The following is a 72,089-nucleotide window of genomic DNA, read 5'->3' as shown; positions in this document are numbered from 1 at the left end:
GGGGACACACACTGTCTAAAATGTAGGAAGTCGATTTAAAATAATGGTTTTTATTCAAAAATCCCATGAAATAATTGTATTTATTTTGGGCACATCTGATTTTAAATCAAAAAAGTGATTCCTAAAGAGCATAATCTAGAAGCTTATAAATTCAACCAATTTTTGGAAATTACAATCTAACTTCAGGAAGTATGTTTAATTTACTACCGCTGTTAATAGTTTTCATAGTAAACAATAATAATATATTTCATTTTTCGCGAAGTATTGTCATGTCCGTGCGTGCGCGTCTGAGAAATACATCTGGCGGCGGTTGCACGGCATTACAGCGATTCTCGGAAACACCCACTAATGCTATAGACATAGCCCAAATGTTAATGTCATGTGAATTGCCTAATTATTACTCCTTAAGTTACAATCAACCCAAGTATTTATGCATAATAAAGTATTAATATAATATAACAAATTATATTTCAGATCGTTATTGACTACTTATTGAGAATATCATATTAAATTTACTGAGGGACCCATTGGCTACCACCCACCCCTCTATTTAAGAAAAATTTCAGAGGCCATGGCCTCTGAAATTATCGTTTGCCACGCCACTGCTCCTCCCCCCACCACTAGATATGCAACTGCTATTAGGTATATTTTGCATCAGAAAAACTGGCGATTTACAAATTTACTTGTAAATGTGGCGTTCCCAGCGTTCCGTTTTAAATAAATAGAAGGGGTACGCTCAGAGCCGCATTTAACGGGGGGCAAGGGGGGGCAATTGCCCCGGGGCGGCAATTTTAAGGTGATTTGAGGGGTGGCAGATTTTTAGAAAATATATCATATTATAATATTATACGTTCTCCGTTACGAATTTCGTATTAAATTTTTAAAATAATTATTATTATATTAAAAATATTAATACCAATAATAATTTTATCTATCAACGATTCAATAATAACTAAATGGATCACAGTTGTGTGTCTGTTATTTATAGCTTTTAATTTTCGGCGAGTGACTCAATCACATCGAAGAGCTGTCGCCTGTTTGCAGTTGCGGGCAATGCGGGCTGTATGATCTAATAATAATCGCAAAAATACGTATTTGAGGATCATTTTAGTAATCTTATCATCGACTGTCGTCTGTTGACGACCACACTACCACAGTATCGATGCAATTTCGGTAGACAACAGTGTTGTGTTTGTTAAATTTATGTTATTGAGTACTATACCATGTCTGGTAAGCGAATTAAATTAAATGGTGCAGCTTACCAAAAAGCAGCAAAAGATAAAAAGGTGGATAAGTGGAAGTCGCTCTACTGTACAGTAGGTTACAAGTGGGTCACTGTAATGGATGGTGTTAAATTTGAATTCAATGATATAATATCATTGTATAAGAAAAACGATTCTGAGCGAAAACGGTCAGTCAGCCTATGATATTACCAAGTATATTTGATGATATTATTGTGAATAAAGTAATTTATATATAACCTATTTACGTGGAGCCTTGTTTTAAATTTTCAATCCTTAGCCATAAAAGTTCAACATTTTATATATTTTTAACTACAAAATAGTTAATAAATTATAAATTTGATAAATGTTGTCAAAATTTGAACTTTAAATGCTTATAAAAAAAATGTTGCCTATGTATTTTTAATATTTTTCAACTGCTATTATATATCAGGAGTTTTATATTAAATATTCACACTTTTTTACCCAACAAATAAAATTTTATTGATATTTATAGAAAAAAAAACTAAAAAATTGAAAACTGACAATGTCTGTAAACAGCTCAAAAAGAGTCAAAATATTTTTAAAATTTTATGGTGTATAGAAAATGCTAATATAAACATTTAGTGAAATTTCCAAGTATCTACAGTCATTCGTTTTTTAATTACAATAAAATAAGAAAATTGTTACATGAGAAATCGAGAAATTATCAAATATTGTAAAAATATAAATTTCAGACGCTCATAAAAATTTAATTTAAGTTTCTTGTAGACATTTTTTTTTTTTGATAAAGTTAGACAAACTTATGAGTAATCTTATATTACATTTTCAAATCTTAGATTTAAAAAGAAAAATTTTTTAAATTCTCAACTCAAAAAAATTTGCTAATTTTCTTCATTTTTCCGTATTTTGTCAAAATTTGAACTTTAAATGCTTATAAATATTAACTGTGACTAATGATTTTTAATTTTTTTCATCTGCCTTTGAAACAATAACCTAGGAGCCTTCTATTAAATTTTCAAGATATTTATAGAAAAAAAAACTAAAAATTATTTAAATATTTTTCACTTATAGTAGACTTGACTCCTGATGTAACAACACGAGATCAACTCACAGTGTTTATGATAGCGAATAAAGAGAGGTGAAAATCATATGATATATTTTTTAAATATATTATAGAGGCGGCAAATTTTATATTGCCCCGGGGCGGCAATTTGGCTTAATGCGGCACTGGGTACGCTAAAAAAAATTCAAAAAAGAAGGACGATAAGTTATAAATTCATGTATGTGATATTGATAGTTAAATAGTTAAGTAATGCTGTCCAAGATCTTTAAGCAATATTGTAGTGGAATTAATTCATGGGATACACAATAATATAATAATTATTATTATTTACATTTTTTATTGATCCTTTTAACTTTGACAATAATAAGATTTAACTTATTTTATGATAAATGAGTTTAAGTATAATATACAATATAAAAAACACAGGTTTTCATATAAAATTAAAATGTGGAAAAAGTGGTAGATAACTTTGGAAATAGTGGTTTTTGGGAATAAGAAAACATAGAAAATATTGAGTCGTGGAAAAACGTTCTTTTGGCAATTGAGTACAATGGTAAAACTGGGAATAACGCTATTGGATAAAATGGTTATTGGTAATAAATTAAATGTAAACTTTTTCCAGTTTCTGTGTAAAATATGTATAATGGATAATTTAGTAAGTGGTAAAACTGGTAGCATTACCATTAGACCACTTTTTCCAATGTATATATTTTCTAAATACCACTATAACCAATGTTTATTTTTTCTAATTGGTAAAAACTGAACATTGGAAAATCTAGTTATTAGGAAAATTTGAACATTGGAAAAAGTTGATCTTGGAAAAATTAAAATGTGGAAAAAGTGGTACAGTCCCAATAATAAGTACTCGATTCCTGTGGATTCCTGACCACACTTTTATAATGACTCCTTGAAAATATGTTGAAGACCAAAAGTTTTGCATTGTCACTCTACATATTACAACTACAATAATGCTTAAAAACGTTGTTATTTTGTAGGGATGTGATTAAATGGTATTATATATGTACATAATATGTATTAATATATATTATATATTATATAGAGCACAGATTTTTATTTTATTGTTAAAGATTAATATTTTGATACATCTTAACAATGGCATATAATTAATACAGTTACGTGTACCCCAAATTTACGTATTATAATTATTTTAGGGATATCGCAGTGGGTAAATCACCACATGACACATTGTATGAAATATAACAATTTATTATTCTGTTATAAATAAATTTTTCAAATAATTTTCAGAAGACCAAATTAATTCAATAATGTGTCCATATGTCTTGCTCTCGCTCCTCTAAATATAATTTTTTTAAGCCACCTCTGATAAAGTAGAATTATTATTATCGAAGCCTCATTTGATAATCGATGTATAGGTACTTTAGGTATTTTTGGGCAACATTGTGCGGCTATTTGTTAATTGTATTTTGTCTATTTATAATTGGCGTGTTCTGCATTCGTTAAAATTATTTAAAGAATATATTAAATAGAATGGAGTTATAGGTTTTAATTTATAAATAGTCCATAACAATATTAATGTTTACTTATTTTTTATCATTTTGTCAAAATATAATAAACCCACGGAGATTTATAGACATTCATCATTCGCTGTCTAATACGACGTTCGACACGGTCGAAGTGTTTCCTATTTCGTTTGTTTGTTGATTTGTTTTTAGTTAATTGATTGAAGAATTTTTATAATTTCTAAAAATGAGTGGAAGAAAACCTGCTGTGGCACCAAAAGTAGTTATAGACATTGTTTTACAATATAAAGAACGAATCGTACAAATTGGTGAAAATGATGAAAAAAGTAAGTAAATTATATAGATTATATTAAAATTAGAAATACATTTTCAAGTAAGTACCCTACTTAATTTGTTTTAAATTTTAATAATTTGATATTTGAATTTGATTAATAAACCAGAGTATTTTAAAAAACATGCTCCTACAAAATTGTATTTTAAATAATTTATGTTTTATTCCTACTGTGCTAAGAACATTAATTGTTAGTTTTACCCACTATTCAAATTTTAATTCGTGTTTATTAATATATTAAAATAAGTACTTTCTTCTGTGCATACAATAAGAAGATTCGACACCACAGATTTAAGCAGAATAAATTCTTAAATGAGTTTCAGCCGTCGTATACCTACGTACCTACTACCGAGTACCGACGGTAGGTAATTTACAAATAGGTTCATAGGTAATATTATAACTTAGTAAGTTACTAAGTAGTAGATATGGTAAGAACTGCATAAAAGAAAAGTAAGTTATTAAGAGGGCGCACTAGTAGACAAAATATGGCATAAAAACATTGATCCGAAATTCCAGAAATACGGCTTATAATAGGCCCGATTTTCGATATTCTTATTAATTAGTAAAATAATTAATTGATAAAAAGTTTAAAAAAACGTGTTAATTTACCATGCGATATTGGACGATTGGAATAAAATATCAAAAATCGGGCTTCTTACGTTTCTAGAAAAAATTCTCCTCTACAATTTTTGTAATAGGTATTTATACTGTAAAACGCTTCAATAAGCCGTATTCCTGGAATTACAAAACCATGTTTTTCGGTAAAAAAACATTTAATTACGCTCGTCGTGTGCTGCGCCCATTATAGGCCCACCACCCCGCGCGCGATACAGCAGTACCGCACCATAGGTCAAAACGGGTTTTCTATCGCAGCCGTGCGCCCGTACATAGTTTATAAATAACCCAGATAAGAAAATGATTATTATATTATAATATAATATTATAATCATTTTCTTATTATTATTATTTCATGACAAATATTATTTAATTTTGTTCGGTTTTATATTTTGTATTCGTATCCGAATTTCATACCTACTAATAAAAACTATACTTTTGTTCTTCAAGTAATACGGCTTATTGAAGCGGTTTACAATAAAACTACCTATTATAAAAATTGTAGACGAGAACTTTTTTAACAATCGTAGGAAATCCGATTTTTGATATCGTATTCCAATCGTCCAATATCACATGGTAAATTAACACGGTTTTTAACTTTTTATCGATTAATTATTCAACTAATTAATAAAAATATCGAAATTCAGGCTTCTTACGATTGTTAAAAAAATTCTTCTCTATAATTTTTATAATAGGTAGTTTTGCTGTAAACCGCTTCAATAAGCCGTATTACAGGAATTACGAAACCGTGTTTTTATGCCATATTTTGTTCAATAGTGCGGCCTCTTCGTATCCGAATTTTATACAAATAAAAACTATACTTTTGTTCTTCATGTAATACGGCTTATTGAAGCGGTTTACAGTAAAAATACCTTTTACAAATATTGTAGAGGAGAACTTTTTTAATAATCGTAAGGAATTCGATTTTTGATATCGTATTCCAATAGTCTAATATATCGCATGGTAAATTAACAAGTTATCTTCTTACTTTTGATCAATTAATTATTTAACTAATTAATTAAAATATCATAACGTGCTTCTTAAAATTGTTAGAAAAAATTCTGCTCTACAATTTTTATTATAGTTAGTTTTGCTGTAAACCGCTTCAATAAGCCGTATTACTTGAATTATCGAACTATTTGGGTATAATAAAAAATATTAATTATTATGAAATCGGAATAAATAATAACTAGGTATATAAGAAACAAATCAAAATTAAATCAAATGTTATTCCATTTAGTGTACATTATAGTATATTGTATACAAATATGTAACGATTATTACAAATTAAATTTCATATAATAATTATATTATAATCGTTTGAATAAATTATTATTACAATAATAATTAAAATAACAATTATGATATCGGAATAATGATGTAAGAAAAAAACGAAAAAAAAACAAAATAAATCAAGTGTTATAACTAGAATTAGGATGTTGAAGACCTAAATAACACACACAAATTCAACTGCTAAAGTAACAATATATCAGACTTTGTATTAAATTTTCAAACTTTTTTACTCAACAAATAACATTTTATTGACATTCAAATAAAAAAGATAAAAATTTGGAAACTGAAAATGTCCGGAAACAGTTAAAAACAAATCAATATTTTTTGAAAATGTATTGTGTATAGAAAACGCTAGTATAAACAACCAGTGAAAATTGCATGAATCTATGCAGGTCATTTGTTATAGAGTAACACCAAAACCAAAATCGATTTTGTCAAAAATTGATTTTGCGTAAAAACTCCGGGTTTTCCTTCATTTTTTTTGTTTTTCACCGTGCTCATGAATTTTAACTGATAATTAAATTATATTTAAAAAAATTCTCATGGCTATAAATAGCTCAAAATGTGTCAAAATAAATTGAAAATTTTAACTGTGAACACTGAGTGTTTTGAGTTATTCGTTTCTAAATTACAACAAAATATCAAAAATCTATAAATAAAAATTCTTTGAACTTTAAATGCTTATAAAAAAAAATTGTTTCTATGTATTTTTAATATTTTTCAACTGCTATTAGAACGATATATCGTGTATAGAAAATGCTAATATAAACATTCAGTGAAATTTTAAAGAATGTACAGTCATTTGTTTTTTAATTACAACAAAATAAGAAAATCGTTACATTTCAATAATATAATAACCATTTGAAGGTATATGATTTGAAATAGTAAAAAAGTTTACATACATTTTAGCATCAGAAACATTATTTACTTGGACTATATGAATTTATTTTTTAGAAATTGTATTTGCTAGTAATTGCGTTTGGAATTAAATAAGTGCACAACTTGATAATCGTATGTCTGGAAAGGCTATACACACATTTGTTTTTGAAGGAAGATACTCTATTAAGGAAAAACTAGGATTTTCTATTCCAAAATCTACTTCAGAAATAAATATATCTCGTCAAGTCTTAAATGAATCAAGTAAGTAAAGCATAATATGGCAGCTATAATAAATAATACGCAGATAACGAGTTACGTATTATTCATAAAATGATGATAATATTATTATTAATATCTATGAATTACAGAAAGTGATATTAGTAGTAGCGATAGTAGCGATTACTCTGAAATGCCATCTAAAAATTTCGTTTTTACTTTTTCGGTGGACGAATGGAAAATAATTCAGCCACAAGAAATTAAATATAAAATGATTGACAAAACAAGACCTATGCAAAACTCCAGGTTTTTAAAATGTTTTTTTTAAATTTTAAGGAATGTAAGAAATTTTTTGTTTTAGATTGTATTATGTTTTGCCAAAATCTGATTGGACTCCAATTATGGCTGAACATTTTTGGGAACACACTAGTTTACCATGTTGCTTGTCGTTTAAAAGAGCAAAAGTTACTCCTGATGGATTTAACTACGTAGTAGTTGTTGCACGATGCACTATTTGTAAATCACATTTTAAAGGGACTATAGCTGAAAGGCCATCGGAAAACTCTAGGTACTATTTTGTTATCGAGAACAACATTTTCCTATTAACTTTAAATGTCTAATGTTGGTAATTATCGACAATTTCAGAGTATTAATGAGCTGTATTTACACTGGAATTTATAACGATGAACATAAAATATCACGAAAGCGACGGATGCTAGGACCTATGATACGTAAGTACACAACATCCATTGTTAAGGAAGGCATATCATGTGAAACCACCCGAGAACGAGAAGCAGCTCGTTTAATGAAAATGGGTGAGTACAAAAACAACTTTATTTATTGAATAGGTTAACATTTAACATTTACATATTTTTTATTATATACACATTTTTAATCAAATATATATTTGTTTTATTGAAAAAAGATTTTTTTTTTGTCTCTATTTCGATCTGTTTTATTTTATTTCTAATTCGATTTGTTTTATTTCATTTAGATTTTTATAACTATTGAATTGATATTTTTAATCAAAATAATATAGATTTGTTTTATTCCGAACAAAATTTTTTTATAAAATATAGATTTTTTTATTAAGATTTTGAGATTCTAATGCACGTATTGATATTACAATGTTTTTTTTATTTTTGTGTCTATGTACACAGTAAGTAGTCGAAATAATGTAACGATTTATTTTCTTCAACAGTATTTTTTTCGATGGAAAAATGAATCAAATAGATGCATTGGGGTGGTCAAAATTTAAAATTCCCAATAGTTTTCAAAAGCGCAGGGAAAAATTAAGAAAAAATGAGAATTTTTACGATTTTTGACAAAATCGATTTTAGTTTTTGGTGTAACTTTAAAACAAACAACCAGATACATGACATTTTTACTAAATGTTTGTTTAAATTTTCAATACACGATAACATTTTCAAAATATTTTGATTTGTTTTGCACTATTTACGGACATATTCAGCTTTCAATATTTTTAGTTTTTTTTTTCTATGAATGTCAAAAAATTTATTTGTTGGGTAAAAAAGCTTGAAAATTTAATAGAAGACTTCTGATATATTGTTACAATAACAATTGAAAAATATTCAAAATACATATGCATACATTTTTTTTATAAACATTTTAAGTTCAAATATTGAAGAAATACATGAAAGTCACAAAAATAATAAAAAAAAATAAAAATTCATAAACATTTTTGTTTTTAAATCTAAGATTTTAAAATGTAACACAAGATTCCTTATAAGTTTACAAAAAAAATATCTGCTAGAAAGTCAAATTAAACTTTTATGAATGTTTGAAGTTCGAATTTGTTTTCTTCCGAACAAGTTTTTTTTTTATAAAATATAGATTTTTTTATTCAACTTTATTCTAATAGCATATTTTTATTCAACTAGGCTTTTTTAATTAAAATTTGCTTCTTTTATAATATTTATAAAGTATAAAAGTTAAAGTGTAAAGCAAAAATAATTATATATTTTATAATATATTACACTTTATACTTTTAAATATATTTAGGTGATTGTGAACCACCTATAATTCCCAGTGGAAACGCATTGAGAGCTTTGAAATCTAGAAAGTTAGCATCTGAACGAAGACACGAAGATACTTTAACTTCCTTAGTTCTTATGCAAAAAGAAGAAGATTTTAATAATGTTTTACATGATATTGGATGTAATCCATTTTTTTTGCATTACTACTGTTCTGAACAAATTAATATTTACAGACAATATTGCCGCAGTCTGAAATATCCAAAATTAATCATAGATTAATGAAAAAACTAATGTAATTTTTCTATATGAAGGTCTTGTTTATGACGAACAAAAAAAATATAGTTTTACTGCTACAAATATGTTGAGCGAAAGGCATACAAACGTGGCAATTTCAAATTGGCTTATGAATTGGTTGAATACTGATGTACCTGCTCCAAAACTAACAGTTTGTGATCAATCTCTAGCCCTCTTATCCGCCATTGTTAAAAGTTTTACACAGTACTCCACGCTTCAAGATTATGTTAGAGCATGTGCAAGTCTACTACATAGTGATGTTCCATTAGAATCTTATTGGGTCCCCCGATGTTTTGTACGAGTAGATATTGCACATTTCATAAAAACTATTAGCAAATGGATACCATTAAAATCTGTTGTTCGAAGAGCTCGAGAAGTTATTCTTCGAGCAATGGGATTTTTAATTAAAAGTCAGTCTCTGACAGAAATGAGATCAATTTTTCTATCATTGTTTGTAGTCTTTACCAATGAAACTGACGGCACTGATATTCATGGCGAAGACACTCCATGTGAAAAACATAGAAACAATTTAATTTCAGCTTCATCATTTGGTTTTGTTGATTTTCAAACTCAGTTTGATGAATTGATAGTCATGACGGAATCTGAGGATGATGCAAGACAAATTGTCGAAGAGGAATATGAACGACAAAATGAAGGATTGGATTCATTTGAAAATCCATTTCAACTATGGGCGAATGTGATATACAATGAAAGTAAGATGTTGATTGTAGAAGGAACCGGAATCAACCCATTATATTTACCTAATTTAGTTCCACTTCTAATAAAATGTACTAAGCTATTACCGCTGTGGTCGGGAGTTATGGTACCAATTTTTGGTTATGGAGAAGAGGTATCAAGCTCAGCAGCTGTAGAATCGAGCTTAAAAAAACTCAAGACTGTGACATTAAAACATATAGATCTGCCAACAAACATAGAAACATTCTTGGAAAATCATATCATGTCACTAAAAAGTTCCTCTATGTTGCGAGCAGCCAAATACCACACACCAATGTTTTACTCAAATATTGAAGATAATAACGAAGAGTTGATTTCATTGCCAGCTTTGGAAGAAATGGAAGAAGATGCAACTGTAAATAAAACACCGACGTCATATCCAGTTTCAAAAGCATACAAAGAAGATGAAGACCATGCCATACATCGTAACCATAAGCCGTTAATATATTCTGAAGAAGCCTTGGCAGACTATAACTTTGAGGACATGTTATTTATCCCAAAGAGCAAATGTTCATTATGTAGTACAGGTAAAAAATAATACAATATATAGATCATTAATTCACTCATCAATTTTTTTATACTTTAACTTCCTAAAAGTTAATATTAATACAATTAATTACGTAACAGGGACGTAACTTTATTCTAATCATACCTTAATATTTCCAGGAAATCCTCCAAAAGCTGGTGCAAATAAATGTTTTATTTGTAAAAAACTGGTACATAGCTTTTCGTCATGTTCGACACATAAGCCAGGGACACTAAATGAGCGTTTGTGTACGGTTTGCTCTTTATTAGAAGCAGATAACATAAGCACTGAAAATAAAGCTCAAGAAAAATGGCATCGAAAAAATAAAAAGAAGCGGAAAAATAATTCCTATCTAACTCCGAATCCCCATTTAAGATATTTGACACTGAGTAATTCAAATAGTAAGAAAACATTACCAGTTTTAAAAAACGGATCAAGGTTTGAAGAATTGAAAGGATGTAAAACAAATGCATTTCCAGGGAAAGTTATATTTAATAACACGTGCGCATTTGACTAATTGGCGTCACTGATTATGGTACGTACTTTTTTATTTAATTCAAAATATTTATTTATTTATATAATTTATATTACAATACAGGACATGCCTAATTTTATACAATATTTAAAAATATAGGTAGTAAACACTATTTGTACAAGATATTAACATAGAGTTGATGGGTCCTTATTGGCTATGTTCATTATTCGGTAAAATGGTTGGTTTTTTGCATAGTTAGTGTAACAAATTGGCAAGGAAACTAGATAAATATGACGGGTATTAACGTATGGTATTTTGAAATTAATTTGAGCTAATAGTTCAGGAGAATCTATAAGACCATAAGGCACCTAAGGAAAATTATATTAGCTTTAAGTCTTCTGTTAACTAGAGTATTCAAGCCAATTTGGTGTAGAACTGGTGTTTAATCATGAGCTGAGTGATCAATTTTTAATGTATATGCCGCAAAGTTCTTGAATTTACGTTGGACACTCTCTACTTGGTTTATACCACAGGAAGTTCTTGGATCCCAAATGATAGCTCCATATTCCAATGTAGATCTCACAAAGCACAATATAAGGACTTAAGAGGAGTAACTAATTTAAATTCACAACAAATCCTTTTTATTATAAAGCCTAACATCTTTAAAGCTTTACGACACTATCTGTCTAACTGTGCATGACAATTTAATTCACGATCGAAAGATATACCCAAATCATTAGTTGTATTGCCCGCAGATAACACAAGATTATTAATAATCACATATGGATAGTTAATATATTCACGAGTCCTATGGAATGACATTGAAAGACACTTTGAAATATTAAACTCTAAACCACGGTTATTGGCCCATTTTACGAAAGAATTAATATAATTTTGTAACAATATACAGTCTTGTAAAGAATTTATTTTAAAAATAACTTTAGGTCATCTGCAAAGAGGAGGAAACGACCATTAACGATAGAACACTACAAGTCATTAATAAATAGCGGAAATAATAACGATGAAATATGTTTTCCTAGTTGAACGCCAGATGGTACATCAATAATAACAGACTTTACACTTTAATAATGATAACTTAACCATTATTAAAAACATTTTATCCTGAGTGATAATTAAAATATACTATGTTATAATTTATAATAATGAGTAGGTAATATATTTTATAGGACTCGGGTTACATTTTTAAAAATAAGTACATACTATTATGTTCAACATTATTTGTATAGGTAGAACTATAGGTAAAAGTTTTGTAAATAAAACTATATAACTAATACTTAACTAAAAAAAATTAAGCCATTTCATTATAATTATAATTATTATTAGGCAATTGAAATATATATATATATTTTTTAAATAGGTATCATATTGCGACAGTAATAAATATTCAGAAATGTTTGATATTTCTGATAAATCAGATTTTATACACTTTATTTGTAAAATTTTAAATTCTGGGATAACATCTGCATCATATTCATATAGAGCTGATTTAATTATAAATAATTTAAATGTTGACATAAAACAAATGGAATATGCCACTACACTAGTTGTATGTGCATCTACTATTGGCCATGTAATTGACGCTTTGATGGAGAAGTATCCTTCAGCAAGAGAAATTTCTAGTTGTACCGTGTGTAACAAAATCAATGAACGAAAAATTATGCATTTTACATTCTAAATGAATGAAAACGATAATATTTCCAAATTACAAAATTTCTTTGATGAACGTTTAAATGAGGACTTTTTAAATTGCGACCATAATGATTGCCGAGGTCTTAAGACAGTCACTACTAGCATTTCGGAAATGCATATATTCATAGATATTCTTCTTTGGGAAGGTAAATAATATATATTATTTTTACTACTAAATATGTGTTTGAAATTTGTGTTAAATAATTGTTTTACTTATCTATTATAATATTTAAATAGATGAAGATGCCATTTCCAGCCTACGGAGTAGTGAGGCAGCAACCATTTTTAAAATTAAGCTGTGTGACATCCCAAAACTAATAAAAGTAAAATCCACAGTATATGAACTAAGAGGTGTTTTGGCATTTCAACGCTCTAAAAGTTCATTGAGAAATTCGGTTGGACACTATACAACATACGCAAAAAGGGGATCTAAAAATTGGGAACTGTATGATGACCTCAAGAAAATTCCTGTCCAAGTAAAAGAACAAACGATAGTACCAGTTGAATTTTTATTTTATTCAGTTTAAAAACTAATTAGATTTAAGATTTTTAAAAGTTGTACTTTAATCAATATAGACAAAATTTATTTTTTGTATAAAATTAATTAACATACTGTTTTTTAACAACTATTGCAATTATTTACGGAAGCAATAAAAAAAGATATTAACCTATAAATTATATATTATAAAAAAAATACGTACATTTGGGGTACACGTAACTGTATTAATTATATGCCATTGTTTAGATGTATCAAAATATTAATCTTTAACAATAAAATAAAAATCTGTGCTCTATAGAATATATAATATATATTAATACATATTATGTACATATATAATACCATTTAATCACATCCCTACAAAATAACAACGTTTTTAAGCATTATTGTAGTTGTAATATGTAGAGTGACAATGCAAAACTTTTGGTCTTCAACATATTTTCAAGGAGTCATTATAAAAGTGTGGTCAGGAATCCACAGGAATCGAGTACTAATTATTGGCGCAAAAAAAATTGGGAAAAGTTAAATTTGAAAGGTGGGCGGGGCTGGAGTAACGTTACTCCGGCCCCACCCGAGGAAAATTTTACTTTCCGGGAAAACCGTCAGAGCAGGAATTATAAAAGTGTGCTCAGGAATCCACAGGAATCGAGTACTAATTATTGGCACAAAAAAAATTGCAAAAAGTTAAATTTAGAAGGTGGGTGGGGCTGGAGTAACGTTACCCCGGCCCCACCCGAGGAAAATTTGACTTTCCGGGAAAACCGTCAGAGCAGGAATTATAAAAGTGTGCTCAGGAATCCACAGGAATCGAGTACTAATTATTGGCGCAAAAAAAATTGTTAATGTCAAATTGGGGGGGGGGGGGGGGGGCTGGGGTAACGTACGTCTTAAAATTACAAAGAGGGATCTATGTTATTTCATTATTCATACTAATTCTTGGACTCAAATTTTAAAAATTAAATTTGATTTGTCATTTTGGAAAACTAAAATGGAAGAACAATTGAAATTGTAATTAAAAAAAATATAATTTTTATCAACAATATGGCTGATAAGTTTAAAATATAATTGATTTTCTTATACTTCTATTAGACATTAACTGTCTAACATATTTAATACATTAATCATTTTTAATAGATGTCATTTTTTTTTTTATTTTAGGTTTTACATGGAATGTATGCTGCCCGAAATTGTGGATCCACTTTATCCAAAAAGGATGTTAAAGTCAGATATCAGAGAACCACACAGAATAATACAAACTAATGCTGAGCAAAAAAAAAAAATGTAATTAAAATATAGAACTATATAAAAAACAATTATATTTAGATTATCTGATTATAATATATTTATATATATTATATTATTAATATAATTTTAATTAATTATACCTAAATTTGATTTTTTTATTTAAATAAAAAATTAGGCAATAGGTAATATTGTAGTTTTTATTTAATTTTATTTTCTATTAAATTTTCAAGTATTTTGACTCGGCCAAAAAATTTAAATCGACATCTATAAAAAAAAAACAAAAAAAATCGAATATTTCAAATGCCTATAAATAGCAGAAAAATTAACGAAATATTTTTAAAAAAAAAATCATGTAAAGAAAATGTCACTTTAAACAACTGGTAGAAGTTTCAAATTTCTATGTCTTATACTTTTTGAATAAAAATAAATATCAAAAATCGTTTGAGGCTAAATCGTTGTTTTACGTGATTTCGTAATAAATAATAAATTGTTCATAAAAATTTTTGGTGTTAGTCCGGCAGAGTTTTTTTTACAGATATTCGAAGAAAAAATTATGGACAACCTGGTACCAAATTCTCAAATCTTAGCTATAAATACTTAAAATTTTATGAATTTTCAACTATAAAATAATTTTTAATTATATTTTAAAAAGTAATTAGGTTATAAATATAATTCGAGCTATGTTGAATAAAAGATTATATGCTGTATGTAATGCAAATATTATTTAAGTAAACAGGAGCTTTATTCAAGAAATGGTTTGTGACTTGCGCTAGGAACAAGCGCGCCGCATGCTAGTAAAGTAGTACGGAAAGTACAGAATTCATAAAAAGTACTTGGGTGACAATATTTACGCAACGAGTGACTGCGTTGACGCTAAACGTTCTATACGACTGTCTGTGAGATAATAATATACCTCTCCCGCGACTACGACGCGCGGACCCAGTCACGTAGACAATGGGCGTGGCTACAGCCTGCCGAGACGGCGGCGATACGGCGCAGAACGCCATCTATCGAGCGTTGTATACGTTTCACTTTTATCGAATACGTCCTGTGTGTGATATAAAATACGACTGCCGGCGAAGCTCATTCGGTATTTCGTTATTGGGTCGACGGGCATTGCAAAAAAGGTGCTTATTGTGCTAATTACTAATAATTTATAAACAGGGGTTCGTAACAATAGCCTACCCCTATTACTACGGCTAAAATCATTCGAGGTGACTAACCTGCTAGACACCCAAAAAAATACTGTGGCTATATGATTTGCATGGACGCCCGAATTTTTTTAAATTTTTTTTCACGTAATGTCGCGTTTTCGGCGGCAGTAAAGAACGTTGTCAGCGATCCGACGCAGTTGGATTTCATACCAGCTGATGCCGTGACCCGGCAGTCCCACATTGTCCGCTATCCGATGAAGTCGGATTGCCTACCCGGATAACTGAGGTGACTGACCTGCTAGACATCAAAAAAATCGCGGCGGCTTTATGATTTTTTTACGGAATTTCGAATTTCCGGCGGCATAACTCGGGCTACCACGTCGAACCGTGGTGGTCCTAACCTTATCACAGTTCCTTATCACCAGACCTCCTTATCACACACCAACCGGCTCGAGACCGACACCAGACCAAACGACCACTGCAGCTTCCGACATCGGTTACAACTCTTCGCCAACTTGGGTGGTTTGGGGTCTCCCCCAGCGAAGCTCGGAGAGCTAGTACTGTATAAAGTATAAACACTATAGTCTATTATTTAGTTTTGGGTTGGTAAAAAATTAAGTATGATAGCGTTGTATAAACAAAATAACTTTTTTTAAAAGTGTGTTTTAACTTAACTGAGTTAACCTATAGGGCTAAAATGCACTTTACCACCACATGCAAATTTTTTGATTTTGTTTTTTTTGGAACACACTTGTTTTAATTATTTAAGAACAATGGTACAATCATAATTTGTCGGTAGGACTTGGTTTTGAAGTTATGACCTTTGGAAGTCAGCAATCTTGCGTTTTTTACGCATGAGCGCAACGCTACGTTTATCGTGTCTTTTTATCGTTGTCCGAGCGTAGCGTAGCGAGGGAGTGCAACGCTATCACATTATGTGCTTTTTAACATCTTTGTTTAATATCGAGGCCTCGCAAGGTGGTTTTACACAGCAAATTGGGAGATATTTTTGATTTTTTTGTCCGAGCGCAGTTGTGATTTCACCATCATTCTTAAGTCGTTAAAATACGTACAAAAAAAATTTGAAATTAACTATAGGCGTTGCGCGCGACATTAAAGTAGTGTGGCGCGCATGCGTATAAACGTAATAACCCAAACTTTGGATGGCTATGTTACGTACCCACGTATTAATTAATCATGTATTAACTATGTACAGCGCGCCGCACGTTTCTAATAATATTTGACACTATAACTAATAAGGCAATTAGTATAGTATAACATGCGGAGGTCGTTGCAAAATCGTAGAGAAAACAATTAAACTATAGAAGGTGCCGTCACATACGTATCTTTTCTGGAAAGCCAACACCCATACGCAGGATACGAGTCGACCAGCATACCAAATACGAGACCCGAACTCTGTCTCATGACCGAGCTTAGCCACTACTACAACCACCCACTCCAAAGGACACAATCATATATATAGAAGCCCAGGACAAGAGCTCTTCAGACGGTTAGGGACATTCAGAGTCAAGTCGTAACACCACTCACAGTTTATATTCTATCTTTATATTATAACATTGTATTTTAACATTCATCATACCTAGTACATCACGTATTCTATCTCTGCGTTGATGAATATATCGACGTCGGTTGGGACGTAACAGCTATAACTTTTAAAATAATGGTTTACGACAAATTCTGATTGCACCATTGTTCCTAAATAGTTAATATAAATAAGTTCCGAAAGAAATAATCGAACAATTTGAATGTGGTGGTAAAGTGCATTTGCTCCAGGAAATCGACCGTATGATTTGTGGGCGATGCGGAGCGGTGTTGATGACAAAATTTGATTTTGTTGATAAATGATAGGACGTCGACGATGATAACAAAAATAACGCTAAGTTTTTCTATTATTCGAGTACTTAGGTAGAAGAGGAGTTTCTAACATAATAATATCGTATTCAATATTAGTTTGTATTTTATTCTATTCCAATTATTGCTCATTGTCAACTGGTAATTTTAACAATAATTGTATTAACGCAGCATTTACTTAAAATGTTGCGAAAAGTATATTCCTATTTTATAGGCTTTTGCAGGGATTAACTATATTACTCAGTTGTATTCTTATTGTTCCGTTTCTTTCATAAAATATAGCACATCTAGGCATTTAGCTCATAGGAATTAAGTTGATAATATTTAAATAAAATCGTAAGTAAATTTACACATGATAATTAAGGAATGGTCGATTTGTGCAGTTTTCAATTGTTTTTTATTTTAATATTTGGTTCTAGGTCACTTTGTATGGTCGACCAATAAAAGTGCAAAAGCAGACACTTTGTATGGTCGGGTATAAAAGTACATTGCTGATTGCGGATACTTTGTACAGTTGGGTAAAAATGTTCAATTCAGACCGCAGACAGTTTGTACTATTATATACATAAAACATAAGTAGTGTAAATACAAGTTATATATCTAAGTAGTAAGTATAAATAATGTCAATTATTAAAATGTAAAAATTAAAAATTAAAACAAAAAGTAAATTAAAAGTGTTTTAAAATATAGTATATGAACAATAGTCATAATAATCAGTTTTTTTAACAAACTGGTTAGATAACAGCCAAATATTACTTGGTGCTATAATATATTTTTAATTAATTTAGGAACTTGATGACCTAAAAATCTTGAAATTATCAAAATAATCAAACATGATTATAAATTATAATAATTGTATTACATTATTACCAAATGTTATGTTAAAAAGTAAATTAAAAATGTGTACAGTATGGCGAAATGACAAGTAAAAATTACTTTTGATAGGTAATAATTCTCTCCTATTTTGAATGTATAAGATAATTAAATCTACCAAATAATATTTAAGCTTAATAACATGGTCTGTTCATGACTTCTGACATGTTTATATTAAATATAATATATTTTATGTATATTAGTATAAAGTGTCCGTGTTCTGCAATTTAAAGTTTTACCTGATCGTGCAAAGTGTCCGCATTCTGCAATCTACCTTTTTACCTGACCGTACAAATTGTCCGGGTTATGCATTTTAAACAATCAACCGTACAAAGTGTCATTTTACCTAAATATTTGTATGCTTACATATTATAACAAAATAATTGGTCGTTGCTATTTGTTTCCATTAAATTATTACTTCCTCTCACTGTTTCCACTGTTAATATTTTAATATTTAACTATTTAAAATAACTATTCAGGTAAATGTATTATGATGTTATGAGAAATAATGAATTTTATACAATTATTATTTTGTTGTAGATAATTAAAATGTTGAGATACAGAGGAAATAAATTAACACTTAATACCTATTGTAAAATAATTGGATTCATTTCCTAAGGTTTAAGAAGAAATTTATGAACCATCTGTTTATAGTAATGTTACACGTAAGATCATCATAAAACATATTTGAACAAATTGTTACGTTAATATTATGTACTTTTAAGTTCTGGTATTAATTTGTATTAGCTGTAATTATTAAATTGTTTGAAAACTTGTAATATTATTATGATTTTCAGTGACAGTTAGGATTATGGTTATTGATTTCTGAAATACAATATGTTTTACAAGAACATTATATATACAGATTTGTACCAGACACGGACTATGAATCTAAACTTCCAATTAACATAGATATTACTGTTACATCAACTTGTGATAGTAAGATATTTGTTGTTTTTAAAACATGATAGGGTTTTTAATTAAATTTGTTTTTATCTTTTTAGGTTAGGTTAGGTTTGCTGATATTGTTGATACAACAGGACAAAATATGATGTTATTTGGAGAATTAAAAACTGATGATACTTGGTGGGAAATGACAAAAGAATTGACACAACATTTCGAAAAAATGCGTGTATTCAATGCATATTTAAGAGAAGAATATAATTCAATGAATGACATATTATGGATTTTTGATAATTATAATACATTAAAAAATAAAATATCTGTTAAGTGAGTTAAAAATTTATTGATACTGTAAAAATAATATAATAATATATATACCTGGTTACATAAACAATTACTAAATATTGAATCAATCAATAGTGAGCTAATGTTCCCTTTAACATAATTTAGTGGCCCATGAAATACAATGTTAAAATACAATTTTTATTATTGCAAAACAATGTTCATAATCACTATTTATTGTTGGAAAATTTGTTAAATAAGCTTAAAGTAATATAATATATTAATATAATATAACTATTGTATATAAACTATAAACCATTTTAGAATATTATGATTGTATATTAATTATTGTTGTATAATATTAGTAGGGGAACCTAATGATCAAATCAATAAATCCTATTGTACAGAATCCTCTACTTGATGTAGCTTTAAATTTACAACAAATAAATGCTTGACAATATAAATAATAATTTAATAATCAAATAAATAACTAAAAAATGTTTTACTTCATTATAAAAACAACAAATTAATGCCTCGTAAGTTGTAACCAAATTTTTGTTCAGAATAACCTACATAATGCTGTTAGTCATCAATAATTACACTCTTCGCTAAGCTTTTCTAGATTATATTATAGAATTATATTAATGTGTTCTTCTAATAGCAATACTAAACTATTTATATCCAATATCCAAACCGAATGAATGATAGTTTTTTTAATAATTTATCTCATGTTTATAAGTAGGTACTACAGGAAATCTATTTGTTTGCTTCAAACTTGCTTCAAGCTTCTGGAATTAGATGATCATATTCAAACAGTTGTCCGTGATATTGGAAAACATGGGATGGATATAGAATATGAGTTGAGTATGGAAATTGGAAGCCCTGTGCATGGACTATTGATCGATTCTTAGCTTTCCGAAGAACTGTATTCCTTATATTGGCGTGCAGAAATTATTTCTGAAGCTTCCTTCTTTATACGCAATAGAGAATGTCAAATGAATATACAATATAAATCTCATTAAAAAAAAATTATTCTTAATATGCATAAATTTAACGACTATTTCAATTATCTTGATAGTGCTGGAGGACAATGTGCCATAGACTTATCAAAAGTGAAACTAGACAAGACATCTTCAGGTAAGATTTGTGTGTCCATGTATTACAACAAAACTGCATGCATCAGGATGAAGTTGAAGTATCGTAGTCTTGACGGTTATTGTAATAACTTGAAACGTTCCTCCTCGGGAAAAGCATCCACGGCTCTATAAACGTTTGCTCTTAATAACTATATGGATAGTTTTAATGGTAATTATTATAACATTATAATTTACCTTTGTGCGTATCTAATGATGTAATCTCATTTACTGTCCAAACAGAAGTTTTCGAAGATTCTTTTTCGTCTTACAAACCAAGTCCTAGAAAGCTGAGGGTTGAATTTGTCAAAGACGAGCACTCACCAGATTACTTCAAAACTATGGCAATGGCGTACTGGACGATTTTTGTAGGCCATGATCAATCTCACACGGAAATTTCTAGAATGAGTAGGATTAACACATAACCATATATATTGATTAATCGTAATTAATGAATGTAAATTAATATTAAATCCTTAGTGAATAGTAATAAGTCCGTGAGCTGTTGTTCAAATAGCCGGAAGGAGCTCATGCCTCGAGACATACACCTCGAGTTGTGCTTGCAAGTAGTGATACCGGGTAAAGATCCATTTTTCAGAAACCATATTCGTTTTATGAACTACGGTCGTTTGGTGCCAGCTGTGTGTTCCGATTGTACTTTTGACCCAAGGAACAAGTAAGAGTCATAATATAAGATAATTCCATAACCATAAACGTATATTTATGTTGGTTATAATACTTAAAATTACATCAAAATATGTAAAAAAAAATTGGAATATGTAAAAACCGCTAAACAATAAAAATAAATATAAAAATCTTATCTCTTATCTAATTATTAAAACAATGTGAAACTACATAATATTGTCTAAGATTTAAAAATGTAAAATGGCGACAATTTGGTCATAAAATGTTTTTGCATTGACTGAATGAACGTTTTACATCGACTGACGTAATGATAGCATACTTCATATTAACTATATCAAGTGGTGTAAGATCAACATTCAATAATTCTGTTGGATTTAGTCCTTAGAGTATATCTCTAATTATTTTTAAATTTTTCAGTCCTTTCAGTGCATATTAACTTGACTGAGTTAAAAAAAATCATAAACTCGCCCAGCCTCGCTACTAGCTGACAACAATCAGTAGCTTCCAAAATTAACAATAGGATGGTCGTTTTAAATTTAATACTGCGATGCTTAAAAAATTTTTATATAATCCATTATAATTTAAGAATCTGTTTATTTTGCAGTATCAATATAGAATACAACACAACCTTGTACTGTAATAAGCTTCCAAACCAATAAAAACAATTGATTAAAAATTCTAAAAAAAAATGTTGGATTCAAATACCAAAGTATACTGAAGCATGTAATATACTAGTAATTGAACAAATTGTCTTCATTAAATGTTTATGTAAGTAATTCATGATGTGTAATGTGTTAGAAAATGATTTATTTATTTATTTATTAATACACACTATTAATAAAATATTTTATCTGGTCGATTTTAATCAACTACATACTAATGAGGAATACGATTAGTTTTCTACTTTTTGTTATATTTTTATTTTTGAAATATAATATTCATTTTATTCAAATTACTTATAATAGTTTTTTTTAAATAAATATGTTTTTGGGCTGGATACACGATAAAATGTTAATAAATGATTTTAAAATATACCAGTGGTAGGTAATATAGCATTAATTTGAACTGTATACCTAATATATTTTTAGACTACAAAATAAATTCCAAATTCAGGTCAATGTATTGAGACAGATATTAAATAATTGCATGATGATCAGTCTCTAATGAGTTTTAACGTACTAAGATTTTTCTTATTAATCTCAATTTAGTTTAAGTATAGTATTTTATTTAATAGTTATGTATATTTTTCAATTTTTGTTTATTTTAGGAAGTGCAGTTCTTAGCCCTAATACTAAACTCAATAAATGTGTTGTAATGGACATTAATGTTATGGAATACCTATAAATACCAACATGTTCCTACACATCTCAAATAAAAAGTAAGCAGTTAATATAATATTTTGTTAAAAATATTTATAATTTAATTTAATTTGACTTAGTGAGTAATAAATTTATAATTTAACTTAATTAGTTACAATATATATTTTAAATGTAGTCTTGCATTGAATAAATTATTCAATTGAGTAGATGAGATATATGGGGATTTGTAGTTGTATAATTCAGGTAAATAATCATCCCTGCGATCTGAAGTTATACAGCTTTATAAAAAATAAAATTTCAAAATACTCATAAATATGGTTAATGCCCTTTTAATTTCCACTGCTTAATTAAATGTATACAAATACACTACTTTGAAATCATTTTAATTTTAAATGTTTATGGATTATTTATTGATATAAAGATGATGATAATAAATTATAAATTAGTTGAAATATATGTTTAAACATGGATGTATAATAAAATCCGCACAGTCATTCTGTTAATACCGTTATTTAATTTTTACCTTTGATAAATATACACTAGGTGATTATTTTATTATGAACCAATTGTTGGCTCATAAAAAGTTTTCAAGTTGAGATGAGCGGTGTATTGGACCAAAATAATGTGGGGTAACCTCGTTCTACTCTTGTGTGCACTTCAAAACTTAAAATACTTGTAACTAATAACTCATAATCTACTCGTCCTAAATTCTATTTTGTGTATCATGGGTTGGGCAGTATCTAAGATACGTATCTTGTATCTTGTATCTCGATACAATTATATGAAGTATAGAGTATCTTGTATCGAGATACATTTTTAGAATATGTATCGAGTATTTCACAAAATAATTTTGTTACCGTGACTGTTTGACTATGTTTTAATATAATACTATAATATGTGTAAAATAATATGCACTGTGAATTTAAATTTATAAATCCATAATTTAATTGCAGTGCAACTTGCACAAAATTATTTTTCAACCTATTAGTCATATTAAGTTATATCTGTGTACTGGGACGCATCACACATACACGTTGAATGGGACTTTACGTCTTTAAGAATATGATATGATACCTATCTATAATTTATTTTTATTATTATTTATTTATTTAATTTAACGATTGACTTATAATATATTTATACTAATATTTGGAATTTTAAATTTAAATGCATTTGTCTAGATTCATAACCTACTTAATTGTGTATAAATAAAATTTAAAAAAAATCCTATGCGTCATAGGCTTTGACTAATTTTTTCTAATGTATCGCGTATCAAGTATCTAAATACTTGAAATGTAGGTATCGAGTATCTAGTACCTCGATACTCCAAATCCAAGTATCTAGTATCTAGTATCAATTTTTGAGTATCTTGCCCATCCCTGTGTGTATTTAAATACTTCTGCTTTGGAATATGAAAATAAAACTGTACGTTGTCATAGTTAAAAATTATTCTTTTTTCAAAAACATTTATATTTTTAAAATAATGAGTGTTAAATGATAAAAGAATTACCCGGTATAATATTTAATTGTGTATGTTTTGTTAAAAGTTTATTTATTTTTGTTCTTAACGTCATGTTTATGACATTTTTTTATAATAGGATATTTTTTATAATTTTTATAATACATTGTGTCATTTTTATTAAAATTGGTTTTTCAATGAATATTTTTACATTTCTAAATATATTTTTGTTGTGATTTCATTTGATGCAAAAAGGTGCAGTTTATTTAATTTCAATTTTATGCCAGAGACAGAATGACAGGAACAATTACATATTTTTAAATTTTGTTTCTATCGTGGTTTTCACATTTTTATTACCTATTTAACGATAAGATTTTTATTTTTAAATTGTAAAATAAAATTACTTGAAACATGATTTAAGTGGCCTGTATCTTATTTCTAAGCAATTCACTCATGAGTCAACTACATTATGACATTTACATAGTACCTTTATAATAGTACCTTTTACAACTAAGTTCCTATTGCACTATGGTTCTATTATAGCCTTATAGATCACTTTATATGGTAGAACATTAAAAGTGGAAAAGTGGACACTTTGTAATATTATAAATTATAATATTATATTGGTATATGAAGTATATAATATAAATTAGTCTGAAGTCATAAACTCATAACCAATTATATTAAACGTGTTATAATTTGGTATATCTAAGTAGGTAACTTAGGTCTTAGATTCTACATAGGAGGGAATCGTATCTTACTAGGTACCTAACAGTTATAATTGTATCAATATAATATAAATACTCGTATATTTCCCAAGCGTGGTATTGAAAGTAATCATTTTTTTTTTTGTGTTTTTTGTTGAATTAATTAAATGAATTTTAAATTTAAATTTAATAATAATATATTACAACTTTATTTATTTATTTATTTATTTATATTTATATTTACGGGTCTAGCCCTTTTGAAAAACAAAGTTTGACATATACAGATTTACAATAAAATTAATAAAGATATACATAGGTATGGTATAAGCATTAACAGAGGCGGGAGGCGTCAACATTGGCAAGAGACATTAATCTTGTGATAGGTTCGTTTGCTAAATAATTTGAGGTGTAAAAAGGAATGTAGAAAGGAGCATTATTTCGAGAAATACGTTGAGGTACTCTAAAATTGATTAGGCTTAAAAGGTAAGGCGAATCTATGTTACCTGATATCAATCCATTTAGAAACTTAAACCCTAGAGTAATTCTCCGATTAGAAAGGGTGTCAATATTGAGGAATTCGGAAACAGGGACGTAATCGTGAGGCTGATGATGTATATTGTATACCTAACTTATTGTAAAAATAATTTTTAAATCACATCATACTTTATAAGTTAGGTATAACATAATATATTATATAGAATGTAACAGCAAAACCTGACAAATGAAATAACTTTTGTTCTAATCAATAATTTAACATTTTTTTCATATATATAAGAATTTTGCATAACAAGTAGATATCTACTATAGAGTAGTATCAACATTTGATATTCACTCGATTTCTCGTGTAACCTATCCATTATTGTGATTTTCTTTATTAGTAATTTTTAATCAAGGCACCCGGTGCTGGCTATTTATTAAGGAGCAAATTATTGGCAACTTAATTGACATATCGTTACGTAGTCGCACGATCTCGTGAGTGTGTACTGTGTGTTTGTGTAGTAGTGTAGATGGTTATGCCCACGCACTCGATAGTACATGTCAAGAGTTAATAAAATATAGTTGACCGTTTAGGGTATTTCAGCGGACAATAACAACTTCACAGGAATATGGATAACTCGTGGACAACTGAATATTTTCAGATAATTAAATTCCATCTAGAACACAAAAATAAATTAATTAATTTCAATCAGAAAAGGGTTGATCTATTCTTTATTTTTTCCTTAAAAAAATTAATACTTTGTGAATAAAAACCATACAAGCAGCTTGGAATGTTATATTCTTATGACAAAATATATAGTATCATAGTCTTATCTTAATATTATGCTAAATACCATGTTTTATTAAAACGTGATCAATTTAGATTTGTATTGTGTTTAACAGAAGCTTATCATCATCTAATCCTCTCAAATTATTTTGATTTATATTTTAATTATACTTCTGCATAATAGTTAATTAGAGTTAAAAAGTAAATTTGATTTTCAATTATATGAGTTATATTCTAGTAACATAACGAGAGTATTATTTTAATTTAAGAGAGTTTTTTTATCAAAAATATAAATAAATACAACACAACATCCTAAAATTCTAGAAAAAAATAAACATATTTACTTTGAACATACAATTTTTTTAACGATTATTACAATTTACAATTATTAATAATATAATAGTCTTTAAGTCCAAAATTGTATTAAAACAATACCTGAATACGTATGTATTAATATTATTACCTTATTATTTTGGATCAATATCGACATAATCGACATACCGTAGGTATCCGTCCAGTTACTGGCTTACCTACCACTCCACAACGGTTTGATACATTATTTAGGAAGGTCATAAATTTCGGAAACTTCTTGAACACCTTCTTGAATTACTGTTTGAAGCAATCATAATAAAATAAACAGTTTATAGTAGTTAAATTGAAAATGTTATGGATTTATTTTGTGTTTAACTAACAGAATATATTTAATAATATATTAACTAAATATAAGCAAATATGAATTCTTGCAGTTTACACTATACTATACTAATAACTATCAGGCACGGCATTAGAACTATTTCCAGGGGATGCTAAGTGGAGCAGACACATTTTGTACATGGACTAGGGTTTTTTAATAAACTACAGTGATTACTCAGATAAATAATTTAATTTATCTTATCATAACATACCTAACTATAGCCTATAGTAGGGCCCTCTTTTAAATTATTATAAATCAGTAGTTTTTATATTCTAAGTTCTAAATAGAATATAATATAACCTTTGATTAATTAGTTAACAGTTTCTTAATATCAGAAAGCTATCGGAAATTCTATGACCTGTTAAAAATGTTCTCCTAGGTTTTTTTAGGCTATAAAAATAAATTGTAATATAGGAACACATCCATCGACCATTGTCTATCGGTATGTTACCGCTAATCGCTATCAAGTAGGCCTATATTTATTACAATTACAGTTAAAAACACTCAGTGGCGTCATTTCAGTTTTTAATAGAGGGGGCAAAAGTTTTGACCAGACCAAATGGGTAACTTAAAAAACAACTACTCGCAAGCACATATTAATATATTATTATGTTCCTTTTCCTTCATTAGACACAAACATGCATACCTACTTTCACGCATGTCCACACATATCTACATATGTAATATACCTATTATGTAATATATATTATCCACACAATATGTATTTATATTATAAATAATAAGTGTAATCCAACTATTAATTACCAATTGATCATTGGAATAATAATTTCTTAGTACCTACACAAGATAATAATTGTCAATAAATATAGGCATGTTTTTGCGCTAATATAATACAATAATGGTTAATCGAAAACCACCGAGCACCGGCATCGTGACATCGTGCAGCTTTTAAAATCAGACGGGTGCAAAATAGCCACGCCATAACCGCGTGTAAAGGGGTTTGATATTGGTAATTTATTTCTTGGATTGGAATTTTACATTGTCCGTTGTTACAAAATACTAAATAGAACCACTAGTTGTAGGATTTTGAAGTAGCTGGAGACAGTGCTCGAAATGGAAAATTTTACGAACCGGAACGCTCATAAAATTAATATGCGGATTATAATATTATTTTAATTATTTCAATTCGTGTTTACTTAACAATACAATATAATAAGTTAAAAAGATACAAATAATATGAGTAATTTTAAGCTTAAAAAAGGTGGGTAAGTGGATGTCGCTCTGCTGTACAGTAGGTTACAAGTGGGTCACTGTAATGGATGGTGTTAAATTTGAATTCAATGATATAATATCATTGTATAAGGAAAATGATTCTAAACGAAAACGTTCAGACAGCCTATGACATTACCAAGTATATTTGATGATATTATTGTGAATAAAGTAATTTATATATAGCCTATTTACGTGGAACCTTGTCTTAAATGTTCAATCCTTAGCTATAAAAGTTGAACATTTTATAAATTTTTAATTACAAAATAATTATTAAATTTTAAATTTGATAAATTTTGTCAAAATTTGAACTTTAAATACTTATAAAAAAAAATTGTGCCAATGTATTTTTAATATTTTTCAACTGCTATCGTAACGATATATCTGGAGCCTTGCATTAAATTTTCACGCTTTTTTACCCAGAAATACAATTTTATTGATATTTATAGAAAAATGGAAACTGAAAATGTTATAGTGTATAGAAAATGCTAATATAAACATTCAGTCAACATTTCATTTAGAGTTGCACCAAAAACCAAAAACCAAAAAATTGAACTTCTCTCTATATTAAGTATATTATATTTTGTCGAAAGAAAATTTTATAAAATTTAATCCTCTGGATTGTGATACTGTCGATTTTTACTAACCGGAACTCTTAAATTTTAATTTTCACCAACCGGAACCGACGCAAAGTTTATATTACGAACCGGAACGCCGTTCCGGTGCGTTCCTGTCCATTTCGAGCACTGGCTGGAGACACGTCAGTACATCACACATATTAATATATTATATATTTTTAGATATTTATATCCAAATTAAATCAATATTTATTTTTGTCAACAAGAGTCCACACCTAAGGGCAAGTAAACTGTGTTTTTGACGTGTAAGTAACTAAAATTGATCATAGAAAAAGGGAAATTTTATTTCACTTTTGAAACAGGCCAAGACAATAAATTAAAACTGATAATAATATTATAATTGAGTTAATAAATAATATATTGATAATCCACAGTGGTTAAAAATAAGTGGATCGATAGGACAACTTTCATTTGTAGATTTTAATATCAGAGTTTAATTTGTATAATAATATATTGCCCATCGATTTTAATCATTAGAAAATTCGAGATCCAGACGTTATTGCTGCTTGCAGAGTTGCAGATAATGATATGTATTTTTAATGTATTTTTTATTGTAATTAAAAAAATATGGTGGATATAAATTAGTGAATGAATAAAAATAAAACGATAATCAAAATTACAATGTTTTATTTTTAAGTAATTCAAAGAGACCTTATATTACATATTGAAATCCATTGTAATACTTACCTTATATTGAAACCTACCAAACTGTAATAAATATCCCGACACACAAAACGTGCCTGTTGCCTGTTTTTTAGCGTAACATAGTTTGGTCGATATAATATTTTAATATTTATATATATTATTTAGATCAAGCTTAGAATTTGTTTAATAATATAGTTACTCCATTGTGTCTCCATTTTAGCCATGGAAGTTTAATGTAATATAATAAAAATTTAGTCGCGTCGAATTATTTTTATATGAATTATGGTGTGTTGTGTGTAGTGATGGGCAAATTCCCGAGAATATAGTTTAGGAATTTCCCGGGAATATAATAAGTTTTAAAATATTGATCATAGGTTTCAGTTTTAAATTAAACTTATGGTTGTAAATGATCCAAATGACAGCTCTTTATTGATATTATGTCAGTTTAGATATTTATTCTTTAAAAAAAGTTATTAAGTAATTATAATTTAATTTCTTAATTAAAATCTGTACAATGATCACAAAATAAACGATCCAACTTTCATTTATATATGTTGAAAAAATAAAAATAAACATACTGAAATTTAAATACTGAATATTATAAAAATAATACATTTTTTTTTTAAAGAAATTTCCTGAGAGGTTGGGGAATATTCCGGGAATATTCTTAATATAGCACATCTCTAGTTATGTGTAATTCACACAGAAACAGAATCTCTTCGTGTGTCATTTTGCTGTCCTCCGTTAGATATTCACATACGTCATATGGGATTTATATTAATATTATTATTATCATAATCATCAATAGTAATATTGAATGGCCAGCCTTACTGGTTTATTTTTCGGATCGTCTATATAAACCGATCGATGCAACACATGCAGTTAACACTCGTTTATAAAGAGCCTTAAAACCGGTCTAATATGTATTCTTGATTTCTGACAACAATTCAAAACTCGGCGTCTTGTTTTCGCACACCTGATGACCGAAGGTCAAAAACTACCAAACAATAAAAGCTGGTAGCCGGTGCCACAAACACCTAGTGCAAACCATGTAGGTAAGACTTTTGGTTCGAAAAAAACGGGCCAGAATACCGGTTGGCTAAAAAAGTAATAAGAAAGGTCTAATACAAAACCCGCCGGTTTTGTTTTCTTACCTGTAATGGGATATGGAAACTCTGCCAGTGCTAAGTCCTTGCTTATCTATAACTTAATAATATATCTCAACTAAGTAAACTCAAAAATTCAAAATGAAAAGAAATTATAGTGAAGGAGACACTATAAATAGTTATTATGATGGGTTTTTATTAGTCTTAATAATTAGAATATCTGTAGATTGTATCACATAATTTTAGTACACAGTTCAAACAGTCCCGGTCCAATGGATTTCGGAGCCCAATATTTACTTTATTTTCTAACAGACTTCCTTTTTTTATACTAGTTAGTATATTTTAATTAAATTATGAAAGCAAAATAATATTATTATACTATTTATACTATGTTATACTATATAGTATAGCTCTATTGAGTACCGTCAACGGTCATCATCGACCACAGATATATTATATTATATATCTGTGTCGTCGACGATAAACAATTTTTCAAGTAGGTACCTATCTACGTGGTAGTATTTATAATCAATGGCAGTACTGATTAATTTTTCATATAATTAAATTAAGAATATACATAGGCGTGCGCAGACTTAAATTTCTGGTCGAGCTTAGGCAATTATAGTGCCCCAATATTTTGATACACTACACCCTAATTTAAAAAGGATATCTTACAACAATAATGTGTTTTAAATCATCCAATATTAACTGCAATTAAATTGTATATTTTAAAATATTATTACTAACCCATAAGATAGTAATTTTTATAATATTCGTTATGCACCTGAATAGATTGACAAGTAGAGAAGGATATATCAATACATTACCTATACAGTTATAGCAACGTTCACAAAACATCAAGTATTTTGAATCAACAAATAAAGTTTTATGACATTCTTAGAAAAAAAGTGAGTAAATGGATGTCGATCTGCTGTACAGTAGGTTACAAGTGTGTCACTATTAAGGATGGTGTAAAATTTTAATTCAATGAAATTTATCAAATCAATTATTTTAGTGACCCCTTGCGGAAAAAGGAAAATAAGTACGGTCTATTGTGTTTTGAATAAAAGAAATAAAATAGGCGGAAAAATCTGTTGAAGTACGTTAGTATATGTTGTCGGTAATACGTTGGTTCCTTCTAAATTAGAAGGACTCAAGTTTTTATATAACATGCACTATTTGGTTTAAATAAACGTATACTCATCAACTGTTCATTATTAAAATGTAAGAAGGTAAAATTTCTGAAATAAAACCCAATCACTGTTTTAGATCAGAAACAAGTTAATTGATACACGCGAATGGTGGTGTTATAAATTAGAAAAATTCTACTGTCACTTCAGCACAGATTCCTTCGTTGTCTAACCTATCTACATTTAAAAGTTACTAAAATATATTTTCACCTATACTACCTATATTATATTAAATACAATTATATTGACGACTGTCTACATTGTAGACTCAACAATATATGACAACAATTAATACATGTGCCAACCTATAAATTGATAATGTACACAAGAATATAATATTATTATGTCGATTGCTGTGCTTTTGTTTCTAAAGAGAATCATCGCATATAGCCTACTTATAATTATTAATTTGTATGAACCTACGTTTTTTTTTTTAGTTTATATACGGAAGGCCGAATGATCAACGCAAGTCTTTCACTAAAGGAACATTACAACCGACCAACTGCAGGTTTACTATTAAATTACATGGATCAGCTTGTCAGAGGGCTATCTACGCAGAATACACAAAAAATTGATATGCTATTTACTAAAACGGTAGGTTTTTGAAATACAATCAATATAACGCAATGACATTACATTAGATAATCCTTTTAACAGACTATATTATACGTTTAACTTTTATAATTTAACATTAGTGATTTGAATTTTTTTTCAGCTTACAAATTACTTATACAGTGTTTATCCAAACCACGCGTTTGGAATGGACATCGTCAGCTTGGATATACAACGAACCCGCGATCATGGTATACCAAGCTACACAGAATTTAGAAAATATTGTCGACTAAAAGCTATCAGAAGTGTACAAGATTTATCCAAGATCATGGTTGAAGGCGTAAGTTTAAAAATATATTAAATATTAAATAATGATATAGTACTTAATTTATTCCTGTATATTATAATATTTAGTCAACTGATAGACTATTGAAGCAATACAACCATTGGAGAGATATAGAGCTTTTGGTAGGTGCATTGTTTGAGAAACACGAAGTAGACTCAATGGTTGGCCCAACGATGAGATGTATCATTAGAGAACAGTTTATAAGAACTAGAATGGCAGATAGATATTTTTACGATTTACCAAATATATTCAATGAATGTTAGTATATCTGAAATATTTTTAACGAATGATCCTGATTTTAACTATTTTTTTATAATATTTTAGATCAACTGACAGGAATCAGAAAAGTGACGCTTGCCAGAATCTTTTGTGATAACAGCAATAATGTCAGAATGATGCAGAAAAAAGTATTTTTGATACCTGCAATGGCTGATTTGCAACTCTGTAATTCCCAATTAATTCCAAAAATCAACATCAATCACTGGTCAGAGATGGTCGATACATTTCAAAAATAACTTTAAATTTAATAATCAATAATCAGTGGAAGTATCTTCACTGGATGGTTTGTTCCCTCAAGTAACTCAAGCCATTGCGTTTAATTTTATTTAAAAAACCTACATTAGGCTTATTGTACTTTTTTTTAGTATAGATTGTGTAAGTTATAGATTAAAAAAAATAATCAATAATCAGCCTTTAATCTAACCTTATTTTCATTTTACCTATATATCTTGTTTATAATAAATATTCTTAAATTAATTATGAGTCTAAAATTTGCCATGTTACACACTTGTAAGACAGAGACAACAAATTTCACTGTAATGACCCATTAAGGCCAATAAAAAAAAATTATTTTTGTCTGGCGCAGAAAAATTATAGTCAGACCAAAATACAATCTTGATAAATTTTAGGTATGCATACTCCGCAACATCTTAAATGACGGCTCTGCTTTGGCCCGAATACTGGTTTTTATGTTTTGTATGAATAAATATTAGCTCAACAATATTTAATTTTTAAAGATAATTAAAAATTGAATAAATCTTAAAACTCATAATTTATTATTCAATCTTTATTATTAATATTCTATCTTTATTTTCTATTCATTGAATAAAATATATTTTATTTCCAATAGTAATTGGATATTAAATCTTATTCTATAAAATCGCAAGAAAAACAGCTGATCTATAGGGAATTCATGGAGGATCTCATGGTGGAATAAATTAAACACCGCTCCGTTTCTCCAGTCCGCCGGACCGATCCCGTCGATTCCCTATAGCGCGACCAATCGCGTACCTTCGCAGCGGCGGCGGCGGTCGGTTTTTAAACGTTTTCGAAAAATGTTACGCTTTTTACGCTGTTTTTCGACTTTTAGACATTTTCACATATAGTTCGTTTTTTTTAAAAGCCGCGTGGTTTGTACGCGATATCGGTCCATAGCCATCGCAATCGACGCCAGCGTAGGTCGTTATTATCGCTTTTCGTGTCGTCTTTTCAATTGCCGTTTGTGCTCTATTTGTTAAGTTTATTTCTTTTGGTTAGTACACTTAAAAATTCGCGTTCACGAAATGTCAGTCGGTCTTCGTTCCAGCGCACAAGTGCACAATAAATATATATTGTTTTTTTTGTTTTGTTTTTGATTCAATAAATATTGCATTATGCGTGATTGTAGACGTATTATTTGGTCCTTAATAACGTAGCTGGTATATTGCTTAACGTAAACACAATTAAATATTTAAATGTATTATTAAACACAAATAAATGTATTATTCAAGCATACATAATAATGGTCAGATAAGTGAATAAAATACAATTAAAGTTTAAACAGTGTGTAGAATTACGATACATAGAATTATATACGATTACATCGATGTATATCGAATATATTGGTTTACGTCGCTCCGTAGACACACAGCTTAATTGTTGAAGTTTTGACCGTGGTTTGCATCACAAACTGTGGCTCGATATGTTAGGCGTAGGTTCCCCAAACGTAGAATGATAGGTAGGTCCGGGTTCGAAACCGTCGTAGCTCTCTTCGGGCGGCAACGACTGTACCGTGTATTAATAGGCACGGCCGCCCGTAAATCGACTTTTTTGCATTTTTTTTCACTTTATATTTCATAAATAATATAATAATATACATGTTAATTTTACATTATATGACTGTATATTATATATTATGTAACTATATGTTATTTAAATTATTAGGAATTTAACTCATATTATTTTCTTTAAATTGCTCTTAATTTTTCGTAAATTATTTCGAATGTTGTGTGATTGGGTTTTTGGAAAATACTATTTTTTCTCTTCACTTATAGAAGCTATACATACTAGACTTATTTTCTGCAGCACATTGTTCGCTACCTAGCAGACGAACTTTAAAGTTAATAGATTTTGACTTGATATGACTGACTTTCTAGACACTCCAACACGGTTTTCGACTTTACACTTTTTACATAAGAAAAAGTACCGGACATGCGACGGCACATACCTACCATTCAATCCGCCGTAAACGGATTGCTCATTTTGGTTTCGTCTTAGACGGTGATGACTGACTTCCTTAACACTTAAACATGCAGGTTTTTGCATTTTTTTTTTTTTGTTGATATAATTATATATACATTACAGGTACATGTTTATATGTATTGTTTTGGTTAATATAATATTATGTATCTATATGTTATTTTTTTTATGAATTATAATAAATAGGTACAAAATATTATATTTGTTTGTATTTATATTGTATAGTTATAGTTTGTATTTTTCGCAAATTATTTCGTAAGTTGTGTGATAGAGTTTTCACTTATAGACGCCCAACGTCGGGTCTGCAATCCACCGCAGGTGGATTGCCTACTTGATATGCTGTAGCATATTGTCCGCGATCCGACGAATTCGGATTGCCTACCTAGGTGGCTAATTGGATGTTAATCGATTTTGATTTGAGATGACTGACTTGCTAGACAATCCAACTCGGGTTTTGACTTTACACTTTTTACATAAGAAAGAGCACCGGACATGCGACGGCACATACCACTATATCCGCCGCAGGTGGATTGCTTATTTTTGTTTTGTCTTAGATGGGTAATGACTGATTTGCTGGACACTCTAACATGCAGATTTTCGAATTAACATTTTCTTACACGTATGAAAAAAGCACCGGACATACGCTGTGGGATAGTATCATCATTGAATTGCCGGTTTTCATGGGCCATGGGAGATTTCTAGACACTGAATCTTGACTGTCAAACGTTCCCACCTTCGAAACGAGACCGCCGAAGAGCCAAGTCATATTAGAAATTCTTATCACCTTCTATATGTATAAGTGCGACATTTATAATTCGAATGTGTCTCCAAAATCGGTACTCACTTACGACTAACACGGTCAAGGGGTCCAACTATTTTTTCTATTATTCACCTATCTACGCAACTAACGGGGTCCGCAATCCACCGCAGGTGGATTGCATACCTGGTGATATACGCTTCGTATATAGTCCGCGATCCGACGCAGTGGGATCGCCTACCTATGTGATTTTATGACTGATAGCTAGACAATCAAATAAATCTATCGACTCTACACTTTTTAACAATTTTAACAACCAAAAGCAGCGGAGAAACGGGATATGATCCTGGAGATCGTATCCAGCCTATACATTTACAACGTTCGTGACGGATTGCTAGACGCTCAAACTTTTAAACATTCCCGCCAAAGCGCCAAGCCTTATCTCCAATCCATATCACTAATCCTTATCACAAATCCTAAACTTTCGTCTTACAGCCTTTGCGACTTTTATATTCCAAAATTGGTACCCACTCTCAGCGAGTCCAACTTTCCCAGAGTTTCACTTAGAGCTAGTGTATCTTATAATGTAACATTAAATAATTTAACTATATCTATTAATATTTATTTTTTGGAAATACTCATGATTTATTCAATATTTAAAATTATTATTCTATTTTAATTTTTATTCATCGAATAAAATATATATTATTTTCAATGCAAATCGCAAATTGAATGCAACTTAAAATGTAACATGAAATACATTTCCTAAAAAAATATGTATTTAATCTTTAAAAAGTATATTATAATTTTATTTTAATCTTCATTATCATAATAATAAAAAATAATATAATAGTAATTACAATATAAGATATTAATAATATGTTTAGCAGCTATGATGGACAATAAAATAATATATATATTCATATTATAGTAAAACAAATGAACGCTTGCAATCACATTTTACAACATAATATATATGCTATAGACTATAGTTATAAGTATATATTATATATCATGTGATACGAAAAATTTAAATTAAATTACAAACTTGAAACTATACGTCATATAGAACCAAGCGAACATGATATTTTATGACATTTATAATTTTGTGTATATTTTTTTATATTGACAGGTATGTGAATGCTCAATAAGGAATATAATATTATAGGGTATAATATTATATTAGGTACTATAATTGCAATTAAAAAGCATACCTATATAGTTGCTGTAATAGTTGGTGGATATATATTTTGAACGTAAATATATATACACGTTATAATTAAAAGGTACTTATAATCGACTTAATTATGAGTCTATATTTAATATTTAATAAATTACACACGACACAAATACGTAGTACATATTAGATCCTTATTATGATGTACTAAATCGGAAATTGTATTATAATATGACTATACATTTTAAAATGTCTTAACATAAATTTGAATTAATATTATATTACATTTTTATATCAATGACAAATAATTATATATAAGAATATGTCCAATGTTCTGTTGAATAATCTGTGTTAGACCTATGTTTATAATTATGACAATGTGGTATCACCCGTATTAGACAATACGCGGTAAACCAACTATACGCCTTACCTTCGTATTCTCTAGTTAATGACTAGGGCAGTGAAGTCGTTGCATTTGCATGTTTTTTTTAAATGGTTATATTTATTGCTGAGTAAGCTTAAAATATGTTTCATTAAACTCTTAATTTAAACCTACAAAATTTTAAAATTTTTTAATATTTTATTATAAATTATATATTATAATTGGGTTATATTTCCGTTTCTTATAAGATTTAATATTAAGTCTCATAAATTTGAACGTGGAAATCGGCTCCAAATAATTGATAGGCTAACGTTTTTATTATTCGGTTTATAATAATTAAATGCTCCTGCTCGAACACCATAAATTATATAATACACACACAGCACTACCGTTAAACCGGTTTGTGAATTCCTGATTTCCGATAATAATACAAAACTCGGCGTCTCAGTGTCGCATTCCCCTCGACTAAAATTATAGAGAAAAAACTGGTCACCGCTACTCATGACTCCATGGTTGGGAGGGGGTGCGGGTGGACCCAATACGATCGTCGTTCGCCCGATATCTCAATGGCCGACAGTTGAAACTAACCACAAACATCGGTGCATCGACGACGATTCCACGTGACACCGACTCCACTCGCCAAGACAACAGGCAGACTTCCAGTTATTAAAAGAATAAACTCATCGTTAAACGTAATTGGTTAAATAATTGTAATATTCGGATGAGTATTTTCAGTGTTTAACGACACAATTAAAACAAAGTAAATGACACGATAACAGTCAAAAGATAAGAATCTGTACATTAAACAATATAATTCAAGTTATGGTGAGTACCTACCAAACATTTATTTAAAGGTAAATAAGAAGGTTCTCCCTTATAAATTATAACAACATTCATCGTTAAAATTTAAAAATAATAACTGCATTGATATTATATTACCATCCATATTTATTTTTTTTTGATACTATAGCGTTCCTTGCTTAATAAAATTGTTTATTTTCAAATATATTTTTTTTAAATGTTCAACTCGTTGATCAAGTGTTAAAATTTAAATCGATTGAATAATTAAGTGTCCAGAAAATATACGATCACCTATACAATTTTTTTCAAATCCTAAATTCGATTTATCATAATTATTGTAAGTCTAGCTTAATTGCTTATAATGTGAAGGATCTATAGATAAGGATCATATAAATTTGTGAGTATCATGTGTGGCTGCGTTATCAATAATGTAATGTTTAGTTTTTAATAAGTTAATCATAATAATAGTAGGTACTATATTATAGGTACTATATCATTACAGAGTATACGTTTTATAATAACATACAATATATGTAATGTATAGTGTAGCCGGTAGTCGTTAATTTATATTACTTTGTTCAATTCGTTATATAATATTCAGTGTATGGTGTTCAAAATTTATCTTGACTTTTCTTTTGCCCGGAATAAAAATTGTGTTTCGAAGCAGTATATTATCAGGTAGGCAATCTTTCTGTGGTAGACCCCGTGCTCATTTAACTCAAAAGTATCAAATAATACTAAATTTTATATAATACGGTGGATTAATATAATCAATTATTACATAACCCTAATCTAACCTGACCGTACCTACTAAAATCCGATGAATAAAAAAAACCAAATTTAACCCTTTTTAAACTAGTCTATATCCTTCCCAGAGGTCTAATTTGCACACAAACATTAATTTATATATAAATATATATATTATATTACCGTAAATGCCCGATCACTGGATAAACCTTTTTGTGCTCAGTAAATGCTGAAGTTCTTAATTTTATTCGGGCTATTACTAAACACGTTGTGTACATCCTAGGATATACGAATTGACTTAGTATTAGCTGATCAATACACGACACATAACATTTAAGCGATAAGCTACGTAAAAATTATAATTATATATACTTTTACAGAAAAAATTATTTTTGAGTGAATTCTATATAACAGCTCTTTAAATAGGTAAATTATATAAAGTAAAAGTTATAATTGATAATAAAATATTTTTTTTTTAAATTATTACAGTTCATATAATTAGCAGAATGAGCTCCTCGATATCTATACATCTGTGGATTTGTATTTTGGTATTCTTACCATCATGTTACAGAGGTCGAGCTGAGTTCTACTTTAAAGGTATAAACCATAACTATACCTTCAGTTTTGATTATTTTTCATACGAAAGGATATCAATGATTAAATGTTCTGTATAGATGATGGTTTGATGATAAAAAGAACTGACTGGTACAAACATCTCAAAACCAAAGAATTAGATGATCATATTAAAACATTTGTCAGCAAAATTGAGAGACGTGAGGAGAATAAATTATGGTTTGGGTTAAATATGGATATTGGAAGCCCGGAGCATGGACTTTTGATCGATTCTCAGCTTTCCGAAGAACTGTATTCATTATATAGGCATGCTGAAATTGTTTCTGAAGCTTCCTCCTTTATACGCCATAGAGAATGTCAAGAGTATATACAATATAAATCTCATTAAAAAATATATTATTAATATGCATAAATTTAACGACCATTTAAATTAACTTGATAGTGGTGGAGGACAATGTGCCATAGACTTATCGAAAGTGAAACTAGACAAGACATCTTTGGGTAATATTTGTTTGTCCATGTTTTACAACAAAACAGCATGCATCGGGATGAACTTGAAGTATCGTAGTCCTGACGGTTCTTGTAACAACTTGAAACGTTACTACTCGGGAAAAGCAACCACGGCTTATAAACGTTTGCTGTTTAATAACTATATTAACAGTTTTGATAGTAATAATTATAACATTATAATTTACCTTTGTGCGTATCTAACGATGTGTTTTCATTTACTATCCATACAGGAGTTAGGGAAGATTCTTTTTCGTCTTACAGACCCAGTCCTAGAACGCTGAGCGTTGAATTTGTCAAAGACGAGCACTCACCAGATGACTTCAAAACGATGGCAATGGCGTACTGGACGATTTTTGTAGGCCATGATCTATCTCACACGGCAATGTCTATAATGCGTAGGATTAACACATAACCATATATTATATTGATTGATCGTAATTAATGCATGCAAATTAATGTTAAATCCTTAGTGACTAGTAATAAATCCGTGAGCTGTTGTGGAGAAAGACGGTTCCAGCTCATGCCTCGAAGCATATACCACGAGTTGTGCTTGCAAGTTGTGATACCGGATGGAGATCCATTTTTTCGTGTCCCTCATCGTTGTATGCACTACGCGCGTTCGGTGCCAGCTGTGCGTTCCGATTGTACTTTTGGAGTCAGGGAACAAGTAAGAGCCATATAAGATATATACGTATATTTATGTTGGTTATAATACTCAAAATTACGTAAATACTTACCAACTTGGTAAATTTATATACTGTCATTATAATTATAATTAAAATTTTAAAAGGGAATCTATCTACAAAATAAGAAACGGTGTTTGTTTGCAGTGGTGCACATTTTTGATACCCCTATTTAGTGTTGAGAACTAACTTTTCAAATTCCCCTATAATCATAGATAATTTCAAATTGAACGTAACATGGTTATTTTTCGCAGATGAACCAAGCTACTCATTATTTAGATGGGTCGATGATATACGGTTCGTCGGCGAAACGGACGTGGTCGTTGAGGACCAACTTGGACGGCCAACTATTGACAAGCATAGGCTGCGATAACAAGAACCATGGCGACCAGCTACAGCCGCAGTATATGCCGCTGGAAGACACCGAATCAATCGCCTGTCAGTATGGCAGCGGCACGTGTTATAGAGCTGGTGACATCCGGGCAAATGCGCTTCCCCAACTGACGGTCATGCACACATTGTGGATGAGGGAACACAACCGGTTGGCCAAACTACTGTCCCACGTCAACCCGCACTGGGACGACGAACGTATTTTTCAGGAGGCCAGGAAAATCGTTACGGCATCCATTCAGCACATAACTTACGCTGAGTGGCTGCCAGCGCTGCTAGGGGAAAACTACACCAGGCGGAACGGGCTTGAGCTGCCGACAAAAGGCTACAGTAACGCGTACAACGAGACCACCGACCCGAGCGTCAGCAACAGCTTTGCGACCGCAATATTACCATTCGCCAATTCCATGTTAAGCGACACCATCAGGTTCGTGCAAACCTGGTATAAATATATTATTATTATTATCGTGTATATGTAGGTTTTTTCGGGTTGAGGATTTGATATACATAAACTATGAACAATTCTAGTAATTTAAAAACATTTAAAATCAGTGTGCAAATGGAAGAACAGGGAGGGGGTCACTGAAAATTACCAGAAACCATAGATTAAATACAGCAGATAAAAATACTTATAATTGAAACTGTCCGTAAAAAGATCAAAATGTGTCAAAATATTTATAAAATAAACATTATAATATAGTGAACATTTCAATTATCTAGAGTTTTTTAATTACAGCGAAATAAGAAAATCGCTATCTTAGAACTCAAGTAAATATCCAATCTTTTAAAAATTTGAACTTCAAACGTTCATAAAAATTTAATTTAATTTTCAGGTAGACATTTTTTTGATAAAGGTAGAAAAATGTATTAGGAATTTTAGTTAAAATTTACAAATCTTAAATTTATGGAGAAAAATGTTTATGTTTCTTATGCAAAATAAATTGCACATTTCGTAGTTTCTTATGTATTTTGTAAAATTCAAACTTTAAATACTAATAAAAAAAATTGGGACAGTTTTTTAAATACTTTTCAACTGTTATGTATATATTAAGAGCTACCTATGTATTAAATTTTCAAAATGTTTGACCCAACGGATAAAATTCTATTGACATTCCTAGAAAAAAAGACTAATGAAATTGCAAACTGTGAATGTATACAGTTCAAAACACATCAATATATTTTGAAAATGTTATAGTTTCTAGAAAATGCTACCATTTTTGTTTTAAATTTCCCTGCGATTTTGAAAACTATAGAGAATTTAAAATTTTGACCTCAGGAATGCACCAACTAGATTTACTTTTCCTTCGAACAATATACTTTATGTTATACTTAACAATATACTGAGATGTTTAAGAAAATCAAAGCAGTGGTACTGCCCCAGGCGGTGATGACAGACACAAAAATAAATTAATATTTAAAAAAAAAAAACATCATTGTAAAGTCATTACATTCCTTTCAGAATCTAAAATATATTGTACATTTAATAATAATATGTAATAACTTTTCTTTTTTTATAAATAATAATTTTTATTTATTAATAGTTTTTCCTTGTGATTGTGAATCTCAACACTCAACATTAATTTTAATCATTTGACTTGTATGATTGTATTGAAAAATTGATTATAAGGACTGGGTAGGTGTAGTGACCATAGGCGTAACCAACCCTTTACTTTAGGGGGGGCTGGAGTCCTAAAAAAATTTAATAGAAATATGAGGTAGGTACCTATGGAAGCATAATCGCCCCCACACAAATTTAACTTTATTATACATTGACACACTTGCAATCTACTGTACAGCAGAGCGACATCCACTTACCTGCTTTTTAAACTTGAATTGTTACTTTATTTTTATATAATAATTAATAACAGTAAATAAAATAAACACAATAGTCTATATTATGTAATATGAAATATAATAAAATAGTTATGAAGATTACAAATCTATATGCCTATTCTTCAAAGCAAAGGTATTTAAAATGTTTTCTGACTCGATAACATTTGAAATATCTCTTTCAATATGTAAAAAGCTCAGTGTGTCAAAATATTTATACAGGGTGCGTCTTATGTCATTGTACGCGGGGTTTTTTTAACGATTATGGATCGATGACATAGGGTTTCGTTAAAACGAAAAAAGACGTGTTTATTTATTTTTAACAGGCAATTTTTTTATAATAATTTCAAAATTGTTAAACACGCAGGTATACCAATAGCAAAATCAATTAAATTTTTTCAAATGACAACTAGTATATTTTTTAATGGATTATGGTAAAGCTTTTTTTTTCTGGAAATGTTGACGGTCAAATCAGCAAGTTTGGTTCTCTAGTAGACATTCTTTTCGATAAAGGTAGAAAAACTTATGAGGAATCTTGAATAAAATTTACAAATATTAAATTTAAAGAGAAAAATGTTTATGTATTTCTTATTCAAAATAAATTGCACATTTTGTAGATTTTTACGTATTTTGTCAAAATTTGAACTTTAAATAATTATGAAAATAAATCTTGACAATTTTTTTAGTACTTTTCAACTGTCATATATATATTAAGAACCTTGTTATAAATTTTCAAGCTTTTTGACCCTACAGATAAAATTTTATTGACATTCATAGAAAAAAAAATATCAGTTGTTGTTGCTGTTGTTAGTTATATTATTAAATTTATAATCATTATTAATGGCAATAGTATTCTATATAGTAATTATGTTTTTATTTTTTTTTCTGTGTGTCTGTCATCGCCTTTTGAGGCAGTAAATATGATTTGATTTTCGACTTCAGTTTCTTGTTCGATGGGAAAGGGAATTTAGTAGGAGTTGGGAATTATCTAGATCATATTATTTGATATAAATTATCTTTTTCAATGTATCTAGGTAATTATATTACGATTTATCTAATGTTTAGCTTAGATAAAAAATGGGCTTATCTAGATAAATATTATAGTGCCCCTACAAAAATATAAAACCAATGTTATTAAAATTCTAATATTATATAAATTATTTATAAAATTAGAAGAATATATTTCTTGTTATTATTGCCGACGACGGTATTACGATCAAGGCTGGTCATTTACGATTTAAAAAGTTAAAGTTAAGTTAAAAAGTTAATTTAATTTTAACTTTTTAACTTAACTAGTTACTTTTGACTTTTCATTAACTTAACTGTTAACTTACTAAATTTCTGTCTTAATTAACGTGAAATTAACGAGTTAGTTTTTCATTTTAAGGAGTAAGTTAAGTTAATTATTTTGTTTTTAATTTTATAATATTTCACTATTTCAGACTATTTCGTTTTCATGTCAAAAAATATGTATCGTAAATTGTTTATAGTTAAAAATATATATATCATTCGAATCTAACTTATATAGACATACTGTATGAAGTATAAACACTATATCCTATAATTTAGTTTTGGGTTGGAAAAAAATTAAGTACACAAGCGTTGTATAAACAAATAAAATTTTTTTTAACTTAATAAAAATTTAACAAAAAGTGTGTATTAACTTTTAACTTAACTGAATTAACCTATAGTCAAATTAATTTTTAATTTTTAAGTTTTTGTTATTGATGCATATTAACTTCACTTAACTGAGTTAAATAAAAAATCATTAACTTGCCCAGCCTTGATTACGATAATACGAGAACCTGTGTGTGGGCATCATGCACTATCCATCGTTCTCTAGTCTCTACTAGCCATAATGAGCATATTAAAATTAATTAGGTTTAGGTTTATTTCCCCGTCCATTTTAAAAATAAATAAAAAAAACAATAAAAATAAACGTAAAAATATTATGTTTATCTAGATAAATGTATTGTTGTATTTATCTTTATCTAGATAAATTACATTTGTGTCATTTTTATCAAGATAATATTTTGTTACACATCTTATCTTATCTAGATAATTTTTTAGTAATCTATTCCCAACACTGGTAGTTACGTATCAAAATTGTGCTCCGGGTTACTTCACCCAAAACACACATATAAACTCTCGTTCCTACTTTAATAACACATTTGTATAATACAATTGTTAATAAAATCAGAAATTAATTTAATTATTTTACTTGTAAAAAGTCAATGATTTTTTGACTCGGAGATGCTTTACATATTCAAATGAAATACACCCATAAGTGGATCTGCCCCAGCTAGATGATTAAGGTCGCACGGCAGTAAATAAATTAGACACCCACAATTCTAAATACACACGTAATATTGTTGGGCCCCAGCAAACCCAGATTATGGTCCCGGGGCCCATATTTATCCTCAAAATATATTCTTTTAACGCGTCCAATACAGTATAGGTAGATAAATTATTATTAATAATTATAAAATAATATGTTTATATCACGAAAAAATACTATTTATAATGAACTATGTTTGCCAACAATTTTGTTTGGTTTTTTTTTTTTTTTTTTGAGCATTTTAGATTACCGATTAGAGATTATAAGAAATAAATATTTAGCCCTTGTAAATTAAGTATTTCAGTTAAAAGTATAAATTCATATTATACTAAAATTTAGAGGACCATAGTAGTTAATAACGTAATGAACCGAAATTGATAATTTTACTGTCAAAATGTTCAGGAAAAAGCTTTATCAGAAACCATCAAAAACATGGTGGTTACCATTTGAAAAATAAAGTCGATTTTTATTATTAGTACAACTGCGTGTTTAAAAATTTTGAAAATGTTATAAAAAAATTGCCTGTTAAAATAGAGAAACACAATGTGAAAAATATATCGTCTTTTTTGTTTTAACAAAATCCATATCATCAATCCATAATAAATTGTTAAAAAAAAAACCGCGTTCAATGACATAAGATACATCCTGTATATTTTTTGTGTAGTAAAACATTATACAATAATATAATAAAGTCGTTAATATGTAATGATACATTTATTTTGATGTTAAAGTTTAAAGGGGGCCCACTAAGTGAATGGTGTCCCGGGGCCCAATTGATCCTTAATCCGGGCTTAGGCCCAACTTCCCAACTGCTTAAAAATCGAAGACGGTCAGTTAGCCTATGATATAACACGGAAAAAAAAATTTGGTTATACTAAAATAGTTGGATAATTTTAAGTTGGCGTAACATTTAATTTAATTGTATCAAACAATGTGTTTAGTTGAGAGTACTAAAATGTATTAGTTAAAAAGTTATAATTGCACCAACATATTTTATAGTTATTTCAACTATATAAAATAGTAACTCAAATTTAATCATATAAGATGGTTGATGTACAAATATTGAATAGTTACTATAATTTATTAGTGTTAAAATAATTGCCAACCATACAGTTTAGTACAAGTATAGTACAACTGACTACCAAAGGCAGTACTTTTGTGATGTTGGGATCGATGACCCCCCTCTCAATATTTTGCTCAGATTACGTACAATTAGAAATTTAACATCAGTTTTTTTTTTCAATAATATTTTAAATCCCCCCGTCCGCGCAGAAAGTTATGTTTTGAATACGCTGTTGTCATTATACCTATATATATTATTCAAATGCATTCACAGGGACTAAAACTAAGGGAAATCGCCTACCCAACGCGACCAAATAAAATAAAACTCAATCTAAAACGTTAAAAAAAATTAATAACTCGCAAAAAAACTTTAAAACAATTACAATTCTTTGACAATATTTATGGTTTAAGAAGTATTGGCCTAGTGGACCAGTGGTGGATCTAGGGGGAAGGGGCATTTGCCCCCCTCCCGCCAACCGTCATAGTTCCCCTATGTCTTACACTGTGTTTAGCCAATTTTGTACTTTTTGAACTTTTTCCCCCCATGCCCACCTCCACCCATTATTAAACCCTGGATCCGCCACTGTGGTGGAATCCAGAATATTAGTTTTGACATATCGGACAATACATAATAATTAGATATTAAAACGACGTAATAATATAAGAGAAAAAAAGAGTAATAAAGGATAAATCGATTAATATTACTTAACGGGTTAATGGTTTTCAATAATATAATATTATACTAATACTACATCTTTATTTGTTTAAATTATGAAACGCTGCCGGTCGTCCAAACTCGTATATAACATCGCACCAATAATAAACGTAATAAAATAAACGGGTAGCACGCACACGATCGCAGTGCGCGTCGCTTAAACATGCGTAATACGAATATTGTTCGGACGACGCTTCCGGTCGGCCAAACACTACTCGTGTGTACATGCGTACATGTATATGCTCCTGGTATCTGAGAGTAAAAACCCAGCTCGCACACGACCATTATTGTAATAGACAAATGTAAAGTAGGTAGTTTATAACTATTTTACTATTTAAAAAATTGCAATATTTTTTAAAAATGTAAAATTAAGAATATTATACAATTAATTTTCTTCATTTAATTAATTTTAGTTGGGGGTGCGATCGTCCTGTCGTCCAAACCACGAGCAGCCACTGCGAAACACGATAGACTGTACCAATTTTTCGTTTACCCTTTGCCCAAGGGGTGTAATTTCAATTTTTTTAAAGTTATATGCTAAAAACTATAGGAAGGATAAAAAAAATGTCTTCTGGCCAATATATATTTTACTGTAGTAAAATTACAAGAACAAATGTTATTAGAACCTTTAAACTTTCCATGTAATAATCTAGTATATTATGAATATTGTATATTATCTAATAATTCTAACTACTTAGGTAGTATTCATTAATTTAAACTTAAATATAAATAATAGACAGTAATATTACTAATTTGTGCCTATAAACATTAAAATTTTTTTTTCAAAATAACGGTCCTCACTGAGAGAAGTTGTGTACTTATATAAATTTATAAAACAAAACTTTGAAATCTTTAATCTCACATAAAATATTTTTTATAAGCCAAACATTTTTATACTTCATTTAAATCGTGTAACGATCCCAATAATACACATGATATATTATTGTGATCGTTTCGCCTTCGGCTACATTTGGCAATATAAAAACTAGATACACAATAACACATAGAAAGTCGGCCAAATAAATCAAAGTCGTATATCCTTTAGAAAACCTATGGGAATATAATGAGAGGGCAATGCGATATTGAAACCGCATTTCAATATATCCTACAACTTCAATTAAATCATAAATGTATGAATATAATATTTAGATATTGTATGTGACATATGTATATATATATATAATGCATAGTATCTGATTAGTGACGGATGGCGTATAACATATATTGCAAGCACGATAACAGGACACGATCCTTGGAATGACCAGGCGTAGGAATGAATTGATAATTAATTAAACAACGTCCTGTGAAATCCACAGATATGTCGATTGACTAGGGGGAAGTGGGAGAGCAGGAGGCCCTATAAAACCAGACCCGAAACGGCCTGTAGATTAGACGTGTGACACCACAGTACAGACGAGCACCTTCACGAAAGACAACTTGACAACTTTGTCGAATTAGACTTAGAATATTTTATGCAGAAGAATTCAATACACAACTTAAACTTTCAACCAGTCTAATTATTTCATCAACTCTACCTAAGAAATCCTCTACCAACAGTCTTGCTACCTGCAAGGCTGCAAATTATAAACTAAGCAGTTATCCCAATTGCTAGTTTATAACAATAGTTTAATAATACATTAATTAATAATTATAATATCGCATAACCATATTTGACGATACTTAAGGGGTCTTTACAGCGACATTTGTTGTCTCTGTCTTATAACAACTTATGTTACGCGACAGTTATTTGTATTTTAAAATTGTAAACTGTTTGAACATCTTAAAATATTCATAACTCGCTTTAAAATTAAAATATAATGAAAAACCTATATCATTATCTAGATCATAACTTTAAATTTCATAAGATCTTATTTCTAAACTAACGGAGATAAACGTGTTCCACTGAGCGTAAAATTTGGTATGTTACGCACTTGTAAGACGGAAACAACAAATGTCACTGTAACGGCCCATTAAGACCAATTTAAAAAAAAAAATTTTTTTGTCTGGCGCTGAAAAATTATTCAGGCCAAAATACAATCTAGATACATTTTAGGTATGCATACTCTGCAACACCTCAAATGACGTATCTGCTTTGGCCCTAATACCGATTTTTATGTTTTACATAAACTAGGTACACCGTATCAATATGTAACTATAAATCACTCATCTATTTTTTTTGTTGGATTTTAGATTTCGAGGATGATAATTATATATATAATTATATTTTACAATAACAAATATACCTACCTTCTACCTATTATATAAATTTTCAATATATTTTATTTTATTTTACACGGTTAAAATCAAAATAGAAAGTATATAAACTAAAAAGAATAAGTATTTGATAATCCTATTTTAATTTAAATACAGATACTTTAAGAAAGTATTTAAAATAATTGATCCAAGTTCTTTTTTTGAAAGTATTGAAAATATGTATTTTAGTACTTACTTATAGGTACATAATAAGTATAGTATATACTATATAGTATCCATAATAATTGCATCGTTGTTATTGGACATTTGGACCAATTATTTACACTGAAACGTTACTATCGTGTTGTATACTATTGTTATCATACAGTATATTTAATGATTCGTTAATGGTTGGTTTCATATTATTATAATATAGGTCATACACTCGTTATCAAATAGTATTGTTATGGACTATAGTTGTTACGCATAGTGTTATAATGCAGTAAAACACAAACGCCAAATTATATTATGTGTCAATTAATATTTAAAAAATAAGATACTTAATGTTTTTGACTATTTGAGTATCTTATAATATAAGGTGGTATAGGTCAGTGGCATAATTATAAATTGTTAATGAGAGTTGGGGAGGGGTCACATAATTTTCGCAACACAAGGCTACATTTATAATATGATCCAGTAAAAATATTTAATATCATTTATAGTGAATTCACTAAGTACATAATCGCTATCAACTAGTATATTTTGATTTGTTCAACAAATATTTAACTAAGCTATTTACGGTTATTTTTAATTGATTGATGTAAATAAATAAATAACTGTTATAATATTATGATTGGCCCCATGTAATAATTCCATAATATTTAGGATTGATTGTGCAAGTGATTGATACATAATATATTATACTAAACGTTTTATTTTAAAATTATATACGTGTCTAACTTCGTTAAAGATGTAAACAATCTTTGGATTGTGATTGTTAATGTTTTAATGTAGTGATTACATTTAAATTTTATTATCCTTCTATGATTTTTCTTCATAACGTTTTTGTTTGATATTATTTTTTATTTTTTTTACCAACCATCACAAATATTTTTTCTATTTGTAATCGCAATACCATTTTTATCAATTAATTTATTAATTATGAATGCTTTATTCATTTTTTACATATTAGGTATAATTTTATTATTCGACGTACATAATCGTATATAATCGTATATAATCGCGGAATCGATTTCGCGGGGATTCACGGGCAACGCACGTAACAATGTCACATAATAGGTACGAGGCACTAAACAATAAAATAAGAGACAAGCATCTAAATATTATAATGTTTTTATTTTAATTATTTAATTTACTATATGTGTAGACTGTAGGTGGTGTTGTTAAAATGTATATGAATGTTAATGTTATTCCAAAAATAATTTCCATTTTAATTATATTGATACCTACAAGTTATAGTACTATTATAATTTTCCATTTTGGATACCTGATTTAAATATCTATATTTTTTTTAAATATTTTTTTCCGACGAGTAAATTTTAAGTTTAAACATTCTAAGTAATTGTCTAATGGCAACAAGATCTTTATTATAATATACTAAATCGGAAATTGTATTATAATATGACTATACATTTTAAAATGTCTTAACATAAATTTGAATTAATATTATATTACATTTTTATATCAATGACAAATAATTATATATAAGAATATGTCCAATGTTCTGTTGATTAATGTTTCTAAATAGAATCTTCACATATAGCCTACTTATAATTATTAATTTGTATGAACCTACGTTTTTGTTTAGTTTATATATGGAAGGTACTTAGACTGACTCTATCTAAAACAAATTAAATTAGCGTTGTTGAAGTATGATAGTATGTGCTTGTCGGTTCCTTATAAATTAGAATTACTCAAGATTCCTTATAACATGTACTATTTGGTTTAAATAATCGTATGGGCCACTGTTTTTTTTTTTAATGTAAGAAGGTAAAATTGGTGAAATAAAACTCAATCACAGTTTTAGATCAAAAACAAGTTTATTGGTAAGCGCGATTGGCGGTGTTATAATTTAGAAAAAATCAACTGTCAATTCAGCACAGATTGCTTCGTTGTCTAACCTATCTACATTTTAAAGTTGCTAAAATATATTTGCACCTATGCTACCTATATTATATTAAATAAAATTATATTGACGACATTCTACATTGTAGACTCAACAATATATGACAATATATGAACCTACGTTTTTGTTTAGTTTATATACGGAAGGCCGAATGATCAACGCAAGTCTTTCACTAAAGGAACATTACAACCGACCAACTGGTTTACTATTAAATTACATGGATCAGCTTGTCAGAGGGCTATCTACACAGAATACACAAAAAATTGATATGCTATTTACTAAAACGGTAGGTTTTTGAAATACAATCAATATAACGCAATGGCATTACATTAGATAATCCCTTTAACAGACTATATTATACGTTTAACTTTTATAATTTAACATTAGTGATTTGAATTTTTTTTCAGCTTACAAATTACTTATACAGTGTTTATCCAAACCACGCGTTTGGAATGGACATCGTCAGCTTGGATATACAACGAACCCGCGATCATGGTATACCAAGCTACACAGAATTTAGAAAATATTGTCGACTAAAAGCTATCAGAAGTATACAAGATTTATCCAAGATCATGGTTGAAGGCGTAAGTTTAAAAATATATTAAATATTAAATAATGATATAGTACTTAATTTATTCCTGTATATTATAATATTTAGTCAACTGATAGACTATTGAAGCAATACAACCATTGGAGAGATATAGAGCTTTTGGTAGGTGCATTGTTTGAGAAACACGAAGAAGACTCAATGGTTGGCCCAACGATGAGATGTATCATTAGAGAACAGTTTATAAGAACTAGAATGGCAGATAGATATTTTTACGATTTACCAAATATATTCAATGAACGTTAGTATATCTGAAATATTTTTAATGAATGATCCTGATTTTAACTATTTTTTTATAATATTTAAGATCAACTGACAGAAATCAGAAAAGTGACGCTTGCCAGAATCTTTTGTGATAACAGCAATAATGTCTCAATGATGCAGAAAAAAGTATTTTTGATACCTGCAATGGCTGATTTGCAACTCTGTAATTCCCAATCAATTCCAAAAATCAACATCAATCACTGGTCAGAGATGGTCGATACATTTAAAAAATAACTTTAAATTTAATAATCAATAATCAGTGGAAGTACCTTCTCTGGATGGTTTGTTCCCTCAAGTAACTCAAGCCATTGCATTTAATTTTATTTAAAAAACATACATTAGGCTTATTGTACTTTTTTTTAGTATAGATTGTATAAGTTCTAGATTAAAAAAAATAATCAATAATCAGCCTTTAATCTAACCTTATTTTAATTTTACCTATATAATTTATCTTGTCTTTAATAAATATTTTTAAATTAATTATGAGTCTAAAATTTGCTATGTTACGCACTTGTAAGACGGAGACAACAAATTTCACTGTAACAGCTATAAAAATATTTTTGTCTGTCGCAGAAAAATTATAGTCAGGCCAAAATACAATCAAGATAAATTTTAGGTATGTATACTCTGCAACACCTCAAATGACGGCTCTGCTTTTGCCCAAATACCGATTTTTATGATTTACAAAAACTACACCGTATTAATATGACAATATGAACTACCCACACAGCCTTTGTCAATCAAAAAATTGTATAAATATTAAATTTGATATGGATTTAGATATTTAAATTTAAAAGTTAATGAATTATTGATAAAATATTTTAATTTTTACGCTGTAACCAAAACATTGTATAGTTATGAATAAATATTGGCTCAACAATATTTAATTTTTAAAGATGATTAAAAATTGAATAAATCTTAAAACTCATAATTTATTATTCAATCTTTATTATTAATATTCTACCTTTATTTTCTATTCATTGAATAAAATATATATTATTTCCAATAGTAATTGGAAATTAAATATATCTTATAATGTAACATTAAATAATTTAACTATATTAATATTTATTTTTTGTTAATAGGTACTCATAATTTATTAAATATTTATAATTATTATTCTATTTTTATTTTTTATTCATCGAATAAAATATATATTATAATTTTATTTTAATCTTCATTATCATAATAATAAAAAATAATATAATATCAATTACAATATAAGATATTAATAATATGCTTAGCAGCTATAGTCGACAATAAAATAATATATATATTCATATTATAGTAAAACCAATAAACGCGTGCAATCACAGTTTACAACATAATATATATGTTATAGACTATAGTTATAAGTATATATTATATATTAGTGATACGAAAAATTAAAATTAAATTACAAACTTCAAACTATACATATAGAACCGAGCGAACATGGTATTTTATGATATTTGTAATTTTGTGTATATCTTTTTATATTGATATGTATGTGAATGCTCAATATGGCATATGCCATATAATATTATATGGTATAATAAAATATTAGGTACTAATAAATTGCAATTAAAAAGCATATATAGTTGCTGAAATAGTTGGTGGATATATATTTTGAACTTAAATTTATATACACGTTGTCATGTTATAATTGAAAGGTACTTATTAATCGACTTAATTATCATACACGCCCACTGTCAATATATGTATATTATATATTAACAAATATAGGTATGTCCGCCTCATAGAATGTGCAGACGTAGCAATTATGTATAGTGAATATAGAATTATTCATCTATCACTATTCATTATTAATATAATGCACTTAAAACTAATAGTGCCTAATAAGTTATTTTAATCAACTTATTCAATATGTCATAATGCACTGCATAGACGATAGACCTATAATAAACTAATGGACATCGCATAGAGGTTTTGCCCGTTACTGTGGGCCGAAACATAATTTATATAACCCAAAACATGCTTTTTATCTCTTATAAGTTCCATGCTCATATGTTATGTTGTCTGTATTAACCATGGCAGGGTGTTAGTTTACAGGTCTATGATTCACTGACAGTATACATTGTATAATCTGCTGATACGATTCAATAGTACTAATAACTATTATTTCGAAAAATGTCCTTAATATGGCTCAAGAACATGGTCTGTTGTCTGTCACTACAATAGTACCTACAATAATTTACAAAATTGCTACGGCCTAAAAGGATTGAAAAACTGTCATCATTTCGTACCAGCTATTAATATAAATATATAATAATAGCTACATACCCAGTGCTTATTATATTATAATTGTTACCGAGTAAAATCGCCGATAAAATTAATATTTTTATGACCGTTATCTGTGTGTAAAACCAATTTTTTTTATCAATTGAGTTCACGAAGACCGTGTGTGTGGCATGCTTTTAAGTTTTCCTGTTAAAAAAGTCAGATAATTCAACCAGAGTTTACACCTAATACGACATTCTATTAATCTTCAAATATTTTGGTAAGTGAAACAATGTAAATTAGTTACACATAATATTATATATGAATATAGCGGTACCAATAGGCACTAACACTAAACAATTTTATGAATCTTCTGTTTTTTTTTTAATTAAGCTTGACGTGTTATTGCCAATTTTGCTGCTGATACTGACGACTGTCTACTGTACGTATTATTAACTTATTGTCTTTATCACTATACTTTCAGTAATTCAAATATGTCAAACAATAAAAATATTAGTAGGTCTACTAAACGTAGGCGATTTTTGGAGGATCTGGAAATGGTAGATTATTTGTATGACAATGATAAAAATGTAGAATGTAAGAAATTTACATATAACACCGTTTAACGATATTATTTTGTTTTCATAATTTTATTATTCGATGTAGGTACCTATAATCGCGGAATCAATTTCGCGTGGATTCACGTAACATAATACGAGGCACTAAAAATAAAATAAGACATAAGCATCTAAATATTATAATGTTTTTCTTTTAATTATTTAATTTACTATATTGTACACTGTAGGTGGTGCATTCAAAATTAAACTGACATGAATGTTAATGTTATTTCGAAAATAATTTCCATTTTAATTTTAAATGTTAACCTTCATACATTCGCTTTCTGATTAATAAAACATATTTAATTTCTAGGTAATTTGTCTAGTATGATTCAAAACCATTTTTACATAGGTAGATAATTTTTTCCTAATTTTAATATGTCATGGTAAATATTCTCACATAAAATTTGAAACTCACTGTTTGTAAATTGCTATTGTTAATGTGTTATTACTTATTTTTTAGCTCCGATTTTAACTTCCTAATTTGGAAATGTAGAGCAAATTAAATGTCTGAATCAATAAATATTTATAACAAAATATTAAATTGTAATTAACAATCTATGACTGACGTAACATTTAAGTATTCTAAACCATCCACTAATAACCATAAAAAATACATTCTTAAAAACTTTAAATTAGGTACTTTAAATTACTCACAACTATACGTTAACTTTTCATTTAAAATCAAATATTGACAGACTATAACTATTGACCTAAAATTCCTAAAATTATCTATCATAATTTTAAATTTGTTTGTTCGTTGATTAATATTATACTCTGTTTATAATATAGGTTCAACAAGTAAGCCGGAACAAAATATGGATATAATATTAAAAATACAAATTTAGAGTTTCTTCTGATTTTAGTTTGAATCAAGGTAATCAAATGCATTATACTTTTTATATTATATATTATTATTGTTTAATTTGTATTTACATCAAGTATGATCTACTTTTGTATTATCATTACTCTTCTTTGAATTGATTAGTTTCTTCAATACGTCACTGCAGTTTTTTGCCGTTACATCCCAATTTTGTACTGAGGCTGTAGAATTGTATAATTGTAGAAATTCCAACACGATTCCGTTCGACCAGCCAAAACCATCTTGGATTTTATATTCTCCCGAACTTTTTCCTATTTCACCGCCTGCATCCACTCGGTACTGTCAAAACATTTGGCGAATTAGTATACACGATAACCAACGACAATATGATTTATTTAAATAGGTCTGCAGATATAGTAACAAGTATTAAAAAATGTAAAGTCTACCAGGGGCTAAAATACTATGTCCCCTGAATGATAAATCTGTGTCCCAAGTTGTATAACGTGTTTTTTTAGTTTTGTAGAAATAACAAACATTAATTATTTAATATTTTAATTTACTAATTACCTATTCTGTTAACTTAAGTTAACTACCTACTTATTTTATTTCTATACTATGGACAAGTTTGTTATAAAAAAAAGAAGAAATGATAATGGGGAATTCAAAGTATTCTAAACTGTGTCTATTGAAATACAATATTGTTTACAGTAATACCTACTGAAAAGTTAACTAGTAAGTGAATCGTAATTTATAGAATATTTTAATAATATTATATAATTAGGTATAGGTACTATAGCATATTATAAATATGTATTGTTGTTTATTTTAAGTCTAAAATATGTTAAAATATTAAAAAAATTAAAGTTTAAACTGATGATTCTAATCATAAATAGGATTTTATAGAAATAGATAGTTATTTTGTTTTATAATAATAATTATAAAAGTTACCTCGATAACACACTTACATGGTAAGTGGTATATAAAAGTAGTGGGAGGGGGGATTTTGTGTGTTTCAACCCTCAAAGGTTTTTTTTGATATAGAAAACTGTCAAAACCCAAATGTAACAGTGAAATTAATAAGTGCGTGGTGTGTCCACTGAAATCAGATGTATTTTAGACCCTACAGTCTACAATTCACCCGAAACCTGCCTATCAGTTAAACCACCTATACCATGTTCAATTACTGTCCTGCAGACCAATTGATATGTTTGTGCACACATTTTTTTAGCAACTTTAAGCATTTGCCTCAAATAGTTATACCCTTATGATGGTTATGTACGTTGTGAATTATTAATATAAATTGATAGTCAAAAACAGCCTAATGAAATGTACCTATATTTATAATAAATTAAAATAATATTGTTTACACTGCACAGTATCCCCTTTCTACCCTATAAATTGTTTTATTCAGCTGTTTCATCAAATCGGACTTACTTTTTCATACATCTTAGAAGTGTTGTAAAATGGAACATAATTTGTGCATAACCATTTGGACGCTAGTTCTGACGCAATTTTTTTCGCGTCTTTATGACCAGTGCTCTCTAACGCCATAACTGTTATGTATTGGAGTGGGGGCCAAGCATTCGGCTGGTCCCACTGTTCATCCGATTCGCTAAGTGTGGTTGGTATGCCGCCAAGAGTCTTCAGTACATCCGCTTGGTTCAAATAGTCAAGCACTCTTGTGACGAAGTATTCGGTTTGATTTTTCGCATAACATCCAGTCCATAATGGTGATATGTTTGTAGGATAAAAATATTTACGTTTGATATTATTAATTACATCAAAGTCTAACCATACTCCGATTTCTTCATCCCAAAGAACAGCTGTCACTGCTTCGTTCCATTCCAAAGAAATTTTTTCGTATTTCAAAGCCTTTACAGTGTTATTCATCTCTCGGTAGAAATCACTCAATATTTGTGCATTCCAAAACATTAAGGCATTTAACTCTACTGGTACGATAGACCTAGTGTTTGTATGTGTGATGTTTCCTGCAATCATACAATGACATCAGTTATTGTATGCAACGTTTTTGACCACATCATAACCTAAGACAATACCTATTATCCGATTTAGTGACACTTTATCTCACTCCCCTTTCCCGTTTTATAATGATACACACATAAAATATATTTACATATTTAGTACATCGCTCGTTTACCATTGAGTTCAAATATTACATTTTTTAATGTAAATTAGATAAAAAAATAAAAATAAAAATTATAGGGTAACAAATTTAAATCATTTTCCAACCGATGTGGGGAATATTAAAATCATATATTATCTTGATCAGAAATGAAGTACCTTATTATATTTTATATCATTGACACGTCGTATACTATCAAATTCGGGATCAAGTTTTAATTATGTGTATGACAGATAAAAGTAAAATAAAACTAATATTATGCTTCATATTATTCGTTGTGGACATGTTTCTAGAAAAAATATAATAAATAAAACCTTTACCAGTTGAGTATAATAAACGTGATAATACATTTTAGGTACACATCATTTATGACATAGACTTTAGAAAGTATAACTATAAGTTAAGCCTACTGTAATTCGAATAAATTTTCATACTCTATACATTAAATATATAGTGAATGAAACTATGTTGAAATAGTGCACGAAAAGAGAAAAATATTGGTAATATTTATAATTGTAATAATGACCACATCATATATAGACATAACATTCTGACATTATATTCTTAATATCTTAGTATTTACGATAGTTCTTTATATAATTGACATTTTATCATATACAATGCAGTATTGTATTTTTGTCGGTACCTACTAATCAATACTTTAAGCTTTGTTTAAACTTATAAAACAGTCTTAAACCAATAAATTGATTTTATTTTAACAAATAAATTAGATGAAAATATATACCGATGTTAACAAAAATAATGCAACCATCCACCGTGATCCTATATTCGTGATATAATTGGTGACTAACAAGCTGCTTAATAAGCTTTAGTTAAAAATATTGTAATATACAGAAAAGCCTATTGAAGGTGACGAAAAATGTATAAGCTATGCTTTACATTTTATTTATGACGCGCAATTATATATATTATATACATTTTTATCCAAACTTAAATCGTCATTTGCGTTAATTTACATGCCAACTTCACTCCCATTTTTAGAAAATTTAAAAATGTTCAGAAATACAACTATATGTACCTACAAGTTTTATAATATATTTTATCATTAAAATTGTTCATTAAATTAGTGATATCTTATTATTTTTTAAAACACATGATATTTTTGAAATAAAATAAACTGAATTATAGACAAATATTTTTATTTCTATACTTTTTGTTTATATTTCTCCCACTAAAACGCTTTAAATAAATTAAGGAAAAATGGTCTTAAAAAGAAAAACTTTTTCGTAAAGACTGAAGAGTATATATTTTGTTTCAAATTTCATAATGTTTAAGTAGTTTTTATCGTAGTAGGTATATATTAGCAAGGCTGGGGATTTACGAGTTAAAGTTAAAATTAAGTTAAAACGTGAAGTTAATTTTAATTAAATTAATTAACTGGTTAATTTTTTTTTTCAAATTAACTTTTAACTTAATAAGTTACTTTTTTTCAAGATTAACGTGTTAATTTCAAGTTAATTTTATTTCAAAAGTATCTAAATTAAGTTAATTTTTGTTCGAAGAATAATCACAATTTTGAATGGGTTTTTACTTTGATGTATCATTTTAAATTCTAATAAAGCATATTATGTGTCTGGAATTTTTTATTTTTGATTAGCAAATTTTAACTTTACACTACGCTAAGTTTTTTTTTTCAAAGTTAACTTTTAACTTAATGAGTTAACGAAAAAAATACGAGTAACTTTTAACTAATCCATCTCAATTTAAATCCCATTGAAGTAATATTAACATTATGTAACTACATTAAGAACCGCTACAAAGATATTTGTTATCTCCATCTTACAAGTATGTAGGTAAAATTTCAAATTTACGCTCAGCAGATCACATGAGTTATTTAAATTTTATATATATATTTATAAATATATATTCAGTTTTCAAGTGAGTTATAAGCATTTATAATTTACACCATCTTATATACGCATAACTTGTTAAAAAATTTAACCATCTTAAAAACCTACACACAAACACAGATAATATTCTTTCCATCAAGTTTAATAGTAAGTCAGTCACCCTTATTTTTAAACTAACGAAGCTAAACGTGATCTGCTTACGCACTTTTAAGACGGAAACAACAAATGGCTGTGTAGCTGTGTGAGACTCAATATCTCAAACTTATTTCTGTTTCCTCCGAGTTTGACCATAACGAGATTTATACAATCTACACACTTACCGCTATATATAGCTTCAACTCATCAAGTTAAGTTAATTTAAGAAGATGTAAGTAAAGTAAAGCTAAAAACAACTAATATATTTTTTGGACGATTTTAGATTTTAGACGAATTAACTTAGGTGAAATTAATTTAACTCATAATGTACTTATGATTAGGGCCCATATAATATGAGACATAGCCGCAAGTAGTATTTACAGAGAATTTAGGGCCGGTAGTTGACAAATCAACTATTCACTGAACTATTCCCCCAATAATTAAATAAGTGGTCAGCTAAAATAGTATAATTATAACTGAACCTACAAGTTATAGTACCTAGTTATATTAATATATTTTATAATTTTCCATTTTGGATAATATTTTCGATTTATATATCTACATATTTTTAAATATTATTTTCCTATTAGTAAATTTTAATTTTAATCTTTCCAAGTAATGTGTGTAATGGTGACAAGAACACTACCTAATTAATATTTATAGGTACACGAATACGCAGTAGGTACATATTAGATCCATATTATAATATACGAAATCGGAAATTGTATTATATGACTATACATTTTAATTATTATTATATTACATTTTTATATCAATAAATAATAATAATATATAAGTATATGTCCAATGTTGTATTGAATAATCTGTGTTAGACCTATGTTCATAATTTTACAACTAGGTATTATTTAAATAATAAATATAATAGGCGGCCAAAGTTATAAGCTACCTATTTTGTTTGTCTCATGAACCAGCTAGGATCATAAATTAGTAACACCCACTATATAGTCACTACCCTGCAACTTGTACTATTGTAAATTAACTTACCTATACGACTATATTATACTATACATACCTAATATATAGTAATACCTATTATATATCAATAGAAAATAATTATAAATCTGCACAAATCATTAATATTCTTGGACATTTTTATGAATTATAATATTTCATAACGCAACAAAATTATAAATAAATGGTTAGTATACAATTAATAATTTAAAACAATTAATTAATAAAATAAGCTCGAAGGTAACACGTCAAATTTGTTAAGAATACAACAGTTAAGTTAAAAATTAGTTACAACAAAAATTAACGAATTATTTAACTTCGTTACTATTAACTTAAAATTTTAACTTAATTTTAATTTTTAACTCGTTAAAGTCTTGCCTATAGGCTATAATATGTAATATAATGCTTGGTACGATTTTTAAACTATAGTTGATATACTATATAAAAATATCATTATTTTATTCAAAAGGATTTAGATTTCTATTTATAAAACCCACCTACTCAACAATTTCAAATACGTATATTTCTATAAAAGTAATGTAAATACAAAATTAACAATTTTAAATCCAACATGCATTTTTAATTTATAATATTTAGGTAGTTTTTAAGTATTCCGAATGAATTAATGAATTTAACACTACATGCTAGATTTTTTATGTAAACTAGTTTGGATCAAATTTATTAAATAGTTATAATTAAGTAATAATATGTATAATAGGAAGGCCACAAATGCTCAAATAAAATTTGTAATTATATGAAAGAAATAATACGATATAATGTTATTTAACATATTTATTCAGAGCTATACATTAAAGGTGATTTCAGAAATGTTCGGAAGTTAATTTGTTTGTGTCAAATGAACATACCAGGTAAGTATTTTTTAAGAAAATAACAAAACTGAAATTTTTTCGAACTTAAATCACTATTTAATAGTAGGTAGGTATTGCGAATAATTTTTCAAACTATAGATTTTATTCTACAGGTACCTAACTATAATATTAATGTATTGTTATACACTACCTACACATTTTCCGCACACGCGTGGTAAAATAAAGTGTATTTTGTAAAATAATATTAATGATAGTAAGAAATAAAAACCATATATACATAATATTCGCTTGAGCTATAGATACAAGGAAAAATGTCCGGTAGAGTTATAAGTACATAGAAGTAAGTACGCTGAGCCCAAATCTATTGTTTTAAAATAAATGGCGTTTTTATTTTATTTTGTTGTTACTTTTACAGTATCGAACAGAGGAAACTTTTTTTACCGATAATTAAGCAAACGCAGAAAGCACAATTCATTTTGAATGGTTTTAAGCGTCGTTGGAAATATTTATAATAAATACAAAAACTAGTAAGTCATTTACCTTTATTTGTTCCATTTAGGATGAACCAACGGCTCGAAAAGTCCCAACCCGATTCCGCTGCAGCCTTAATCTCGGAGTAAAAGTTTTCTCTTTCACTTTCAGTTTTAAAGAATTGTGCCTTCGTTATGTCTTCCCTGTTATACAAAACATATTTTGAAATTATAAAAATTTGAAATGTATAGATATTTACTAATAACCCAAATTACATATGTATGATTCGTAGGCAAATAGGTAATACCTAATATACACTGTGCCACAGAAAAATTAAATAATTTTGAAATCATAACAAAACGTGAATTATTAATTCTCCCCATGCTAGTGTTCAATCAGAAATAATCAGTAACATCAATTAATATTTATAAGCCCATAAATTAAACTTGAGATAACTTCTATGAAATACAAAACTGTATTTACCTGTATGATTCGGGCCGTGGTCCTGTTGAATAATCCCTGTATACTGCAAGCGTGTAATTTTTTCCGTTTTTGCTAATTGTTACGTTGTGCTGTGTCATCCAGTACTGGAATTCAATTTCTAATGCATGAATATTTTCTATCACAAATGTCATGTCATTTGTTGCATCGACATAACTTTTGATCATGGGTGTAATCATAGGGGGCTGAGATCGCTTAGCATAGTAAATTCTACCTCCGTTTGGTACATGTCCAAACGTTTTAATCATTGAGATATAATTACTTATCATACCTTTTGCAGTTATATGCATTTCGCATATTAATAAGCCTCTAATTATCCAGAAAGAGTCCCAATAATATATTTCACGGAATCTACCACCTGGTATTATAAAGGGATTTGGAACGTAGATTAATGAATAATTCGTGGGTTTCAAGCGGACGTCATCTATGATCGTTCTACCGAGTTCTTTCCATATTAGATTTATTTCCTTAGCCCAGCCTTTTAAAACATTATCCTTAATGCTTTCAAGAAATTTTGGATTTTTGACCCAATCAGTAGGAATCCATTTTATTAATTCAGAACCTTCTTTCTCGAAACATGTGTTGATGGTTTCATTCAGAATGTTTAGATCTTTGCTCAACTTTGTTGAATTGAAGAGTGTGTCAATAACATCATAGTTGCATTTAGTTTTCATGTCCACAAAAGTCTTAGAATCATGGAATAATCCAGACATCTGTACGGTATGCAGAATAGATCCTTGACAGAAAATTTTACTGAAACAAAAATATATTAATATAAATCATTAAATTAAATTAGAATGTTTTTATTTAATCTAATAGGTACTATTAATTTTATCTTAATAATATTCACTGTAACTAAATTTAAATGTCCTTTTTTCAAACTATTAACTACTTTTTTTTTATATAAGATATAATATTGTGTCATTTTTGAAGATAATCCGTATTCTTAAAGTTTAAATTTTAAGGTATCAAACATAAACTATAAATACAAATTACAAGTACACATTTCATTGAAGGTTTTATCAGATATTTAATTTCTCAATTTAATAGATATGATAAACATCCTTGCATAAAAGTAAGGTGAATTATTAAGATAACTAATTAATTGAAACCACGATTTTTTTTCTCGATACATTTTGGTCAGATTAAAGCTTATCTATTTGATGTTTGACATAAACTTAGTAAATACAACCAATTTTTTTTATTTCAATTATGTGATAGCTATGATTTTAATAAACATCGATATAGCATTATGTAAATTATTTAATGGGGGACGAGGTGGCGAGCGGTCTAACGCGATGGATTCGGCATAGCCGGTCCGAGTTCGATCCTCGACCACCGGGCGGCATTTTTCTCCGTGCAAGTCACGGTGTCCGGAGAACAAGTGCCGCCATCCCCCACTTGGGCATGGCAGATACCTACGGGTGCCCAAATTAAAAATTCTGCCAAAACAAATCACGAGTAAACAAAACTACAGTACCCCCCCCCCCCTACAGTACCACAGGCTAATGACCTGAGTAATCGAAGCCTTAACCGTAAAAAAAAAAAAAATTTTTAATTAATAAAGAGAAAATAGATTATGAGGATAAAAATCAATGTTTACTGTAGTTCTGAGATTATAAAATAAATGTTCTTAACTTATAAAATGATATATTAATTTAAATAAATATATTTGTATGTATTATATTTAAAAAAATTATTAGTATGGTCATATACACGCGTTTAGAATTGTTGACAATGTCGTATTTTCCATAACCCATTTATTGCCGAATTTCAAAATTCTTCTCATAAATCATATAATTTATGGGTGTAGCTGTGAAGGCTGTAGACCGCCTGAGTTTAATAGAACATGTTTAAAAAGTGTTTTATTTATGCATACCATTACGTTATTTATTTCAATTATTATTTTATTATTACTCGTACTCAACTATATTTATCTGAAAAAAATTCCCCAAAAGCATGCCTAATAAATAATTAAAATATACCATAATATACCCAATATATCACCGTCTAAAACATGTTTTATTTATCTTAAACATTCAAGTTACTCTGTATTTTTTTGTTTGGGTGCATTATCATTCAAAAAGTCAATGACAAGTGACAACTAAATGCGCTAAAGATTATAATATGATATAATCACATATAATATAGAGTATAGGAGTGTATCTAATATTATGGATCACTGCAATAGAGTATGAAATAATATGATATATTAATTGTATTATAGATAAATATGTATAAATAAGTAGGTACCTACTATGTATAATCACGCATGATTTATAACGGAAAAAAGAAAATCTTAATTTATGCTATCACCATTCACCACAATAATGATAATAACAGGTCATAAAATACTTACAAGTATCCAATGTTCTACAAGCTTATTATTATTCTATAATGTGCACACGAGATATTCTACAACACACTCCGTGACTCCGAGGAATGGCCATGTATAACATTGAACGTAATTTATAAAATTACTCATTATTAATAAATTTATATCATTGAGTTTAAATGCAGAATAATACTACACCTATTTGATTTTATATTTTGTTTTAAATATTAAACAAGTTATATACCTAGATGGCTAGGTACGAGTATAATTTATTCGTTTGTACCCATATTTTGTTATATGAGCGTCTAAAGATTAAATTATAAAGAAATTCGTCAATATTACAAAAAAATTTAATTATTTTGTTGTTAAAATTAATGTATACAAACTTAATTTGTGTAGGTAAGACATTAAAATTGAATACGGATTTCCTCATAGATAGTTCTTTCGAGGACTTGAAACTTTTACGTAGGTATATCATTTGACTTAAGGTAGGTACACAATGGAATTTAAAAAATCATTAGATTAATATTAAGCTAACTGTTACTTATTTATTTATTACTATACTAATTTAATACTATTTTAGTAAACCTTGCTAAAATTCAAAATAATTATTCAGTCATATTTCAGATTATTTTTTGATAATCATTATATTATTTTAAATACAATTAAAATCGAATAAATTGTTTATTTTATATTTCATTAGGTAAGAACCGTTCATTTTATAATTAATAGGTATTAAAATATACACATTTTTATTCATTTATCTGTATTTTTCAATACAATTATTATATATGTGTTTTTTATAAGACTGCTGTGCGCTGCAGTTCACATACGCGACCAGTATCAGTTCTTGCGAACCCATTAAAAATAAAAATATGTCCGTATACCAAATAACGTTTAATAAAAAAATTTGCATCCGCTGTGAAAAAAAATTGAGACTTGGAAAATTTTAATTCTGTAAAAATCTTAAGGTTGACTGACATTAACTTCTAGAACTTAATCGAGGCGTGTTTTTAAATGTAAGTTTCTGACTTAGATAATATAGTTAAGTAAAATTGTGTACAATTTGCACATATTGTTTATTACGATATTTTTTTGACCGACTTTATAGGAACACCTTTAATAAAATACAATATCATTGAAAACATATAACGATATATTGCTGTAATATAATTTTAATTGTTATACTATAGAGCAGTGGTTCTCAATTTTTTTTTTACCGCGACCCAAATTTTCCCCGAAAAATTTTTCACGACCACGTTGGTTTAACTTTTCAAAAAGTGGTTATATAAAACAAAATTTGTTTATTACTTTTATTAGGTATTTATTATTTTATAGGTTTATAATCAATATATTTTTATAAAATAATGTACTTTTAATAATGAGGCGTATTAATACCCGTCGTAATAAATAAATATATGACGAATTATTATTTATTACCCACGTAATTTTTGGTACTATATTACTATAATAATATAAGTTTATTTAATAACATAATAATATATTTAATATTAATTTAACATAAATTTCTTGGAATCTATACATATAATTCAAAAAATTTTCACGACCCATCAAAAATTGACTGAAGACCTATAGTTTGAGAAACGCTGCTATAGAGTATACAATATAAATATATTCACATGAATAACAATTAGATATTTATGTTTAATTTTTTTTGTAAAGATTAATGCCGGATTGCATGAACAATGACTAAACTATTATTGAATTAAAATTGGGATAATTGTTATTTAAACATGATTTAGTGGCCCGTGCAGGTTAGTTGGTTAAATTTTATTGAACGATTAAATTAATCAATATTTCATGAAACCCAGCATAAGAGTTTTTAAAGTGTAATATAAAATGCACCTACCTATATTAAAACATAAGAAAGTAGCGAACATTTTTTAAAATATATTGTATTAAAAACCTTACCTAATTGTATTCTGAAACTTTTGAAACATATCAAACACTTGTCAAAGTTGGTATATTATTTTATGTTTTTGTACTTCCGCGATGTTCAATTATTACTATTCTACATTTAAATACTTATGATTATTATTAGTTTTTATCTAGATTACCTATGTTGAAAAATTATTTTTAATCTCACAAGCCTTAAAATCAAAATTGTTCTTAATAAATGTACGTATTCAAAAAACAAATATAATTTTTCAATTATATAATATATTTTATTAAGTTTTAACCATAGACAACCTAGCTCTATCACATAACGTCCAATTGTTTATAGAATGCAAATATTTCAAATTGTCTGCTCCGACAGTCTTAAGAGTAAAATATGATTTTTATTTTTATTTGTTATTATTACACTTATTCAGGTGTTGATAAAATAAAATAAAATAATTTTTTTTTTTTCAGAACTTGGCAATAAATTATTTTTGAATACAAATTATATATTATAAGCTATTATAAGTTTATTACTCATAGCTTATAAATGATAAATATTTAAAATTTTTACATTTGAACATGTGATAAATTTTATAATTATAGAATATCATTTAAGACGGGATTTTTTCACAAAAAAAAATTTTAAAAATGTATTTTATAAAAAATTCTAATTTTTTTTTTTTGTTTTATGACGATTTAACAACAATACATTTATTTAATTTTATATATCAAATTAACTTGTCTTAAGTAAACTGTAATTATTTATATCATTAAATAATTCAAGTATTATTTAAATTAACAATATTATTAATAAGTCCCGATTAACAAACACGGTAAGTACCATGTCCATGGCCTAAAAATTATAATTGCCATTTATAACATGTATGGTACTTATACCACTAAAAACAAAAAGGATAAAAACTCTAACACATAATTATTAGGTTTAAAAAATCTTAAAATTGCTCTCCTGTAAAATTTTTACGTTTGTGAATTACAACTGTTACGTCTTACCATCGATATGTGAATTGCTATTTGTACCAAATAAATTAAAATATAACAAAAATATAATTTAAGACCTATTTTACCTGTCACAAGCAGCAGTAGTTGAAACATTTGCCGAAGAACTCCAAGTTCCAAAAGTGAAAAAGACTTGGAATATTATAAAATATTTGGCGTCCATCATTTTGCAGCAGTGTGTACCTTATTTCTGTTGGCTTACTATGTTGACAACCGTGAAACTGACAGCTATCCACAACGTCGTGCGACGCTTTATATAATATGATACATTGATAGGTACCCCACTATATTGTCGTAACTTGAGGAATTCGGTGGGACAATTTTATTTTTTGTCATTCTAACCAAAGATTAGATTTACTATAGGTATCTGTAGTTTAACGTCATATCAGAGCTAAATTTTTAATATTATATTATACCTACATAATTGATAATAGGTAGGTACCAGAGGTGCCTGTATAAAAAAACAATGCTGTAATTTTATGTGGTATCTCCGTTAAAAATATATTTTTACCTATGACTTTAAGTTTTTACATATAGAGTTGTTGACCGAACGTGCTTATTCACATTTTTCGTATGATTGTAAATTTATTCAAATTCTTATTTCGAGAATTTTTTTTTAAATACTTACGAATTTTATACCATTTATAAAAGTTTCTTATGGCGGTAAAAGCTTCATTTTTTACAAATTAAAGCCACAATTTTACACCAAATGGTTGTGAAGCAGATAATTAAAAAAAATACATATGAATATAATTTAAAATATATAAGTAAACACTAGATGGACAGTAATACCTTTTATAATTTATATGTAGGTAATAATATAATATATAATAATCAATGGTACATACGTAATAACTATTAGTATACATAAGATACGAGAGACTTTAACGTAGTTAACTAATCTGCAGCCCCTTTATTTCGATCACTGTCCTCCAAGGGAGTCAAAATCGTAAGTTATCCCACTCAAATCCCCCTCTTTCCAAAATTATTCAAACACCATCTCTCCATCTTGAAATGTAATATACTAATATCTGTATAACTTAAAATATTAAATAAAAAATATGTGGATGACAAATTATAAAAAAACTTTTTAGGTTTTTAAACTTAAGTTTAGAACAACATATATCCCCGTAACCCCGTCCGTCCATTATTGACGGTAACTACAGTTACAATTGTTGATATTAAGATATTAATTTATTGTATAAGTATTTAATATAATATGTAGATTCATACTAGACAATTTAAATTATCGTACAAATATTATTAAGAAACGTGATATTTTAGTTCGTGGTTTTAATTTTTACAAAAAATATATATATAAAATATTTTAAATAAATATAATGTACTTTAAATGTGTTTTTTTTAACAATACAGCAAATGTACCTAATATAATTTTTGAATCATAACTGAGATATTTTTTTAGATGTTTAAATATGCTTGTCAACTTCTCTTGGGTGCTACATTGCACTGGTTTCATATCTATGGACCTTCATAACAATAAAATTAATAATTTAAAATTTTTACAACCATATTTTTACTTAATCTGGTGTTGTATCAATCGTAGTATATTCATTGACAAATAGTTTTTAATTTTTGACATACAAATTGTTCTATTAAAATTCTTAATCAACTTAATCTAGAGTTCGAAATATCATGCCTAGTGAAATCAGGACAACAAATAGGCTTCGCTCCCACACCCTCATAAGTGATAAGCCGGATGGCTACTGACAATACACAAATAAATTCATATGATATTAAAATATTTTTATATGTAATTTAATTTAATATTCAATATTAAATCAATACTAATTTTCTATTAGCTACAGCAAATTTGTCAATAATTGTTTTTGTCCCCAAGCTATTCGTTACATCTCTTTCAATATTTATTATTGATAAATTTAAAAATCGATCTTATTTCATCGTGGTTCTCTGCCAAGTTTTTAATCTCCGCATTGATGAAAACGAACGTTTGCAGGTTTCCGAACTAACAGGTATTGTGAACGCTGCCTGTAGCAATTTATATGTATAGATTTGCGTACACATCTTCAGTGACTACTTGTTTAATATCATCGATATCAAAATTCTCTTTAACTTTAATCAGGCAATTCTTGGAAACAAGCATCTCTGATTTCTAATGTAATAAACACAATGCGTTTAACTCATGTATATTTTGTTTATGGAATGTGCAACATTGATAATAACTGAAATAATAATAATATTTGAATTTGAGATTATAGACGAATTGGAGGTTTTTTTTATTTAGAAAAAAATGTATTAATTTCTATAATGAATAAAAAATGTGTAAGTCATAGCTTACTTTTTAATTTTTATTTGTACCTATTACGTGGAAGCTGGATAAATATTTGGGGGCCAAGCCCCCCCCCTAGCCTCCACCTAATTGCACCTATGAATATGTATTCTGTCATTAAATTAAATATATTCTATAATGAAAAACATACTCATAAAATTTTACACTTCCCTTCCATGTAGTATATCCGTAGAAAGTTTTTAATGTTAAAAGCCAAATATTCACAAAATACCTTGGTTGTATTATATGAGCGATGCATATTTTGTGAAATTAATGTTATTAAATTATAATAAAAATTTATTTTACCATTAAAAAGTAAACAATATACACTAAATTACGTTTTTACATAATTTTATCCATTGACCCTTAGTTTTATATTAATATACTCCTATTTTGTTTGTAAGATAAATTCATATTTTGAATAGTTCTGATTTTCCATGCACTTTTATCATAGATCTAATATTTAAAAAAAATCTTTTGAAATATATCTAGAAAAATAATTGCAGTTATTATTATATTATTGTACCTATGGCATGCCATATTATATTGCTATAAGTATTTTTAAAGTTGAACTTCTTTTCGTAGGTACCTGGGGAAAAAAATAACGCAACGGTTCAGTGTTACGTAAGTAAATAAGTAAGTCCATAGTCAATATCAGGGGTCACTAACTAGTTTCTACGGGGGTCCGTTTAGAAACTTACCAAACTTCCCACGGTCCAAAACATATTTAAATACCCAATGGCTTTTTTACACATTAACAATTAATTGACATTCTTCAGAGTTGTAACATAACGTAGTTTGGAAATTCTTAGATTTCGTTTATTTTGTACATACACGATAATGCAGCGGCACGAGCGTCTAACGTTAATAACGTACATATCAGTCGACTTCTCGGAATTATTTTTTGCACCTATAGGCTTTCAACGTAACGCTCGGTGAAGGAGACACGTATATAATATTATATATGTATATCATACTCACAATATCGGAAAATATTTTCATTCGTAATTTTGTTATATATTTTATAATTACGCAGCCATTAGGGTCCGTAAAAAATGTGTCTGGAGTCCGGATGCGGACCGTGGTCCACCAGTCAGTGATCTATATTGTAGAATATATCTATAGGAAATAATAAATATTAAATTTATTCACAATGATCATAATTCATTGGGCACATCCCATTATCGACCAAAATCATACTCTTCACTTTTCGGGTAATATAAAGAATTTAATATTTACTTTATGTGATATTACATTATAATATATAGAAATTATTAAAAAAATAAGTCGTACTTATACGATTTTTTTATTCTTATCATGGTACATATACCTGCACGGTAGTTCCCACCGCAATCATACTCGATGACCATCGATTAAATAATTAATGGCATCATTATAATATATGTATGTATTTTAGATTCTGGAGCGATGAATGTATTGGTTTTACAATGATGTGTGTTTTTTTATTTTTTTTTTATTTTTGTGTCTGTGTACACGATTAGTAGTTGAAATAATGCTTCGATTTTCAACTTCAGTATCTGTTTGATGAGAAAGTGAATCTAGTTGGTACTTTTCGGAGGTCAAAATTTAAAATTCCCAATATTTTTTCAAAAGCGCCCGGAAAAACAAAATAAAAA

At 28.2% G+C, this 72,089-nt stretch overlaps 4 protein-coding genes across 8 annotated transcripts; 3 read left to right on the top strand and 1 right to left on the bottom strand.

Moving 5' to 3' along the window:
• The first annotated feature begins 12,968 nt into the window (after window positions 1-12,968).
• On the top strand, window positions 12,969-13,404 carry LOC132933765 (uncharacterized). The gene is made up of 2 exons (XM_061000042.1): window positions 12,969-13,005; window positions 13,097-13,404. The coding sequence occupies exons 1-2, from the start codon at window positions 12,972-12,974 to the stop codon at window positions 13,384-13,386; spliced, it is 324 nt and encodes a 107-aa protein (XP_060856025.1). The 5' UTR covers window positions 12,969-12,971; the 3' UTR covers window positions 13,387-13,404.
• A 4,100-nt stretch (window positions 13,405-17,504) lies between these two features.
• LOC132935381 (peroxidase-like) lies at window positions 17,505-33,659 on the top strand. Of its 4 annotated transcripts, none has more exons than XM_061001919.1 (14): window positions 17,506-17,965; window positions 18,049-18,981; window positions 19,043-19,167; window positions 19,300-19,441; window positions 19,507-19,732; window positions 20,427-20,992; window positions 21,064-21,228; window positions 21,301-21,496; window positions 22,070-22,233; window positions 22,733-22,843; window positions 32,155-32,311; window positions 32,433-32,609; window positions 32,684-32,873; window positions 32,940-33,659. In XM_061001919.1, the coding sequence occupies exons 10-14, from the start codon at window positions 22,818-22,820 to the stop codon at window positions 33,128-33,130; spliced, it is 741 nt and encodes a 246-aa protein (XP_060857902.1). In that variant the 5' UTR covers window positions 17,506-17,965; window positions 18,049-18,981; window positions 19,043-19,167; window positions 19,300-19,441; window positions 19,507-19,732; window positions 20,427-20,992; window positions 21,064-21,228; window positions 21,301-21,496; window positions 22,070-22,233; window positions 22,733-22,817; the 3' UTR covers window positions 33,131-33,659. The 4 variants fall into 4 exon arrangements, with proteins under 4 accessions (XP_060857903.1, XP_060857902.1, XP_060857901.1 ...); XM_061001918.1 differs by having other exon boundaries at window positions 17,507-17,965; window positions 20,430-20,992; XM_061001920.1 differs by lacking the exon at window positions 22,070-22,233 and having other exon boundaries at window positions 17,505-17,965; window positions 20,430-20,992.
• Window positions 33,660-37,690: 4,031 nt separating this feature from the next.
• Window positions 37,691-53,226, top strand: LOC132935380 (peroxidase-like). Of its 2 annotated transcripts, XM_061001917.1 has the most exons (11): window positions 37,691-38,273; window positions 39,486-39,593; window positions 39,671-39,932; window positions 40,012-40,238; window positions 40,310-40,474; window positions 40,550-40,746; window positions 41,017-41,579; window positions 51,569-51,722; window positions 51,844-52,020; window positions 52,095-52,284; window positions 52,351-53,226. In XM_061001917.1, exons 2-11 carry the CDS (start codon window positions 39,503-39,505, stop codon window positions 52,539-52,541), a joined length of 2,217 nt encoding a protein of 738 aa, XP_060857900.1. In that variant the 5' UTR covers window positions 37,691-38,273; window positions 39,486-39,502; the 3' UTR covers window positions 52,542-53,226. The 2 variants fall into 2 exon arrangements, with proteins under 2 accessions (XP_060857900.1, XP_060857899.1); XM_061001916.1 differs by having other exon boundaries at window positions 37,691-39,593.
• A 4,160-nt stretch (window positions 53,227-57,386) lies between these two features.
• LOC132937342 (trehalase-like) lies at window positions 57,387-68,249 on the bottom strand. The gene is made up of 4 exons (XM_061004166.1): window positions 68,213-68,249; window positions 62,873-63,643; window positions 62,459-62,592; window positions 57,387-57,955 (listed from the first exon to the last, which is right to left on the bottom strand). Exons 2-4 carry the CDS (start codon window positions 63,601-63,603, stop codon window positions 57,387-57,389), a joined length of 1,434 nt encoding a protein of 477 aa, XP_060860149.1. The 5' UTR covers window positions 63,604-63,643; window positions 68,213-68,249.
• Between the last annotated feature and the right edge of the window lie 3,840 nt (window positions 68,250-72,089).

This window comes from Metopolophium dirhodum, chromosome 1 (genome assembly GCF_019925205.1).
Source record: "Metopolophium dirhodum isolate CAU chromosome 1, ASM1992520v1, whole genome shotgun sequence".
Lineage (NCBI taxonomy): Eukaryota > Metazoa > Arthropoda > Insecta > Hemiptera > Aphididae > Metopolophium > Metopolophium dirhodum.
The sequence above is the reverse complement of the archived record's forward strand: the minus strand, read 5'-3'. Positions and strand labels throughout refer to the sequence as shown.

Bases quoted from the DNA above. Each gene is read 5' to 3' on its own strand.
- LOC132933765 (XM_061000042.1), top strand. From the start codon at position 12,972: ATGCATATATTCATAGATATTCTTCTTTGGGAAG. The intron at 13,006-13,096 runs GTAAATAATATA...ATATTTAAATAG, and splicing joins AGATATTCTTCTTTGGGAAG to ATGAAGATGCCATTTCCAGC.
- LOC132935381 (XM_061001920.1), top strand. From the start codon at position 22,818: ATGTTCCTACACATCTCAAATAAAAA. The intron at 22,844-32,154 runs GTAAGCAGTTAA...TTTTTTTTTTAG, and splicing joins CTACACATCTCAAATAAAAA to TTTATATACGGAAGGCCGAA. The intron at 32,610-32,683 runs GTAAGTTTAAAA...TATAATATTTAG, and splicing joins CCAAGATCATGGTTGAAGGC to TCAACTGATAGACTATTGAA.
- LOC132935380 (XM_061001917.1), top strand. From the start codon at position 39,503: ATGAGCTCCTCGATATCTATACATCTGTGGATTTGTATTTTGGTATTC. The intron at 40,747-41,016 runs GTAAGAGCCATA...TATTTTTCGCAG, and splicing joins CTTTTGGAGTCAGGGAACAA to ATGAACCAAGCTACTCATTA. The intron at 41,580-51,568 runs GTTCGTGCAAAC...GTTTTTGTTTAG, and splicing joins ATGTTAAGCGACACCATCAG to TTTATATACGGAAGGCCGAA.
- LOC132937342 (XM_061004166.1), bottom strand. From the start codon at position 63,603: ATGTCTGGATTATTCCATGATTCTAAGACTTTTGTGGACATGAAAACT. The intron at 62,593-62,872 runs GTAAATACAGTT...TTTGTATAACAG, and splicing joins CCACGGCCCGAATCATACAG to GGAAGACATAACGAAGGCAC. The intron at 57,956-62,458 runs GTAAATGACTTA...GTATGATTGCAG, and splicing joins CCTAAATGGAACAAATAAAG to GAAACATCACACATACAAAC.